This window comes from Trichosurus vulpecula, chromosome 5 (genome assembly GCF_011100635.1).
Source record: "Trichosurus vulpecula isolate mTriVul1 chromosome 5, mTriVul1.pri, whole genome shotgun sequence".
In the NCBI taxonomy this organism is placed as follows: Eukaryota; Metazoa; Chordata; class Mammalia; order Diprotodontia; family Phalangeridae; genus Trichosurus; species Trichosurus vulpecula.
Window position 1 is genome coordinate 206,695,434 of NC_050577.1, and position 56,988 is coordinate 206,752,421.

The 56,988-nt window shown below is 40.2% G+C and overlaps 1 protein-coding gene and 1 pseudogene across 3 annotated transcripts; one reads left to right on the forward strand and one right to left on the reverse strand.

Annotated features, from left to right (window-relative positions):
• Positions 1-23,839: 23,839 nt before the first annotated feature.
• Positions 23,840-40,436, forward strand: PEX26 (peroxisomal biogenesis factor 26). 3 transcript variants are annotated; one of them, XR_005010477.1, is made up of 7 exons: positions 23,840-23,933; positions 24,146-24,956; positions 27,664-27,801; positions 28,171-28,466; positions 36,018-36,164; positions 36,913-37,450; positions 38,512-40,436. XR_005010477.1 is itself a non-coding variant. In XM_036759873.1 (7 exons), exons 3-7 carry the CDS (start codon positions 24,727-24,729, stop codon positions 37,014-37,016), a joined length of 915 nt encoding a protein of 304 aa, XP_036615768.1. In that variant the 5' UTR covers positions 23,840-23,933; positions 24,146-24,305; positions 24,643-24,726; the 3' UTR covers positions 37,017-39,464. The 3 variants fall into 3 exon arrangements, 2 of the variants coding, with proteins under 2 accessions (XP_036615768.1, XP_036615769.1); XM_036759873.1 differs by having other exon boundaries at positions 24,146-24,305; positions 24,643-24,956; positions 36,913-39,464; XM_036759874.1 differs by lacking the exon at positions 38,512-40,436 and having other exon boundaries at positions 23,881-23,933; positions 24,643-24,956; positions 36,913-37,682.
• Positions 40,437-51,563: 11,127 nt separating this feature from the next.
• Positions 51,564-52,143, reverse strand: LOC118851795 (annotated as a pseudogene).
• Positions 52,144-56,988: the final 4,845 nt, after the last annotated feature.

Sequence of the window (56,988 nt, forward strand, 5' to 3'; positions counted from 1 at the left end):
TTAAGCAAAAATATATTAACAACACATACTCCCCCACAAAGGAGGAAAGGCAGTACCCCTTAGAGACTAGGTAGACTAGACTGGATCTCAGATTATGCCACCTGTGAACTATGTCTATATATTTATGTGTTTAAATAACCTCATTCACACACACACATATCCTATATTTGTGTGGGAATGACTTGATCAAATTCTTTTCTTTTTTTAATTGAATATTTAATTGAATATTTTATTTTTTCCCAATTACATGTAAAAACAATTTTTAACAGTCATTTTAAAAATTTTTTGAGGTGCAAATTTTCTCCCTCCTTCTCCCCTCCCCCCATTGAGAAGGCAAGCAATTTCATATAGGTTATGCCTGTACTGTTATCCAAAACATATTTACATGTTAGTCATGTTGTAAAAGAAAACACAGGCAAAAAAAACCCAAGAAAAATAAAGAAAAAGTATGCTTTAATCTACATTCAGCATCTATCAGTTCTTTCTCTGGAGATGGATAGCATTTTTCATCATAAGTCCTTCAGAATGATCATATCCTTTCTAAAGGGTACAGAAAGGGGAAATTGGAGGAATCAATGGAAGGGGAACACCTCTAAGTACCTCTTTTTTGAGGATTGAGACATATATTTTCTCAATTCTTAAGGTTTTTTTTGTTTGTTTTTCTTTTGCAAATGTACTGCCCAGAAAAGAGTTAGGGAAGGGGGCAGAGTGGATAAAGAGCTGGCTGCAGAATCAGTAAGACCTGGGTTTAAATTCTGTCTTTGATACATACTGGCTGTATGACCATGAGTAATATACTTAACCTCCCAGGGACCTAGGCAGCTCACTAAGTTGAATATTCATCCATTTCACTTAGGTTAACAGATTTATTGGTATGCAGTTGGGCAAAAAACTCCTAATTATTGTTTTGATTTCCTCTTCATTGGTAGTAAATTCACTCTTTTCATTTTTGATACTGGTAATTTGGTTTTCTTCTTTCTTATTTTTAAATCAAATTAACCAAAAGTCTATCTATTTTATTGGTTACTTCATAAAACCAGTTCTTAGTTTTATTTATTAGTTTAATAGTTTTCTTAATTTCAATTTTACTAATCTCTCCTTTGATTTTCAGAATTTCTGATTTGATATTTAATTGGGAATTTTTAATTTGTTCTTTTTCTAGCATTTTTAGTTGCGCACCCAATTCCTTGATCTCTTCTTTCTCTATGTAGCTCACTAAGTCTATAAAGTGTTCAACAGTTGCCAATTGGCATTGGGAAACTTTCCTCCCAGAGAAATCTGCTGAAATCAGGCCTAATTCAGTAAAGACAAAAAAGGGAAAGATGCTCTCTTCACCTTTCTTAGCTTTTCTGAGAACCCAAATGTGGTTTAGCTATACTTAAAGGGCATGGGAATAATGTAAAGCAACCTGCATTAAGTTTTTCCCTTAACCCTTCACCTTAGAGAGACCTTCTATCGGCCTGGTATCAGAGAATTCGCACAGCCTGCTTTGAGGAAGTTGTTTGGTCCTGGTTAGGGTTCTTTTGGTAGATGAGAGAAAGGTGAGAGTAATATGGTCTCACAGCAATCACCCTATGAGATTCATGTGTCTGATTCTCCATGATACCATTTGGAGGTTTTCTTGGTAAAAATACTGAAGTTGTTTGCCATTTCCTTCTCTAGCTCATTTTATAGATGAGGAAATGAGGCAAACAGAGTTAAATGACCTGCCCAAGGTCACATAGCTAGTAACTGTCTGAGGCCAGATTTGAGCTCAGGAAGATGAGTCATCCTGACTTTGGGCCTGGCAACTCATCCATTTTGCCATCTAGTTACTCTTAATCTGCTGGTTTTCCCAAATTCATTCATTTGTTTGACAAGCATTAATTAAGTGCCTACTATGTGCTAAGCACTGTGCTTAGCAATGGTGATAAAAAGACCAAACCAAACCAAGAGCAACAGACTCTCCCCTTCAAGGAGCTTGCATTCTAACAAATTGAAACACCCCTACAAATAATACAAATATGAATATATGTCTCTATAGATATAAATCAGTGTCCCTGAGAGAATAGGACTCTCTTATTCACTCAATCCTTGAAGAAGCCAGAGATGAATTGGGGGCCGCTGTATATAGGACTTTAGGAGCCATTCCACTGACATATGATCCCGGGAATTGGGGCCAGTTATACCACACCTTTAGGAATCCAACTCTAACACTATGTGTATAAAAAGGAACCTAAAGAAATAATGGAAGAGAAGGGGCACATGGAGGCATGAGCATCTAATGGAGATCTGTACATGTTCTAAACAATAAGTGCTACATGCTCTAAACAATAGACAAACAAAACAGCAACCACCAAAGGGACTCAGTAAACAGAATTCTAAAACATGGTTAAATTTGTTGAGTATACAGGTAGTTGACTTGTCACCAAAAGAATACGTAACAGAGTTTGGCATTTGTCTAGATCACCTAATATGGAGGTACCCACAGAGGTGATGTAAGAGTCCTGCTTCTGGGACACCCAAGACTGAAGGTATAGACATCCTTTATTGGCCTACCATGCAATTAGGAGCAGTCTCTTTCCATTTTCTTTGTAGCTACAACTGCCTGTTTCTTTAAAATTACTTAAATGCATATGATGACTCTCTTTTCTAGCATTTCCAATCTAGGGAGAAGGACTCATTTACTTCTAGAAGATGACACCATGTGGTAAAGGGGGAGAGGGTCTGAGGGCCACATCCACTTTGGGCCATATAGCCCTGAGAAATAGCTCCGGGTTTTGGTCAGTTTCATTTGTCTTTTTCGTTTCTAAATGCATGGCTTAAACCATGGGGATCTTGGATCCCAAAACTCTAAGTCAGATTTGCAGGCAGCTTAGCAGGGAAGCCCTGAAAAGAAAGGGTCCCAAGATGCTAGCCCAATGTGGCTTTGGACTTGAATTTGGTGGGACTAATGCTAAATAGGAACTAATTTAAACTGTGAGCCTAACCCCCTTCCCTCCCCAGAGACTGAGATGGTGTAGCTTATGGTATTTCCCTTGGAAAGAAATGTTTGCATTCTTGTATACTTTGAAGTAAATTTTCTTTTGTAAAAGCTAATCTGACATTAAGTCATCAAATGGAACTGGGGTACAAGTCATTGCCCCCTAAATTAGAGGAATTCAAATAGTGTGGGCCACGGATTGGGGAACCTGTGGCCTTGAGGCCACATGTAGCCCTCCAGGCCCTCAAGTGTGGCCCTTTGACTGAATCCAAACTTACAAACAAATCCCCTTAATAAAAGGGTTCTGTAAAACTTGGACTCAGTCAAAAGGCTGCATCCAAGGACCTAGAAGGCCATATGTGGCCTCGAGGCCTCAGTTTCCCCAACCCTGGTGTGGGCAGAGAAAAGAGATCCACACCCCCCTTAGCTTACTGGAGAACCCACATTGGGAGGAGGGAAGAAGTAACACACCTGGCCCTAAGATAGTAGGAACAGATCAAACCCGTATTACACATGGGTGCCTCTGTCTTAGGTGATCTGACCATGAACCAAACTTGGTTACATATTGTAAGAAACAGGGGAGGAGTTTTGTTTCCACAGAACTGAAGGTGGAACTTTCCCCCTCCCCCACCCCAGCTTTAGCAGAAACCAGGCCTCAGGTCGGTCAGGTGAAAGGTCAGGGGTTTGTACACATGATTAAAGGAGCCATTTGAGGAGGGCATGACGTAGGCAGTTAGGGGGTTGTATCTGGCCAATGAAGAGCCTGTCAGGAAATTTGAGGTGAGGGTCTATTAAAGGACTGGCGTCCATCTGAGTCTTTTGTACTTTCTCCTGTACTCTGTTCAGGGGAGGTACCCATTTATTCAGGGGGAAAAATGTAAATTATAATTAAGCGTTCCTGACCTCCCAATGAGTCTTGCTTATTCCTAGACATTGTAAGTGTGTTTCTAACACATGTAAGTGAATTAATTGGAAACTAGAAGGAAAATGACTGGAAAATAAGCCAAAATAAGGCACAGAGAGCACTTCATTAGGCTGGATAATAAGACTCTGGGGGTGAATGTTGAGTAGGAGTATGTTTCTGCTCATTCAAAGTTTGAAGGCAATACTGAAGTTCAAGGATTAGCCAGACAAGTAAATGGAACGTGACAATTCTCAGTGTTGGTAGATTTTGAATTTGACTTAAGGCAGTGTTCTATCTCACTTTGTTATACAAGCTTTGCTTTACACTTTGTTACCTTTTCCCTCCTTGACTATCGTCTATATTCTATGGCTGTCTTTGGCTATTTTCCTCTTGTTTCCATTATGTACTCATGTGTTTCTATATGTCGATTTTCAAATTCCTTTTAAAAAATTATAAACAAATAAAAAATGCAGATTGCCAACAACTATAGGAATTGTTCACATTCACTAATTCTCAGAGAGAGGCAGACCACCTTATCTATCCCTGTCTGGGCCTGCTACTTTTTACCTGTCACAATTCAGTACATTTATTGCAACCTCTAGGGGCCCACTCAGAACTCCTCTGGGCTGGCTATTTGACTACTGACACAGTGTGGACCACACAGGAGTCACCAGGTCCATTTCTTCTGGTGAGAGGAGGGGAGCACCAGGCTTCACCATTTGCTAGGGCATACACACCCTACTAGGGGTCCTCCTGGCCTTTCCGTATGCTGCCTCTTTACTCTTGCTGATCATCACCCTGTTAGCTATCTACTAATCAAAGCACCCTTGGGCCTTTCTCTCTGCCTTTCTGGTACACCCTGACGATTTCCAGGCCTCTCCATCCTCCCAGCAGCTGAGCTTTCTTTTTTGTGTGAGCTCTTTGATAGCAGGAACTGGTTTTGGGTTTGTTTTTTTTTTTGGGGGGGGGGTATAATTTTAGCACCAGCACTCACATAATAAGCACTTAAATGTTTTTTCATTCATTCCTTGCCTCCCTGGATTGGTTTGTATCCCAGCTCTCTCACTTACTATCTGTGTGAACTTGATGGGCTCCATCTGTAAAAAAAGAAAAAAGGGAGTTTGAAGTAGATGAACTCTGAGTGCCCTCTGAGCTTTAAATCTTATGATTCAAATGTAACACGATCAGAAGCACCCCAGATTTGCTGACCTGGAGCAGCTCCTCAGGAACTGTCCATGTATACTTGGCCTGTTGGTGAAGGACATGCATTATGCTGGGGTGACAGGCAACTCCTGGTTGTTCTCCATGAGTCCCTATGTCTGGAAAGGTGGGGAGGGAGGTTGTGCTGAAGATGAAGGTCTGCTGAGAATCAAGAAGATGGGCTCTAGCTGCCTAGAGTGAAAACAACTCCTCCCACTAGCTTTTGGTCCTTTCTCTGGTGAGACTATTTTCCATCACTGTCTCCCTTGGCTACGGGCACATGGCAACATGAACTCATACTTGCCTAGGTGAGAGTGAGTCCCTATTGGTTTTCTTATGCTTAGTTGTTTTATTTCCTCAGCATAAGCTAGTGATGACTGATCCTGAGAAATAAACATTCCCAGATTTGGTGGCTACCTCATGAGTTTAAGAGTTTGCATTTTAGAGTCCAGCTGATTGGTGAGAGCTATAAGAACATGATTCTTGAAGAAGAGCACCACCACCAGGAGGTTTCTGAAGCTGCTAAGGACTCAAGAAAATCAAAGTCATGTCCCAGTTGGCCAGGAGACCTGGACCTTGGGAGATTGCTTGGACAATGCCGTGTAAAGTGATTGGGAAATACTGGTCTGGCAGTCGCATTGAAGTCTTTACTATGATCAAGTGTAATGTTCTATTTGAGATGTTTCATGTTTTCGTATCTGCCCGTGAGCACATATATTCTCTTGAATCTTAAATATTTTCTGGGGTGGAAGCGATAGATAACTGTCTTCTACCAGAAACCCACACTATATATTAAATACTTTTGCTAATGAGGGACCCTGTTAGTCACTTAGTCAGTCAATAAATACTTATTAAGTTAGAGGTTTTGTGCTAAGTGCTGTTGATACAAAGAAAAGTAAAAGACAGTCCTTGTTCTTGAGGAACTCATGATCTAATGGGGGACACAATATGCAGATAACTGTGTACAACTGAACTATTTGTAGATAAATTTGAAATAACCAACCGAGGAATTTTAGTTGAGACTTGAAGGAAGCCAGGAGGCAGAGATGAGGAGAGAGAACATTCTGGGCATGAGGAAGGAGACCCTAGACATGAGTCATACCTAAGCTCTGTTTTAGGGATTTTCCTGGAGTTTTGCTCTAGAGTGGGAGCAACGAACTAGAAAGAAATGGAGATGAATCCTCTCTTTGAGGTCAGAGGCTCCCCCGCTACCCCCTCTTGCCCCAATAAGGATGATCTAGGTTCACATGAGCCTAGAAGTCCTCTTCCTCTGTTGGACTCCTGAGCTTCCAAGCACAATAGTAACACTACTATTTCCCCATGTACTTAAGAGTACTGAAATTGGGAAGATGGGTGGCCGGGTAATAAAAATCTTTAAGCTTTCAGCTGCAAGCCCTCCTGCGAAGGGATGCCAGATTTTAGTGTTTGAGACCCAGCATATCTGGAGGGAATGAGGATGAAAGAAGAGATGTGCTTGAGTATTGTGTAATGTCTGGAGGATATAAAATGCTATATTGCTGTGCATCCTGACAACGCAGGTGAAAATTAGACAATACACAGTAATGTAATCGTAACTACAATCATAGCTAACATTCATACAGCATTTATTGTGTGCTGGGGGCTTTACAACATTATCTCATTTGACCCTCACCACAGCTCTGGGAGGTAGTACTGTTACTATCCCTATTTTACAGATGAGGAAACTGAGGCAAACAGGGTTAAGTGACTTGCCCAGGGTCACACAGCTAGTAAGTATCTGAGGCCATATTTGAACTCAGGTCTTCCTGACTCCAGGCCCAGCACTCTACACTGTGCCACCTAGCAGCCCCTAATATGATACAATAAGGCACGATCTCATGTATGAAGTATATCTAATTGCCCTAGGGGCTTCATGGTACAATGGGAAGTATGCTGAATTTGTAGTCATAGGACCTGAGTTCAAAAAACATCTATGCCACTTACTTGCTGTGTAACCTTGAGCAAATCACTTAACCTCTCTGGGTCTCACATTTGTCAAATGAAAAGATTGGACTAAATGATCTTTAAGGTTTCCTTCCAACTCTCTCTCTATTCTCTGAACTCCAGGGATGATAATTCCTAAAGACATGTGTAACGGGGCAAGTTAGAGCCAACCCCTGCCCTCCTCAGACCTCTGCGTCCAGGGCCTGCCGAGGTAAACTTGGGGCCCTGCGATATGAGAGGAACAGGAAGGGACCAGGAGGAAGGGTCTTGCCCTTGTTGCACATGGAACTTCCGGTTCTCTGCCTGGCTTGTCAGAGCACATGGAGTTTCCAGTTCTTTACTTGGACTGCCTGTCCGCAGGGAGCTTTGGGAGAGCTCGGAAAGGGTATGGGAGGAGAGTAGGCGGAGTCAGGGCAGTCCTAGCACCCAGATGTCCTGATTTTACTTGTTCTTTTTACCCACATAACCAAAGAATGTACCTACGTCACCAAAGATATAAAAATGCTGCTTGCTGAAATAATAAACAGAGTTATCTACCACCTTTGGCTCCCACTCCATTCATTCTCTGTGAGATCAGGCCTTTTGCTAGGCAAAGGCCTGGGTCTTGGGGGGAACCCCAAGAAAGTTGGGAGGCCGGGGGCCCACAACAGACATGCTGTTGTTCATTCATTCAACAGTTGTGTCCAACTATTTGTAACCCCGTGGAGCATAGTATGCCAGGCCCTTCAATCCTCCACTGTCTTCTGAAGTCTGTCCAAGCTCATACTCATTGCTTCCATGACACTATCTATCCATTTCATCATCTGCCATCCCCTTCTCCTTTTGCCTTCAATCTTTTCCAACATCAGGGTCTTTTCCAGTGAGTCCTGTCTTCTCATTATGTGGCCAAAGTATTTAGGCTTCAGCTTCAGTATTTGTTCTTCCAATGAGTAGTTTGAATTAATTTCTTTATATATTGACTGAGTTGATCTCCATGCTCTCCAAGGGACTCTTAAAAATGTTCCCCAGCACCACAATTCAAAAGTGTGGATTCTGTGACACTCAGCTTTCTTTATAGCCCAACTCTCATAGCTGTATGTTACTACTGGAAAAGCTGTATCTTTGGTCATATAGACCATTGTTGGCAAAGTGATGTCTCTTTTTTTTAGTATGCTGTCCGGATTTGTCATAGCTTTCCTTCCAAGAAGCAGCATCTTTTAACTTCATGGCTGCATTCACTGTCTGCAATGATCTTTGAGCCCAAGAATATAAAATCTGACACTGCTTCCGTATCTATTCCCTCTATTGCCATGAAGGAAGGGATGGGACCAATTGCCATGATCTTAATTTTTTTTTTAACATTAAGCTTCAAACCAGCTTTTACATTCTCCTCTTTCACCCTCATCAAGAGGCTTCTTAATTCCTCTTTACTTTCTGCCATCAGAATGATATAATCTGCATACCTAAGATTGTTGATATTTTTTACAGCAACCTTTGAATTTTGATTCATCCAGTTTGGCATTTTGATGATGTACTCTGCATATAAGTTAAATAAATAAGGTGACCATATGCAGCCTTGCATCCTCCTTTCCCAATCTTAAATTAATCAGTTGTTCCATGCCCTGTTCTAACTGTTGCTTCTTGACGTGCATACAGGTTCCTTTGGAGGCAAATGAGATGATCTGGTTCTCCCATCTCTTTGAGGATTTACCATATTTTATTGTGATTCACATAGTCAAAAGCTTTAGTGTATGTCGTCAATGAAGCAGAAGTAGATTTTTTTTTTCTGTAACTCCCTTGCTTTCTCCATAATGCAGTGAATGTTGGTAATGACCAAGTCTTTAGTCCCTCTGCCTCTTAAAAAACCAGCCTCCTTTTCTGGTGGTTCTCAATTCATACATTGCTGAAGTCTAGCTTACAGAATCTTAAGCATAACCTTGCTGGCAAGTAAAATGAGAGCAATTGTTTAGTAATTTAAACATTCTTCGGCATTGCCCTTCTTTAGGATTGGCATGTAAAGTGATCTTTTCCAATTTAGTGGCCACTCTGAGTTTTCCAAATTTGCTGGCACATTGAGTGCAGCACTTTAACAGCATCATCTTTTAGGATTTTAAATGACTCAGCTGGAATTCCATCACTTTCACTAGCCTTATTGTTAACAATCGTTTTACAGAACAAATCCTTTTATTAAGGGGATTTGTTCTGTAAAGTCTGGATTCAGTCAAAGGGTCCCACTTGAGGACCTGGAGGGCCACATGTGGCCTCGAGGCTATAGGTTCCCCACCCCTGCTAGGATGGCTGGTTCTAGATCAGTAATCATACCATTGTGGTTATTGGTGATGTTAAGATCTTTCTTCAATAACTCTGTGTATTCTTTCTACCTTTTATTAATCTTTTCTACTTTTGTTAAGTCACTTCCGTTTTTGTCTTTTATCATGCCAGTTTTTGAGTGAAACATTTCCTTGGTATCTCAAATTTTCTTGAAGAGATCTCATCTTCTCCATTCTATTATTTTCTTCTATTTTTTTGCATTGCTTATTTAAGAAAACCTTTTATCTCTCCTTGCTATTCTCTGGAATTCTGCATTCAGTTGGGCATATCTTTTCCTTTCTCCTTTCCATTTCTCTTTCTTTCTTTCCTCTGCTATTTGTAAAGCCTCATCAGTCATATTAAGACAATTTATTGGCTCTGCTTCTTTCTGGAGTATGCTTCCATCTTCTGGAGAACATGATAATAGCAAGAGCTTTCTTCCAGGCAGAGGTAAAGTTAATTTTCTTTCTTTTCTGAGGCATCTCTTTTAGGGTAGGAGGCTATTCTGGAGGTCCAGTACTGATGCCAATTCAATCTTTCCTTGATTTGATGTATACACACACACATGCATATATATATGAAGAAAGTGATATGGATATATGTATATACATGTATGTGTGTTTATATGAACATCATTGTAGTCATCAGACGACTTCAGATGGGGAGAAAAGTCCTTCCATCTTGGGCCAAAGCATCTAAGCTTTACCTTGGGGAAAAGCCCCATATTTGTGACTTCTCTGCCACTGTCTTTATTATCAAAAGGCAAACTCAGAGTGAGGATTAATGCCCAGGACTGAGAGTAGCCCAGGAACCAGGCCTGGCTCCATATGTTAGTGGGATTTTCTGTTTTCTTCTAACATTCCTGTTGTTATATGTTCTAGTTTTAAATCCTCTGAAGCTTTATTCTAACTCCCTCCCTGGGTTTCATTTTACTGTAGAAAACAATGAAAGCTAACCTTGCCACCCCCATTCCTCCCCAAAGTGTAAGCTAGTGGTTTGGCATTTGGGTGAGAATTATGTCTTCATATGCACCCCTCAGGGCTGGAATCAAGAATACTTATGATAGATTCGTTATAAACAAGATAGCTATTAGACAACAAAATATATTTGCTTTCCTGTTTAGGAATTGGACCCAGATATAAATGAATACATGAAACAAGTCCAGTTCTCTAACATCCTTAAAAAAACATTCACTTGACTTTGATGTTTCTTTAAATCCTATATCTCTCCTCCCTTTCATTTCTTCGCCTTGCATTCGTTTCTTAATACCTTGTAATGCGGCTGAACTGTAACTATTCTCTTATTTGCTAAATTGATGGCCTTTCTCAGTACTGCTCTTTGACCTATCTGCTGTCGTCTTTAGCATTATTAACCATTTTCCCCTAAATTATTACTTCCTTCCTTGTTGGAGACATTGCTCTCTCTTTGTTTTTCTATCTAGAGTCAGCAGATTGAGAATTTTGTTCAAGAAACAAAAGCAAAGAGGCCAAAATCAGTCAATTGGAGTAAAGTGTGCAGAACAGAGTAAGGTAGGAAAGGGTCAGATTGTGAAAGGATTATATTCGATCCTGGAGGTAATAGGGAGCCATCGGAGATTATTGAATGGGAGGAATGATATGGTCAAATGTAAGATTTAGGAAGACTACTTTAATAGAAGAATAGGGAATAGATTAGTGTGGGGAGAGGCTTGAGGCAGGCAGACCTACCAGCAAGCTTTTGCATGAAGTAATGAAGGCCTGTACCAGTATGGTGGCAGTGTTCGAGGAAGGGAAGGGAAGAAGGGAATAAGCATTTGTTATCACTGCTACGTGACAGGCACTGTGATAAATGCTTTACAAATATTATTTAATTTGCAACAACCATGTGAGATAGGTGCTATTATGATTCTCATTTTATAGTCAAAGAAACTGAGGCAGACAAAGATTAAATGACTTGCCCAGGGTCACACAGCTATTAAGTATCTGAAGCTGGATTTAAACTGAGGTCTTTCTGACTCCAGCTCTAACACTCTATCCACTGCTCCATCCAGCTGCATCAAGAGGAGAGAAGAGGGTGTATACAAGAGATATTGGGAAGGCAAAATCGACAGGACTTGACAACTGATTGGATATGAGAGGGTAATATAGAGTGAGAAGTCAAAGATAACAAGGTTGTGCACCTGGATGACTGGAATAATGGTGATGCCCTCAACAGTAAAAGGGAAGTTAGGAAGAGGAGAGGATTGGGGGGTGGGGGAGTGGGGCAGGAAAGATGGCAAATTCATTTTTAGACATACTGAATTTAAGATGTCTATGGGATATCCAGTTTGAGATATCTAATAGATGATTGCAGATGCAAAACTGAGGTTAAAGAGAAGGGTTGGAGCTGGACAAATCGATCTGAGAATAAATAGCATGAAAATAATAACTGAATCCATGGAAGCTTAGGAGGAGATCATCAAGTGAAAGTATAGAGGGAGAAGAGAAGAAGACTCAGGACTGGGTCTTATGATATACAATGCCAGTGACTATGACCTGGAGGAAGATCTAGGAAAGAAGACTAAGAAGGAGCAGTCAGATGGGTAATATAGTCTCATATATGTGTGTGTATATGTATATGTATATATATTTATACGTATATATACATACACATGTTATTTGTACATATATGTGTGTGTATGTGTAATATAGTCAGATTAGCAGTCAGAAGGCAGGAGAAAGCACTGTCAAAACAAACAAACAAAAAATCCAGAGACAAGAGAATATCCAGGAAAAGAGGGTGATTGACAATGTCAAAGGCTGCAATAGGTCTAGAAGAATGAGATATTGAGAAAAGATTAGCAGTTACTTTGGAGAAAGTAGTTTCATTTGAATAATAATGTTAAGAAGAGAGTGAGAGGAAAGGGAGTGGAAGCACTGATTGTAGATGTCCTTCTCAAAGAGTTTTGCCATAAAAGGGAGGAGAAATATAGGCTGTAGGATGGACAGATTAAGTGAGGGTTTTTGGAAGATGGAGAGGTTGTGGGTGTGTGGGTAGGCGGTACAGAAGCAGTCAGTAGACAGGAAGAAATTGAAGATTAAAAAGAATGGATGATAGAAAGGGCAATCTGCTGGAGAAGATGGGATGGGATGAGATCATTTGTGCACGTAGAAGGGTTTGCCTTGGCAAGGAGACAGGGCCATCTCTTTATGTGAGACAGGAGTTAATGAAGAGATAGTGGGAGAAAGCATCTGAGTGATGTGAGGAGAGGGGAGAAGAGAGAGCTCTTGGCAAATGGTCTCAATTTTTTTCTTAGTAAAGTATGAGGCAAAGTTCTCAGCTAAGAGGGGTGGAAGGGAAGGGAGGTATGAGAGGTTTGAGGAGGGAAGAAAAGGTTTTAAATAGCCATTGTGGTGAGTGAGATAGTGAATTTATTAGATATAAAAGGATTTCTTGCTAAAGTGAAGGGACAGTTGAGATCGTAATTCTTAGAAGTTAAGTGTCTTTTCCGGACAGAAGTTAATGGATATGTACAGGGTTATACAGTTAGTCAGAGTTGTGAGAGATGGGTAAAAGTTAGGGAAAGTTAGGTTTCCACAGAAGAGTTAATTGAGTTCCACAAAATAATTAATTAAGTGTCAGCTTGAACAAACAAAGAGTAGAGATTAACTCAGGATGAGGGTCCCCAGCCAATGGGAATAGAGTTTGTGGTTTTGCAGAAACCACAGTTTCAGGATATAGGCAAAACTGGTCTAAACTGGCCAGATAACAGTCAGGGTTGAAGAGAAAACTGGGTCAGATGGCTACCACACATTCTTAATTGGCTAATTGACTATCATCTCACACACCCACAGGGAGGAGTTTTCCACCATTTTTGAACATGGGATGTATGTTGAGGAGGGGGGAACATGCCAAGGAGTTGCATGTTGGGGTCATATAGGGAAGAGTGTGACCTAGAAGGGATAGACCAATCCATTCTCTGAAGGGAGATACTGAGCTGATGGTGCATCAATCAGAATAAAGTTGGTCTCACTCTTGTACTCTCCACTCCCTGTTCCTAAAGAAGGGTGGAGTCCTCTCCTGGCCAGGAACCTCTACCAATTCCTTTGAATTCCTCAATAATAATAAATTGCCCTTGATACCTGAATTTCAGTGTCAAGCATATTTCTAACAGAGGCAGATCTCAAATATCAGGTTCATCTGACTTCATATCCAGTGCTTTTTCCTCTAAGCCTTTAGTAGCAAGGCAATAAAATTGGAGCACTCCGAGTTTTTGTTGCATGAATAAATGAATGAGGAGATAAGTTGGATCCAGATTTTTGAGAGCCTTTGGATGCCATGACAAGTTTGAACTTTGATTTATAAGCAATGAATAGACATTGAAGACTTTTGAGCAGAACGGTGACATGCACGAAGTTTTGCTTTGGGAAAAATTATCTGGCAGGGACAATAGCTCTGTAGCCCAGAGATCTGGGATCAAATCCTGCCTCTAACACTATGATCATAAACAAATAAATCTTATAAACTTCCATTTCTTTACTTGTAAAACAGAAATAATAGTATTTTTATTACTGTCTTACAGGGTTATTGTCAAGGTTTTTGTTGCTGCTGTTGAAGGTTCCTAGTGAGGAAACTCCTTCCACTGATGCAGATCTTCCTAGAACACAGGTCTGACCATGTCACCTCCCTTCCTCAATAACCTCCAGTAGCTCCCTATCATCTCCAAGATCAAATACAAAATCTTCTGTTTGGTATGCAAAGCCCTTAGCCATCTGGCCCCTTCCAACATTTTTACTCACCTTACAACATACTTCTCCCCAGGTAGTTTCCAATCTAGTGACAGTGGCCTCCTTACTGTTCTTTACACAGTCACTCCATCTCTCTACTCTGGACATTGTCATGGACTGTCCCACAGGCCTGAAATGCTGTCCTTCTATATCTCTGGCCCCTGGCTTTCTTCAAGTCTCACCTAAAGATATTAATCTGAAATTATTTCTAATTTGTCCTATACATATATATGTGTGTATACATATATGTATGTATATATATACACATGTATACATATATGTGTATGTGTGTGTGTGTGTGTGTGTGTGTACAGTTTGTATATATGTGTCCTATATCTTGTTTAGACATAGTTGTTTGCAGGTTGTCTCCATGGGACTGTGAGCTCCTTGAGAACAGGGACCATTTCTTTGTATTCCTAGCACTTAGCACAGTGGCTAGCACATAGTAGGCACTTAATAAATATTTGTTGATGGAGACTGACTACACAGCGTGTCGATAGGTGGACATTTGGCTATTCTTGTCTGCAGTGTCCAGAGATAGTCAGCCTGATGACCCTCCCACCTCCAAGGGAGGTTTAAAGGGATCTACTAACCAAGGTGATTGGAAATTGGAAGAGCTTCTAAATCTTGCCTTGGTTCGAGAATAGAAGACTGCCCAGCTAGGGAGCAATGAGGACCAGTAGACAAGTAGTTAGCAGAGAAGTACCTTCATAGGAAACAGATGTTCCTGAATGGATCGATGACAATAAAGCCTGCAATCCAGAGTTGTGAGTTATCCTGAGAACACGGATTTTCCTCCCTCATGTGATTCCTTGGCAGGTTTCTATAAATGTGTGCTCACTCTCCCCCATAGCTACTAGATATATTTGTGAAAGTGTGACATGGGTTTATGTGTGAATTGTAATATATTTATCATTCCTGCATTTCCTCTAATCTATGAGCACCTGTGTTACTATTGTATCTTTTACCTTATTGCTAAATAAATTAATATGTTTAAGATTTAAAAGTATCATCTTTGTAGTCTGGTTTCTGTAAAAGGAAATGGATTGGAAGGGAACCATGGGAAATAATGGTGAATTAGGGGAATTGAGAGGAATATATTCCCCCACAACAGGGTAATGCCCAGGATCCCAAGAGAATAAGAAGGTAACCTTGTGGTGGTGGTGTTTTTCCGGGCACCTAGAACTTGACCGTGCAAAGAAAAGATGGATTGATCAAGCCAGTCTAGAAAATGAGTAGGCATCCACATGCTGATATGAGAGGTGTAAGGCACTACTGTTATCAAAAGACCTCCTCATCCCATGTGGTGGAACTGTCTCAAAGAATTCAGTCAGACCACGTCTAATCCAAGTATATTATTGAGATTGACACCTCTTATGGAGCAGGCAAAGTTTCGAGAGGAAACAGAAACTTTAGAGAAAGCAAGATGGATTTTTATGTGATAAAGATTCAATTACATAACATAAATTATGACTATTAAAAAGGCAGAAGGGGTTTGTTAAGGGATTAGATAATAGACAGGGGTCCCAGCCATAGTGGAACTGTGCATGCAATTACCCACAATGCATACAGAAAATTCCATTTGGGGGGGTATGTGTGTATGATAATGATATTAAAATAAGCCTCTCTACATCATAAGTTCACTCTAGGTCAGTTCTTTACTATTATTGTGCAGGTGCCTACTTAGGGAAAGTCCCTTCTATTGTTTTGGGGTTCACATCCTGCTTGGGCATCCTAGTGCTGCTGCTTTCTGATCGGCTGACTATTGTGGTCCTGTCTGAGACTAGATGGATGTGGTTATGGTTGAGTGCATAGACACACCTGTTGTTTCTGTGGGAAATATGAGGGATGGGTCTGAGAGCAGTGGCTAGCTAGAGGCAGTGGCTGGGATCCCATCACATGGACAAATCTGCTGTTCTGTGAGAAATATGAGTTCATGGACACACCCATTGTTCTAGTGAGCAGTGAGGCATATGTGAAGAAGTTAGGATATTGAGTGTGGGGGGGTGGGGTTGGTAAGCGGCTAGGTAGGGGTAGTAGGCCTGCTGTTCAGTAGGGCCTATAAGGAAGTTAGAATATTAGGGCTGGGGGCAACTTTATTAGGATTCCATCACATCCACCCAAGGGTTATATATAGATATATATTAGCATCATTGTGTATAATTTAAAATACATATATTGGAGGTGCATGCATACAAGATTTTGTTTATTTTGTTTTGTTTTTTAACTGATGGTGGAGTATATGATCAAAAAAGTCTAAAGAACATTATTAACCTTAAAGACAGGAGTTGGGCAGAGTTGGGGTCAGGAACTGAGACTGAGGTAAAGGAATGTTTTTCATAGCCATCAGTCAGAAGATTTAACTTCTGGCCCTGGGGAAGTTATCTAATTATCCAGAAATTATCACTGTCAGTACCAAGAAAAGAAATATGGACAGTCATCCAAGAAATCCCCTTACTCTCATATCTGGTAACATCAAACCTCTAAAGGTTTATATTTCCTCTGTTCGTGCATATGATCCTTGACAAATGTCCTATTTCAGTGTCTAAGGGTGGCATGGAGAGGACCCTGAGTTCTTAAAGGCTGTGCCAGTGGAAGACATGGTATGGGTTCTACCAAGCTGGAAAGGCTTAGAGTATTCTGACAGGCTGTATTCCTATGGCTTAAATTCAGGGAAGCTAACCAGGTTATCCAAAGGGTGACTAATTTCTTGGCCAAATCAACTGTCCAAGACCATCAAGTAGAAAGTTTGTAATAGCAGTCACCACACAGATCTTTGAAGTGTTGACAATGAAGTGTGGGGATAGTATCTAAAAATGATGGGCTCCTAGAACTTAGGGGCAGCTAGGTGGTGTGGTGGATAGAGTGACAGGCCTGCAATCAGGAAGACTCATCTTCCTGAATTCAAATCTGGCCTCAGATACTTAATAGCTGTGTTACCCTGAGCAAGTCACTTAACCCTGTTTGCCTCAGTTTCCTTTTGTGTAAAATGAACTGGAGAAGGAAAGGCAAGTGATCTCAGTATCTTTATCAAGAAAATCCCAAAGCTAGTCACAAAGAATTGGACACGACTGAAAAATGACAAAACAACAAAAGAACTTGGGACACAAAGAATACAAGCTTGTTTAGCGTATTCCTCAGTATCATGTTTTAATTGTTAGAAAATTACAAAAGGTTGGGTAACTGTTTGAAGGTAAGATGGAGAAGTTAACCCATATTTGTTGCTCTATATATCAGGCTTCCCATTTTACTCTCTGACTCGACCTCTCAGTTACCCAACTTCTTAGTTACTCGTAGTGGTCCCAGCTGTTCACTCTTAGCCAGGTGGAAGGTCCAGATACCTCTAACCCTCAATCTCACAGTCTTTGAATGCCTCTCTCCCTCTGCTACAGATATCTCCCTTCACTTTTACTGACTGACTTGAAGTCTTATTATTTCTTTTCTTAGATTTGTTCTTCCACAGACAGGTTAGCATATCTTCTCCCAAGTGTGTTTTGCTGACTCAAACTCACACACTGGGGCTTACCCCAGTGAACCTTTCCTGGTGTTAAGTGCTGATCTTCCCCATCCTCCCTATCTATATGAATCCTACCCATCCTTCACTTGGTCATTCCAATAAACTCTTTTAGAAACTCTAATCCTGCACTGGAAGTAATCCTTTCTCTGGTAATTACTGCAACATAATACCCTTTCCCACGTGTATGGAAAACTTTCTGACAATACAGTTTCAACCTCAGGGAGGGGAAAGAGGAGTCCTTAATTTGCTCTGCCTTGAAGGAACCTTAGGGTACAAAGGAAATTTCTCAGTGTTATCCAATCCATCACCCTGCTGCTTGGTAGAACTGCACCTTAATTGGCTCATCTAGGGGAGCTATGGACCCACAGTCTATGACCCAATGTGTATCTAAGAAAGAAGAGCAGAGAGTTAGTTACACAGACCTCAGGCACCCCTCACCCCAGTAACTAAAGATTTGTAAAAGAGTCATAGCCAAGGCTGCCTTCTTCTCCTCTTGTCTATTAGCAGGCTATTAATCTCAGGTTAGCAGTATCAGGGATGCTGAGAGGAGCAGGGAGAAATCTACCCAGAGAGAATGGAAGAAAGCTATCTAGAGAAGGAAGAAAACTACCCAAAGAGGTAGCCAGGAAAGGCCTCATTCAAAGACTGAATGGTCCCTAGTCCAAAAATATCACCTCAACACCTAAGCTGAAATTTACTATTAGATATTTATTCCTTGGGCTGCAGCAATTTGTGGTAGAAAGAGCTCTAGAGTAATAGATGTAACGTTTGAATCCAGTTTCTGATACCTACTAGTGTGAGCCCAATCAGATCACTTAACTTCTCTAGAGGCTCTGGTACCTCATCTGTAACAAGATCATTCCTACAGCACCTACTATACTGTACCTTTTTGGGGAATGGCTTTAATTTATTTTCAGTGAAATATTAGGCAAGATTCTCAGCTGATAGTGTTGGTAGAGGGGGAGCCATGGAAAGTTTGAGGAGAAGGTCTGGAAAAGCCAGTCTGGTGAGTGGGATAGTGAGAGACATGATCATTAATAACCAGGGATTTGGGGAGACCCAGAGTTTCCCTTTTTCTAAAGTCCTCATTTCAAAGTTGAGTCTCTGAAGGATGTTACCGATAATGAGATTGAATTAACTCTCTCCTCGATCTTGGTCAGATCCCACCTACTTTTACAATGACGTTAATCTAAGGCCAGGAAGCCCATTGTGCTCTACTCAGGTTTGGGTGGGGATAAATTCTTTGATAACGGTACCCAGGGCTGGGCTATTTAGAAGTAAATGATTTAGTTACATCCCCGCTTCCTTAGAATAGATCCACCTCTCATTGTAATATTTATTATCTCTCCATTGTAAACCAGAGTTAATTGCCACCCTTCCAAGAGCATGTAAACTGTAAACCCACCCCGGTGAAGGGTCTTTTGGCATTTGAGAATACCACTGACCCTTTTATTAATAAAATGCTGGCATTATTAAAAAACATGATTAATTACCCCAAAATGAATTGAATTTTTAAAATGTCACATAATGAATTGGTTAGGAAGTTATAAAAGGATTCCTTTGTCAGTGTGAAGGCCCAGTTGAGATTATGTATCATAAATGTGCATGGTTTCATGATTTTCCTCTAGCTTCATTTAGTAGTAGTAGTGAATAGGCAATGCATGTTGGGAGTAATCCAACAAGGGGCTGGAGAGGGTAAGGAGAGGGGACTGGAGAGTTGAACGCTGTTCACCATGGGGTCAACAAGGGGAAGAAGACTGTAGCCAATGAAAGGGTGATGGCTTGGGAAAGAACTGAGGCATGGTGAGAACAAAGAACAGGGTTAGAAATTATAAGGCAAGGGGAAAGATGGAATTGTTATATCAAGAGCGAGTGAGACACACCACAGAGTATAAGTTTTACATGGAGAATTTATTAGCCGGTGTCCGTTCAGGGGCAATTAACAGCCCAAATCAAAACGGCCCCGGGTTCGGGTGAAGAAGTAGTATTTATACAAAAAAATCTAGGTACAGTGGTTAATTGTCTCTTGAAACTTACATATGTTATTTCTAGCAGGCTCGGCAAGCCTTTGTTACTTCACTTTTATGATCATGATACATGAAGAGGAACCTCCTGAATAGATTGTAAATATAGCATATCAGACAGCTGACAAAGTGTTAACTGAATTACAACCCAGGATCTCTGTGTCCAATTTGCCATACATCCTGCAACATGACTCATGAGATAAGAGCTAGGAACAGTCATGTAATTCAAGAGAATGTCTGGGGCTGAGCCCTTCATCCTTCAAGGCCATAGGCAGACCAAGGGATGCTCCAGCTGGTATTATAGACACAAGATAGAGACATCTCTCAGCCCCCTCAGGACACAAACAGAGATTGCAGAGCATCAGGCCCTTCCCTGGCCACACTCCCAGAACAGTCACGGGGTGGGGGGGGGGGGCGCCAAGGACATCCGCTGAACGCCAAATGGCAGGAACTAAGTCTGTTTTTCTTATGCAAACTGGGGTTTTTTAGTTAGGGGCTGGGGCAGGGTTTTTTTTAGCAATAGCTGGCTGCTCAGGTATCACAGGCACATGGTAAGAACTTAAGAATTTGGAGAAGGAAATGGCAAACCACTCCAGTATCTTTGCCAAGAAAACCCCAGATAGAGTCACAGAGTCAAAACGATTGAAACCACTCAACAACAACAACATGAACTTAACAAGTACTTTTAAATTTATTTACTCATTCATTCAAGGGTATAACCATCCCTGTGTATAGCTGAGGTGGAGAAAAGAATAGGTCATAAGAAGTTGTTAAAAAAAAACTGTGCAGTTAAGGTATTTAAGTGAGTATCAATACGTATGTCAAAGTCTAAGCATTTACTTATCTTTTATATGCAGATGACTGCCAAGTCTATATAGTCAGCTTTCTCTCTCTTGAACTTCAGACCCACACTGGCTACAGGACCTTTCTGACCAGATGTCCTGTTACCAAATCTAAACCAGAACTTACCATTTCCTTAAATCTACCACTCCTGCAGACTTCTTTATCTCAGTTGAGGGTATCACCATCCTCCCAATCATCCCATTCTGAAACACTGAAGTTATCCTCAACTCTTTTCTCTACCTCACCACTCCCTTCTCACCCTTCCAACAACTTCCAAGTTGTATTGAGTCTAGCTCCACTGTTGAGGGAGAAAAAAACCAGGGATTCAGGAATCTCAAAACTAAAGTTCCCAGGACTGGAGTTCCTGGTTGAGGGGGAGTGTCCCTCAAGGACACAAGTACTGGAGAGGGTTGGGGCCATCTGGAATGAATTCATGATCTCAAGCATTCTTTAAGTCAAGGTGGCAAAGATTTATTACGCTTTACAGTGGGCAAGAGTTTTTAGGGAACCTACAATTTTAGAGGGGTGCAGGGAGAGCTTTTATAAGAGATTTAGGGGTGAAACATGTCAACTAGGTGTTTTGGGTGGGATTAGGGAGTGGTTAAGGGGTGGTCAGTTCTTAAAGGAACATGCACTTTTTGTATCTACTGCTCAAGCGTATTACCGAGAGTTCACTGGGAAATAGCCCAAAGTAGGGCTAGGAGGAGGTATGGTTTAACTTTAGTTAACTATCAGTCAGGGTTGACTGGGAATATCTAAGTGGCTTTCATCAAATGTCTTGTTAGACAAAATAAATGTAAGAAAGTATACATTTGACTATATCTAGGATACATATCAGTAAGGTCAGTAAGTAATAAATATGGTCATGACTCAGTGCAGAGTCAATTATCAGTACACAGGGAGTAGATAGGCATAGCTGCCTCCAATATCAGGAAGAGATATAAGTATTTTGCTAGGGCATGCTGCCGGGTTTTGCTAGAGAGAAACTGCTAGGGCCAATGCTTTGAAGCTAGGGAGAGATGTGATTTTTAGAACTGGATGTGGTTTTGGAATTGGGGTTAAGGCACAGGCACCCAAGCAGAGGCTATTAAAATTAGGGTTCAAGCACAAGCATCCAAGCACTCCATCACCACCAAGTCTCCTCCATCAGTCACCTCTTGGCTTGAACAACCATCACCTTTGTTCAGACCCATCCCCTCTCCTAAGAATCTCTTAAATGGTCTCCTTGCTTCCAGTTTCTTTTTCCTCCAAGCAACCTGCAAGCAACATATTCTTCCTATAAAGCCAACAGGTCTGACCAAGTCATTTCCCTACTTAAAAAACTTCAGCAGTTCCTTACTTAATATTTAATTAATTAATCTTCTAGAGTAAAATATAAACTCTTCAATCAGGCATTAAAGTTCATGCATAACCTGGCTCCAGTCTCCTGTTCCAGCCTGATTACACATAATTTCCCTTAACTAGCTCTACATTCTAGCCCAACTGGACTATCAGCTTAACTTTACACACCATCTGCTCCTTCTAATCTTTTACACTAACCATTCCCCATATTTAAAATTTTTAATCCCTTCTCAGTCCTGCCTTTCATAATTCTAACTTATTTTTTTTGAGGGTTCAGATCATTCCTTCCTCAGTGAAGGCTTTCCCAACCTTATAGGTTGAGTTCTTTCCTCACTCAGATTACTTTGTATTTACTTATCTGGATACATGTATGCCTGTAGTTGAATGTGAGCTCCCTGAGGGTAGGGACTGTTGCTATTGGTTTTGTTTTGTCTTTTTGTATCTTTAGTGCCAGCACAATGGTTTAGACATTATTGGCACTTAATAAATGTTTGTTGAGTTAAATTTCATTTCCATTAAATCCCAATATCCTGACATCTCCATGAGGTTCAAGGGTGACATGTTGCCACCAAGTGACTTACACCCAAACCTATTAAGAGCAAATGCCTGAATGGCTTAGATCAGGGGTGGGGAACCTGTGGCTCCCAGGCTACATGTGTTCCTCTAGGTCCTCAAGTGAAGCCCTTTGACTGAATCCAAATTTCATAGGACAAATCCCCTTAATAAAAAGATTTGTTCTCTAAAGCTCGGACTCAGTCAAAGGGCCAAATTTGAGGACCTAAAGGGTCACATTGTGGCCTCGAGGCCGCAGGTTCCCCACCCTGGGCTTAGGTGCTATGGTAGCAAGAGCACACCCAGGTTGGCTTTTTTTTGTTTGTTTTGGTTGGGATCTGTGTTTTTATTGGCATAGAGACTTCTCTAATGATGTGTATGGCAATCCTCTTTTATAACTCAGTATTGGAGTGCTGCTTGGGGCATTGGGAAGTTAAACAATTTGCCCAGGGTTACACAGCTGACAGGCAGGATCCAAATGCTGGCTTTCTTGTCTTCGGGACCAGTATATTAGCCACCATGCCCCAGTGTCTTTAGAAAAAGGGAAGTTTTAGTAATCTTTTTCTTTCTTTTTTTAACATTTAATTTTTATTTTATTTTTTAATTACATGTAAACAAAAATTTTTAACACTCTTTTAAAATTTTTTTGAGTTCTATATTCTCTCCCTCCCCCTTTTTTGAGAAAACAAGCAATTTGATATAGATTATACGCATGCAGTCATGTAAAACATTTCCATATTAGTCATTTTGCAAAAGAAACACAGTCCAAAAAAAACCCCCAACAAACCCACAAACAACCTAAGGAAAAAAAAGTTTAAAAAAAAGTACGCTTTAATCTGCACTCAGACTCCAGCCAGTTTTTTCTTTGGATAATTTTTTTCATTTTTTTTTTTTCATTTTCATGGAGCATTTTTCATCATAAGTCCTTTGGAGTTATCTTGGATCTTTGTATTGCTGAGAACAGCTAAGTCATTCCCAGTTGATCATCATACAATATTGTTGTTATTGTGTACGGTCTCCTGGCTCTGCTCACTTCGCTTTGCATCAGTTCATGTAAGTCTTCCCAGGTTTCTATGAAAGGCTTCTGCTAATCATTTCTTAAAACCAAATAGTACCCCATCACAATCATATACCACACCTTGTTCAGCCATTCCCCAACTAATGGGCATCCCCTCAAATTTCCAATTCTTTGCTACGGCAAAAAAGAGCTGCTATAAATATTTCTGTACATATAGATCGTCTTCCTTTTTCTTTGCTCTCTTTAGTAGTGTTATTGCCGGGTCAAAGGGTGTGCACAGTTTTATAGCCATAATTCTGTTGTAGATACTGCTATCTCTAGGAGGGCTGGAGAAACCGGTTTGGCAAACGGTCCTTCCCCCCTGCTACCGCTCACAGTCCCTAGAGACTGGAATGCTGGACTTTGTAGTTGTCCCCGGCCATCTAGAGCCCTTGATCGGGGAGCTGAGAAGACTACAATTCCCAGAGTCCTTTGCTTCCCCTAGAAGCCCATGTGCCTATGAGGAAGAGCGCAGAGAGCTCGGACCAAGATGTCTGCAGAGGGCTGAGCGGCCCCTCCTCTCTCCTGGAGCCGAAGGTGAGCTTTCCATGGTGGATTTGAGTCTCGTGGGAGAGGGTGGTCCCAGCTTTGGTTCAGGTCCTGCGGAATGTGGGGTATCCCAGCAGCGGCGGCAGCAGCAGCAGCAAGTCCTTGCCAGGTTCAAGGCATCATATTAGGTTGACTCGGGTGAACCCAGGCGGAGGTGGCCTGGAGCCCGGTGACTCCTCAGAGAATCCCCCTCCCTCCAGGAGCAGCAACAGCAGGGGAAGCAAAACCTCGCCAAGTTCAAGGTTGACTCCAGTAAACTCCGGCGGAGGCGACCTGGAGCCTGGTAACTCCTCAGAGGACCCCCCGCCCCCACCCCAGCAGCAGAGAACGCTGGACGTTGCCAAGTTCAAGGTTGAATCGGTAAATTCGGGCAAAGGTGGCATGGAGGCTGGTGACTGTCCAGCCCCACCCCCCGCAGGCAGAACCTTTGGGAGCCAAGCACTTTCCGCCTCTTCTCTTGAAGATAACTTCCCTGCTTTCCCATAGCCGCATTCCCAGGACAGCTTGGGTTCCAGTGCTAATACTGGCAGCGTTACCTTGGGCAAGTCACTGCTTCTCTCTGGGCTTCAGTTTCCTCATTTGTAAAATGAGGGGGTTGGACTTAATCTCGCAGTGCCCTTTCCCTCTCTGAATCCAGCGTCTGTGCTGTTGACAGGGGGGCAGGGCACCATGTCGATGGGCTTTCTCCTATTCCCAGGCAAACCGCAGGCGAGGGACTAGCAGACGGGAGGGCATCCGTCCCAAAGTCTCCGGCTGAAAAGGGACCGGTCCCAAGTGAGCTATGAAAAACGAAGTACCACTCTCTGCCCTGGGACTCAGGGGTTCCCTGGGGTCACTCAGAAGCAGCGAGCCCGTAGGTTTGGCCCCACCTCCTTCTCTGCTCCAGAGCTTGCTGGAAGAGGCTGCAGACTACTTAGTGATTCACCGGGACTTCAAGGCATGCCTGGAGACATGCCAAAGGGGCTGTGAGAGACTGGGCTCATACTTACGGGCAGAGGAGTATGAGGACAGGTATGTAGAGGTTTGGAGGCGAGGAATTTGGGCTCTGACACTGAGTCGATGTGGGACCACACTTCATTAATCTGAGCTTCAGAAGCTCCCTCATCTGTAAAACAGGAATCATAATAGCTGTCATTGGGCCTTCTTCATAGTTTCATTGGAAGGAAAATACTTTAGGAATGTGAACTGTTATATTTTAGACCGTCCGTCTTTGGTTTCATTGGAACAAAAGAAGTCCCACCCAGCAGGTGTATGGGGTGGGTTGTAATCTGCATCACATCTCATTATCTTTTCCCTAAAAATCACCTCTCTCAGGAACTTGTGTATTTCCACCTCCTCGGCATCATCCTTGAATCTTCACTCTCCTGAACCCTGTATGTCCAACCAGTTGCCTTGTCTTCTCTAGTCTACCTTCGCACCATCCCTTGTACCCCTCGTTAAGCCCTCATTGTTTCTTTTTTTTTTGGAGGGGGGAAGGCCAGGCAGTTGGTGTTAAGTGACTTGCCCAAGGTCACACAGCTAGTAAGTGATAAGTGTCTGAGGCCAGATTTGAACTCAGGTCCTCCTGACTCCTGGGCGGGTGCTCTATTCACCGTGTCACCTAGGTGACCTCCCCCCCCCCCAATCACTTCTTGGTTCAACTATTGCAGTAGCCTTCTAATCGGTCTCCCTGCCCCTAGTCTTTCCTCTGTCTGTCCGTTTTTCACACAGCTGCCAAGTTGATATTCCTAAAACCCAGGTCTGATTATGTCACTCCCCTACTCAAGAAACTTTAGTGCCTCCCTATTGACTCTAGAATCACATATTATTTCATCTTTATCTCATCCTTTTTAATTTCTATTTTTGTAAATTTTATAATGTTTCATTATAACATTTAAACACAAATTGTATAATTAATTAAAATTATGTTAATTACATTGAACATAATTGTTAGTATAATAGTAGATGAATATAATTTACAAATAAATATACGTATTGGAGGCTCAAAAATTTTTATTGATGGAGTGTGGGATAAAAACAAAATTAGGACATCACTTCCTTAGATGTCTTCTAAGGCCTTTTCTAACTCAAAATCTATGATTCTAAGATCACAGTCCTCTGCTTAATCTGAGGAGCTCAGGTGCCTTCTCATAATATTTTTTCAAAAATTGATAAATTTCTTTTGGATTCATCACACAAGTTCTCTACTATTGAGACTTGAATCTTCCAACAAACATTTCTTTGTCACTGCAAGTCACCATGCTAGCCATGTGGGTACATAGATGAAAAGCAAAATCATCTCTTAAGAAGCTTGTGCTGAGATAGTTATAAAACAGCCTTAAAGAGCAATTTCAAAGGATAGTACAGGTGACCGTACTCTTTAGCAGTTAACTGCTTTTTAAGTTACTTTAAAAATAGTGTGATTTTTTTTCATTCGTTTTGTTGCCACTTTAAAGCTGTCTTTTATGACTGTTTTTAACAGTCATAGTAATTGTATGTTTTTTCTGCTGCTTTCTCAGCAGAGAAAGACTCTTGCTCTAAGTTTATGATATAATTGTAGTCTGGGTAGCATTCATGTGGTGGGTGGTGAGGGAAATATGCCTGTCAGGTCAAAGATTACAGTAAGAAGCACTGCCTCACAGCCACCTGCTGTGGCCAGGTGCCTCTGTCTTCGAAGTCTATAAGGCTTTTTCTGTAGAAAAGGAGGAGATGGTAGCAGGGCCTGAGAGATTCTGTCGATGGCTTCTCATCTAATCACTGGAGAAATGCCTGATTCTGCCTTGCCATCACCATACTACACTTTTAGCCATGTAAGAGCAGTGTTTTCCTTTAGGTTTTTCTGGAAAGCTAAATTAAAAAGCTAAGATGTTCAGCTCCTTATTGACACAGTTATTTCCTTCTCAGGAGAGAAGGAAGTAGTTTCATGAGTTGATGTTTAAAAAGATAGCTCAGTCCTATATATTCATCTATACACACACGTGTATGTGTATGTATGTGTAATTGTACATATAATATATGATTATATGTGTGTATAAATATAGGTTTATCTCTATATATGTACTCACAATTAACTACAATACATTCCTTCTCTGAAACCCCTTCTGGGTTAGATGAGTAAGTTTTCTCTCCTTCTACAGTTACCCTGCAGACTGTCTTTTTCAGGTGGTTTGATAGATGAACTCAAGAATTGAGAGTCAGGATAGAACTGAGTTTGAATTCTTTCTCAGACACTTGTGGGCTGTGTGACCTGGCTGGGCAAGTCACTTAACCTCTGTTGCCTCTGTTTCCACATCTGTAACATGGAGATAACAATAACACTTAACTCACAGGGTTGTTGTGAGGGTCTAATGAGTTAACATGAAAGTGCTTTGCAAACCTTAAAGCACAGTGTAAATGCTAGTTTCTGTTATTATTATTATCATTCTTTTCCCTTAAAGCCTGCTTTTCATTTTAACCTGATTATCACCTGTACAGACTTGATGGGGGGAAACATACTGTGATTTGCTCTAGTGTTTCTCAGTCCTTCAAGAATGTTTAGTAACTTTTAGCTTCTGAGAGGAGCATCCCATAAGTGCTGAGGCTGGCTAGTCTACTTGAGAAATGCATCTAATGAATGGTGAGAGTTCTGGTGATAGCTAGTGAACTAGGAGGGGAAGAGCATCCCAGGTCCAGAATGGAAGGGGAAGGGCAAGGGAGAGATGGAGTGGTAGCTTCTACTTTTAAACTCTGATCACCACAGCAAGGACCTGAAGTGCTTCCTGTGTGTGGTGGGGATCCAGGCCTTGGCAGAGATGGATCGATGGCGGGACGTTCTCTCTTGGCTTCTGCAGTATTATCAGGTCCCAGAACATCTGCCCCCCAAACTTCTGGAACTGTGGTAAGTTACCATGACAGTTCATAGCTGCGCACTACGAACAAAGGGGTCTGATGTCCTCAGTGAAGTTCATTTGCTAACCACATCCTCCCATATTTTTGATCCCTGAATCTCTGGACCCTGAAACACTACAGATAGAGGGATAGAGGAAGTGTGAGGGGGTTATAGTAGGGGAAAAGATAAAGAGCATGGGGAGAAGAAGGGGGTAGGAGGAAAGTAAAGGAAAGTAAAGTTTCTTAGAGTTGATCCCAGAAATTCCAAAGATTTCCAGTCCTAGCATTTCATATGGAAGGAGGTGGGAAGCTAAGAGAAGAGGAATATGAATAATGAGGAATGGTTGACATTGTTCTTTGTTGGGGTTGGGGATTGTAGCATTCTTTTATACAGCAAAGTAAAGGAACCTCAGGCGATCCTGGAGGTGGCCAGCAATTGGCTGAGAGATCCAGCTAATCGAGACCTGCCAGAATATGGTGCCATATTTGAACTTCATCTGTTTCGGGTGCTGTTACCGCTGCACTGTTGGACAGATGCCGAGGCTATGGCTGGGCTCTGTGCAAAGGAGGAGCAGCGACGGGCTGCTTCTCAGGCCATCTACATAGCAAGGCAGCAGCAAGAGGAGAACCTTCAGGAAACCGAGGAACCAGACCCACAAAAGGAGAACCAGGGAGGTAGGACATTACTGCATCTTTCTTAATCCTCTGAGGAAGTTAAGCCCTAGTGAGGTTCAGTACATTGCACTGATGTCATGAGAGCTTGAGAGTAATGCCGGGTGTGATGTTGAGTCTGGACAAAAAGACTTGTTGAATAGAGGTAATTTATGTAAGGCACTTACATATATTGTTGTTGTTTTTATCATGGCTGACTTATGGAAGGATTAGATTTGTGTTGCTTGGCTCTTGGGGGCAGAATTAGGAGGAATTGGTGGAAGTTGCAAAAATGACAGAATTGGTCTGGGAAAAATTCTTAAAAATCAGACCTGTCCAAAAGCAGCATTGGCTGCTTTGGGAGAATCATGGACTCTTTCTCTCACTGGAGGCGTTCAGGTAAAGTCTAGATACCACCTATCAGGTACTTTGTAAAGGCGATTCTTGCTCGTGTTTGGGTTAGACCAGATAGACTCTGAACTTCCTTCCAATTCTGAGATTCTGACATTTTGAGGCCGTGCAGGGCCTCAAATACCAGGCTAAGGACTTTCTGCTTTATTTGGTGGAAAATGAAAAGTTCTTATAAAGAACATGATAAGTTCTGTGCACAAGGAAGATCAGTTGCAAGAATGATAGATTAGAGAAAGCAGACTCATTAAGAGGCATGGTTTAATGAGAATGATTTCTTAAAAACAGATACACTGAAATTTACATTTCTGAATGAGTGCCACACTTCTAGATAATAATAGCTTATGTTTATAAGGTTTACAGATCAATATATGTGTGTTTTCTTTATTTTTAAAAATTATTTTTGTTTATTTCATTAAATATTTCCCAATTATATATAAAAAATATTTAACAATAATTTCTTAAAATTTCGAGTTCCAAATTTTCTCTCCTTTCCTCTTCTACCCCCTTCTTGAGAAGGAAAGCAATTTGATTTTGATCATACATGTGAGGTCATGCAAAACATATTTCCATATTAGCCCTGTTGCAAAAGAAAAACCTAAGCAAAATAAAACAATAAATCTATGTACATTTTCTCATTTGATTGTACAACAGCCCTGAGGATTAGAGGAATTAGATCTTTTCTCCTTGGTCGCACAAAGAATAACTAGGATCCATCGTTGGAAGTTGTAGTCAGGCAGTTTTTTATTCTATTTAAACAAAGTCTTCTTAACAATTAGAACTCTGCCAAAGTGAAATAGGCCACATTGGAAAGTAGTTGGGCTTTTTCAAGCCGAGAGTGCGTGGATACTTTTTGGTCATATTTGTTCAGGTATGGGTTGGAGTAGGTGACTTCTTATGGCCCTTCCAACCCTGACATTTTGTGTTCCTGTGATTAACTGTTTCTGAAAGATACAAAAGATGATATTAGAGAAAAACTCCTCTCCTGAATCTCCTGGAGTTGCCACAGATTTCAAGTCTGGTCCTCAGCTTTGTAGCTTCAAAAACTTGATTTTATTAGTTGACTCAGGGTAGGTGATTCACTTGATTCACTGCAATGTCAGATGTTTATTGAGCTCCTACTGTGTGCAGAACACTGTGGGGACATATAAATTTCAGATAAGATAACCCCTGATCTCCAGAAGCTTAGACACAAGAGTGATTTATAAACTAGAATGACATCATAGTACTTCATGCCAGGAGTTATGTCTGGAAGGATAACTGTACTGATCATTTAGACAAGGTGCTTTCTCCAAGTGGTTGGTTTATCAAACAGACCAAATATAGAAGAATATATTACTTTGGTGAGCAAAAGAATCAGAGAATAGAAGAGTTAGATGTTCATAAGGATTGTAACTGTTAAATCAGGTCAGCTTTGAATTTACTGCAGTGTTAGTTTGGTCTAGATAATTGGGTCCATTGGTTGTATACCCAGTGATAGACTGTATATTTGTTGCTTAGCCCAGCTAAATTGGGAAAGGCTTTTTAAAACATATTGATCACATGTTGACAAATTTTTTAGCTGCAGAAACTCTTGAAAACTACCTACTGGTGGGAGTGGAGTCAAGATCATGAGAGGTAGGAAGGTAGTAGTACAGGGAGCTCCCCTCCACAAAATTCTTCTAAACAAATCTAGAACATGCATCAGACTGAATCCTGATGGGGAAATCCAGAAGGTTTCTCAATGAGTTATGTGTCCAGCCCAGGTCATCACAGAGAGACAGACAGGGACATCTTTAGACATGGGGGATAGGATCTGACTAGGAGCATGCAAAAGGTAGAGCTCTCCAGGGTCTAGTGAGAGGCTGTGAACTGGGGCAAGAGGAAGCCCCAGACCAGAGCCAGGGCATCTCAGACCCATATGGGGCACTGCAATGGGTACAGGAGCCAGCTGGCAGCTGGCTCACTACCCAGTCCTGGGTTACAGATTCAGAAAGTACTGAGAAGGAGACCTTTGCAGGGGAGTGGTACTCATAGGTAGGGAGGTTCCAGGCTGCATATAGAGAAAGGAAGAAGTTCAGAAGCCACCAGCAGCAGCATGTGGCTCAGACCCCAAGTTCAGAGCAGCGTCATACTTCTAGCATGTAGCCTAACATACAGAAGAATGACCACAGAGTGGGAATCTCAGACCAAAGGGGAACCTACAATTCTGTCACAATGTACCAATAAAGCTTTCCAGCTGGTTGATAGGGGTAGAGTTTATTTAGTGGCAGTCTGCTCTTGTCCAGACCCAAACCCAGGTCAGGAACTTGCAGAGTTCAGATCATGGCGGCAGCAATTAGACTTTGCCCAAGATCAGACTACTTGGGAGCATATAAAAACTTACAGGTCCCCAGCCTGCTCCTGAGATCCTGGAATAACACAACTCTCAAAAACTAAGAAAGTAGCAATAGGACCAGCCCAAATCTTCCCTCCAAAAGTTTGGCAGATCCCAGCTCTAACATCAAGTACAAAGTCAGGAAGTAGTCTGGAAGAGTGGGTAAACAAAAGAAGAATCCCACCATAATGAGGTATTATGGTGGCAGAGATGCTCAGTACATAAAGATAGAAGAGTGACTCCAAAATCTCTTCAAGCAAAGCCTCAGAGAAAACACAACTTGGGCACAAACTCAACTGGAATTTCTGGAAGAGATGAAACAAGAGTTAAAAAAAGTTTTTATTAAAGGAATAAGAACACTTAAGGAAAAAAAAGGAGGGAAATAAAAGAGATCTGTGGAAGAAAGCATTAGAGAGGGAATTAACAGCTTGGCCTAAGTGGTACAAAACCTAACCCAAGCAGCAAACGTCCTGAAAATTCAGATGGACCACACTGAAGCCAATGACTACATGAGTCAACAAAAAATATTAAAACAAATTCAAAAAGTTGACAAAATAGAAGAAAATGTAAGGTATTTCATGGCAAAAACAACTGACCTGGAAAATGGATCAAGGAAAAAAAATTAAGAATCAGTGGCCTATCTGGATGCCATGACAAAAAGAGCTTGGACACCTTATTTCAAGACATCTTAAAAAGAAAATTGTCCAGATATCTTAGAACCAGAGGGCAAAGTGGAAAAGAATTCACCAGGCATCTTTTTAAAGAAACCCCAAACTTCATCATAGCCAAAATCCAGAGCTTCTAGGCCAAGCAGTTGAAAAGAAAAGAATATCGAAAAGGCACAGTCAGGATCACACGTGTTTTAGCCTTACTATAAAGAAGCAGAGAATTCGGAATGTGATCTAGAAGGCAAAGGATCTGAGTTAATAGCCAAGAATAACTTGTTCAGCAAAACTGGGTATTGCTATAGGGGAGCTTTAATGAGGCTTTTGATGTAGGCTCTTTGACTTTGTTGACTTCTTCTGGCTGTATGTTTTGGTCTTCTTTGTCACCAAAGAAAGATTCCAAAGTCTGAGACTGAATCTGAGTCCATTTTCACTGCCTGGCCATGTTCCCAGCCAACTTACTTGACCCTTGAGTTTTTTGTCGGGGTATGACTGCTTGTAGAGCAAAGAGTACTTTGTTCCAAGCTTGAGGGGATGCGCCGTTGATTTCACAGCTATTTCTATACAGCCAGCTCTGCCACACCAGCACTCCTCCTTCCCCAAGAACCACCAACCTGATACAAATCTTAAGCAGGCTCTGCACTCCTGCTCTGATCCACCACTTAATTCCTCCCACCAGGTGGGCCTGGGGCTGGAAGCAACTGCAGCTGTAGTTCTGTAGCTGCACCACCTCTGCTGCCCCCGGGGTGGTGGCCAAACTCTTTTCACTCTGTCCCCCCGCAGCTTTTTCCACTAACCTCTGTTGTCTTTGGTGTTTGTGGGTTGAGAAGTCTGGTAACTGCCGCAGCTCACTGATTCAGGCCGCTAGGGCCTGTACTGCCTGGCTTCTGGTCTGGTTGGTCCTGCCACCGCCCACGCTGAGCTCCACTCCCCTCTGCTCCCAGCTCTGTGCGTGATAGACCTCATCCAGTGACCATCCAGGCTATCCTGGGCGGGATCCCTGCTTCCCTCTGCTATTTTGTGGGTTCTGCAGTTCTAGAATTTGTTCAGAGCCATTTTTTTTATAGGTTTTTGGAGGGACCTGGCGGGGAGCTCATGCAAGTCCCTGCTTTCCAGCCGCCATCTTGGCTCCACCCCCCCTGGTGGGGGGAGCTTTAATGAAATGGAGGACTTCCAAGTATTCCTGATGACAAGACCAGAGTTGTGGAGAAATTTTGAAGTTCAAACACAAAAATGGAGAGAAATATATTTAAAAAAACATGAACGATAATAGAGGACTAAATCAGGATAAATTGCTTACATTGAAATGTGGGGAGATGATACATGTGTCCTGAATCCTATCTGAATAGGTATCCTGAATCCTCTGAATCCTGTCATCTTCAAAGTTTAGAGGAAGACCAATTAGACAAGACTTGGGAGTGGTGCTGTTGTGTCTTAATGATCTTAAGAAGATAATGGACAGAGAGGGGAAAAGGAAAAGGAAGGAAGGTTAGGGAAAATTATATGTTCAGGGTACACATGTAGACATTTATACAGAAAAGGTAGAGGGGATGGAGGAGAGTGGCCGACACTTTAATCTCACTCATCTGAACTGGTCAAAGAAGGAAGAATACATAAACACACAGAAATACTTGGATACAGAAATACATTTCACTCAACGGGGAAATGAGAGCGGGGAGAGGAAATTAGAGGGAGGGTAGATGAGGGAAGGGATTAGTCCTAAGCAAAACAAATTCTAAGGATGTACAAAAATATTTATAGCTCTTTCTGAGGAAGCAAAGAATGGAACAAGGGATGGTATATAAAATGTGATATAATACTGTTGTACTGAACTCTTATCAGAGTAATGGTCTACCAGGATTCCAGGAGACTATCAATAAAACATTTTACCCACCTCCTGGCAGAGGGGTGAAGGACTTAGAATACTTAGAATGAGACAAATATTTTTAGGACGTGGCTAAAGTGAAGATTTGTTTTGATTGACTATATGTATTTGTATTGGGTTTTATTTTTCTTGTGCTCCCAGTGGGGCTATGTGGAATGGGATGGGAGAGCGAAAAGCAAGATTTTGGCTGATTAAAACAAAATATATTTAAAAAAAATTTGAGAACTCTGATCAACACAATGACCAACCAAAATTCCTAAGGACTCATGATAAAACATGCTGCTTAATTTCTGATAGAGGGGTGATGGACTTAGAGTATAGATTTAGACATATTTTTTAGATAGGGACAATGTGAAAATTTGCTTTGTTTAACTATATGTGTTTGTATTTTTCTTGATTTCTCTTTGAAGAGCAAGGGAGGGAAGAAAGAAAGAAAGAATGCTGGTCTTTGAAAATAAAATTTAATTAAAAAAAGAAAAAGAAAACCATCTACTAGGTTGTAGATGGATTGTAGGACCACTTACTTGGATTATTGCAACAGTGCCTAATTGGTATCCCTATTTCCAGTTTGTCATCTCTCTGATCTATCTTCCTCATAAAATGTGATAAATGTCTATTATGTTTGCATTCCCAACTCAAATAAAAATTGCTTTTGTATTATCAGCTGTTTTATATTGCTTACCCTTCTCAGGATGAATAAGCAAGAGCTGATTCTGTGGACTGTGTAGTAGTATCAGTATTTTAGGCCAAAGTAGGAGGTTTGACTTCAGTGAGTCTTATTTTTTAAAAAATCAAAACAGCAGGAAACCAAATCTACTCTTATATCTAGCCAAATAAATGTTGTCCTTGAAAATAAATGATAGCTAGTTAGGTAACTCAGCTTGTCTCTCCCTGTCCCTCTCCTCTCCAAATTTTGATGGCTAGAAGCTGCCCACTTAACTTGGGGGGGTGGTTGGATTTCTTGCTTTCTTGATTTCTTCCTTCCTTCTCTCTCTCTCTCTCTCTCTCTCTCTCTCTCTCTCTCTCTCTCTCTCTCTCTCTCTCTCTCTCTCTCTCTCTCTCTCCCCCTCCCCCTCTCCCTCTCCCTCTCCCTCTCTCTCTCTCTTTCTCCCTTCCCCCCCCCCCTGCCCCCCCACCTTTCTCCCTCCCTCCCTTCCTCTGAAGCTCCACTTAATGGCTGTATTTTGCCCTCCTGCCTTCCAGTGAATGTCTTTGGTAACTGTTTCTCTTTGGAACCGCAACCCTGCCCTGAGGGTCTTCACCTCCCAGCTTGACTTCTTTTTTTCCTTTTTCTAATTAAAGGGGCCATCCCTTGACTCACTTCTTAAAGAGGCCTATTCACTGTTGGGTGTCACCTCTGAGTGAGAACCTGAAAAGCATCCTGGGCCATCTCCAGTCATCCTGATGTATATCTGGTCACTGGACTCAGATGGCTCTGGAGGAGAAAGTGAGGCTGGTGACCTTGCGCAGCCCTCCCTCTCTCAAATCAAAGCCAACTGCAAGTGGTATCATCATTTCCCGATGTCATGGTCCTCCTTGAGAACGAAGGACAAACACAACCACAGCTAATACTTATATGGTACTTTAAGGTTTACAAAACAGTTTTGATAGGAACTTTTATATAGCACCTTAATGTTTGCAAAATGCTTTTAGTTTATTTTCATATCTTACTTAATCCTGTGAGATGTGATACTATTATGCCCGTATTATTGAGGAGTAAACTGAGGCCGAGGGAAGTTAAATGACTTGTCCAGGGCCACTCAGCTACTAAGTGTCTAAGGCAGAATTTGCACTTGGGTCTTCCTTCCTTCTAGTCTAGCACTCTCTCCATCATGGCACAGTCTCATTTGATCCTCCCAGTCCCTCTGTGAGGCAGGCAGTACATAAATTGCCTTAGGAGTCAGCTATATTGGCAAGAGAGCTGGACCTAGAATCAAGAGGCTTAAAATACTCACTAACTGTGCAATTAACCTCTCTGGGCCTCCCATGGACGATACGGGTAATCATTGAGAAAAGCACCTTCTAAACTGGGATGTTCTAGAAATGTGAGCATAGGTTTATCATGAAGCTGCTGCTTAAAATGTACAGTTCTGGTTTTTTTCCTTCCCCTGAACTACACTTTTGGGATTATCCTCAGAGCCAGTTTAAGAACTTCACAAGAGAGTCAGTCTCATTACCTTGCTGTTGCACCTTGGAATCAAGCTTAGGACACCAGGTCAGTGCAGTCCTCCCAACTGTAACTCCCTGTCCTCCTATCCTAGGCACCTTCTGCCGAAAGCAGCTGGCCCTGTGGAAGTTGCTGCGCTGGTTGCTAGAGTCCATGGTGGACCATCTCCTTTCCCTGCCCTTAAAGAAGACCTTCTTGTTTGCTTTGGTCCTTTGCCTCTTGGTGGTGAGATTTGATCCAGGTGAGTGTTGAAGTATGATTACTTTGCTTCTTCCTCACCTGAAGACACATGAGCACTTGTCTGGGTTCTGCAGGAAAAGATGAATGTTGATTAGACTGATACAAGTTTACAGTAGTTTCACCATTTCCCTTTTAATTTAATTTTCATTGCTCTATATATGTTGTTATTCCTTTACATTTCATTTTAAAATAAGTTTACTTTAAGAGTTATTTTCAAAAATTCCTATTTATTTTTCCTATTTCATCTGGTTTCTTTACCTGTCTCCTTTCTCTGTTTTTAATAATTCCTATCCCCATTTTACCTCTTCTCTTGATTTTGCAACTGCTTTAAGACAGATTCACTAGTCCTTAGGAAAAGGAAGGATAGTTTTTATTCATTCCTGTTAGATCTTTGCCTTCTTGCTTTATTTTATGCCTCTGATGAAAGTTTTGAAACTCTCTTCTACCTTTAGATTCTCTCTAGTCTCTGAGGTCCTGGTTCTCAAATAGAGAAGGTATAGAAAGATCTGTATTGATTCTCCCTGAGGTTTAAGGCTTTGACACCTATTCCAAAGTTTCCCAGGCTAGAGGCCAAGTGATAATTTTGACTGCCAGTGGTTATTTTGTAGGCAGAAGGGGAAACCCTAATTGGGTAGATCATAGTGAAGAAGAATAGGTGGGTGAAATTTTAAAAGGTGATACGAGGTGAAGATAAGGATGAAGAAGATGAGGGGAAGAGCCATTCACAAAAATCTCTTTGTGTCCCACAGCTTGTCCCTCTTCACTGCCTTTCTTCTACAAGTTGGCTCACATCTTCTATCGCATTCGAGGGACCATCTTTTCTCCATGCTACCTGTCGTCTTATAATTCGTGATGGAGTGAACTTTGCAACACAACTCAGCTGTTCCATTCTTGGCCATGACACTGACAGAACGTCTTATTGACTTCTACATTCTTGCAGTTTGATGTCTGGGGCCTCTGTTATTTTAAGGTTAATGATAATATGGGAAAGCTAGGTCTGGTCATGTGGACTTTTGCCTGCCCAGCAAAAAAACCAACTGAGGGAGGGGCTGGGCAGATATGGACTGTGATACTGCTCCCAACTTCTCTTCGTAGATTCCACTTTCTCTAGTCTCAGTGCCATGATTCTAGGTGACAAGGAAGTGTTGGTGCCAATAAAGGCCTGTTGGTGCTTCCTCTTTAGAATAGCTCACTACCTAGAGGCACTCTCAAAAGGGATTATTTTGGAATGCTGACCAGGAGCTATGGAATATTCTTGTCTCTGTCCAGAGGCAGGATCATCGAGAGGTAGGCTTGGTGACTAGAGACTGAGTCATATGGGAAGGGAAGGAAAGGGGGTGATTTTAAAGGTCAGAGCATTTGAACCTAATTGAAAAAGACTCTGGCTCTTTATCCCATAGAAATATTGCAAAGTCCCTCTGAAATTCATTACATTAATTAGCTTAGGTGGCACATTGGATACAACGTTGAGGCTGGAGTCAGGAAGATCTAAGTTCAAATCTGGCCTCAGATTTACTAGCTGTGTCATCCTGGGCAAGTCACTTAAAGCTCTATTTGCCTCAGTTTCCTCATGTATAAAATGGGGATGATAATAGCACCTAGCTCCTCTTGGAGCTGTTGAGAGGCTCAAACTAGATAATATTTGCGCCTGGCACATAGTAAGCGCTGTGTTAGCCGTTATTAGCTAACTATGTTATTCCAGGTCAGATCTCATTCTGGCTGGACAGATCAAGAATTATAGGCTAGAAAATGAGCATATGCCAAATTGGTGAACTCCAGGCAACTCCACTGAAAAGAGAAAGCAATTACCTGTCTGTCTTGTCTTTTGTCAGAATGACTCTGTGCCCTCCTGATTAATTTTCCGGGTTACTGGGCAGTTGTCTTAAGTCTTGCTCCCTGACACACAGCATTGTTTTCCTGCCCTAGTGTTTCTGTCCTTTGATTGAGGGCTGCTCATGTGATTCTCTTTATCCTTACCTGCTGGACTGGGATTGTTGGTTGCGTTTCTGGGACAGCAGCTGGTTCATCCCTATCATTCCCGAACACCTCCTCCCACCCCCTGCTTTAAAATTTCCCTTTTATTTGGATAATGCATGGTTTTTTTTTTTTTCACTTGTGGCCTTGAGAAGTAGGGCAGCAGCAGGGACTGATGGCTAAAAATGGAATTAGGTAATTATGTGGGGTATAGAAGGAGACCTCAGGCTTGAAAGAACTGTACAATAAAATTTTTTTGTGGAAAGTACTGTGGATCACCTTTGAGTATGCTGAATGTTGAATTGAATCAAACTGAGATGCTTCTATATTTTCTGTTATTTGTCTTTTGCTTATTTACCTTTATATGTTTTCAGTGTAAATTTTTGAGATGAAACACCAATCAACTAACATGTCATGAAATTCGAGGAAACTCATGTTCCTTCCATGCAGCAGACCAGGCCCCTGGCAGAGACCATCCCTAGTATTTCAGAACGTCAGAAGAGCCACAGTTTCATCATCATGGATGTGCCATCAGTTTTGTAAATCACATCTCTTCCTTGCCTTTGGAGGCAGCCTTCATCAGTTGTTGTGGCCAGAAAAATCCATCACTGTGTGGCCATTCTCTCCAATTTGGCTAGGCTGATTGTTGGATGACAAATCACAATTTGTCACTGAGCCCCTCAAAGACTTATTAGCTTAATGTGACTGGCCAGACTATGTGCTCCATTGGCATCACTTTCTAGAATGCAGAGTCATTTAATTAATGCCGTGAAAAATGGGAATAGGACTTTGGAGGAGATGGTATGTAGAAGATGTCAGTAAATGTTTGATTTTCGGGAGCTACAGAGCAACAGTTACTTCTCATCCTCTCCCCAGAGAAGAGCATAGTCTACCAAGACTGCCAGGAGAGTTCAGAATGACCTTTGGAAGAGTATGACCCTGCCAATAACTTTTGCCACAATTGAGAAGGCAGGACAGTAGATCTGTAGACTAGTTATTGTCATTTCAATTAACACCCATGAGGGCACCAGACTTTGTCTCTGAGGCTGCTTGTGGATGGATTATAAAAGCAGAGCTAGCCCAGGCTTCTGGATGTCACAGGTTGCATAACCTTGGATTTAATGCTGGACAAGGAATTGAATTTGAATCCTACCTCTGACACTAGCTGTGTGACCAAAGACAAGCCATTTAGTCTCCATGGCCCTCTGTTTTCTCACAGGATTGTTGGGAGGCTCATAAGAGCTAACCTAAAAGCTTATCTCTGTTAGTAATTATAACCAGCCCTCATGCTTTGGGGCTGACTGTTAATAAAATCAATGGAGAGCCAGCCTGAGACCTGTGTGTGTCAGTAGGAGAGCTTGGGCTTTCTCTTTGTGTTCCCCATGTGTCCCTGGAGAAACATATTGCAGTGAGCTATACTGCAAGCCGCTGGAGGTCTTAGGGCACAGCATATGCCAAAGCGTTGGTCATCAGGGATTTGTGTCAGAGGTGGGAACTTTGCAGTCAGAGGTGATGGGCTTCTGACAGTATCACTCTGGAAATTATTGTTTTAGAAATGCAAGTGGGCATTAATCAGCATAGATCACTGGGGCAAAAGAATATCTGTCGGACTTTGGAATCTGGGTCTAAATTTCTCCTGACTCCTACAGCTCTCAGAGTTGGGGGGATACACTTTGAGTGAGTCTCTGGGAGTAGGATCCCAGGACCTTTTGAATTCTTCATGAAAGTCTTGAACATAAGAGTATGTGTGTAAGAATATATACATGTATGTATATGTACACATGTATGTACATGTGTATCCACATATATGTATGTGTGTATATAATTTTAAAAAACATTTCTACCTCCCTAAGCAGTGCTCAGGGTATTTTCCTGCATTCTTTCTTTGGGAAAGATTAGAGGGTAATAACTACATGTAGTCTGAATTTAGGTCGGCACTAAGGGACTCATGATAAAACATGCTATCTGCCTCCAAACAGAACTGATGCAAATGGAAGCATTTTTTCCCTTTTTTTAAAAACATGGTTAATATGGAAATTTGTTTTGCATGACTACACGCTTGTAATAGGTTTTGTTTTTCTTGCCTTCTCATTGGGTAGGGGATGGGAAAGAGAAAAGGAAAGAATTTAGAATGAAAAAAAGAATTAAGAGAATCTCTGTGTTTAAAAAAAAGAAAAATAATCTTTGTTATAGGTTATGGATCTCTGAGAGGGAAAGAGGAATGATTGCTACAGAGGGAATTAATAGGGAAATTTGATATAAAAGCAAAAAATCAATTAAAAGTATTTTTAAAAAACAATATTTTGGGAATTATGAAGTGATACTTTCGGTCATGTAGAGGGTTGACTTTCTTTTGGGACTTTTGGTTCTGAAGATTCCCACAAAAACTCCTACCTCCAAAGAGGGCTTGAGGGAAATGTGAGCTTGATCTCACTTCTTTATGAGTCCAATCTTAGTGTCCATAGGTCCCCAAAGTGGGCAATACTGCCCCCTAGGGGTGTTGGACGATCCAGGAGGGCAGTAGTAGCCTCGGGTGCAATTGTGGGAGTGTTGAATGAAAGTAAGGTGGCAGTGGATGCTTAAGGAAAGAAGAAAAGATAGGAAAATTTTGAAAAACCATTCGTGCATATTTTATCTGTTATGTAACAGTTGTGATTTCCAGCATGCATCGGCAGGAATATGTGTGTATAATGACTTGTTCACAATATGATACTAGACAGTTACATGATATAATATTGCATCATCAAAATTTCAATGCAACCCCCCACAAAATTCCAATAAATGATTAAGTTTAAGATGCACCATTTTTAAAAAAAATATATATTTTTTTGAAATGATGTAAATTTAAAAAAAAAAACCATTAAAGGGTTAAAGAAAGTAGATTTCCAAGGGGGTGCTGAGTACTTTTTTTTTTTTTTTGAAAAGGGGGTGGTAGGTCAAATAAGTTTGGGAACCTCTGGTGTGGATCAAGATTCTTAACATTTTTTGTGTATCATAGACCCTTTTGGCCATCTGGTGGAGCCTATGAACCCCTTCTCAGAATAATGTTTTTAAGATCTTGAAAACATATAGAATTACAAAGGAAGTCAGTTATATTGAAATATATTTATCAAAATATTTTTTAAGAGTTCATGGAATACAAGTTAAAAATTGCTCTAGTTGGGTACTTATATGATGATATTTCGTAGAATTTTTAGAGCTAGAAATGCTCTTAAAGATGATCTAGTCTGATGCTTTGCCAACAAGGACACTAAAATGCAGAAGAATGTCTTGCGTCTTGTTCTAATATAATACATTTAGCACCTCTTCCATTTCTCCTGGAAAAATAAAAATCATCTCACAGTCCTGAAATTCCCACTGAGTCATTTCATTAAAGGTCACTGTTAACATGCAAGTTTTGAAGGGTTAACTCTAGCCCTTTGAAAATATATCTTGATCCCTTTTCCTTCTTGGAAGCCCAGTAACTTTAAATGTCAATGTGTTTCTGCTCACCAGTTATTCCTGGTAAATGTTGAGTGCTACTTTGAGCAACTACAAGATGATACTCCAGATATAGGGTGACCAGAGAGAGGCTTAGGTCTATTTAGGTGACTGACCATAAAATATTCCTAAGTCAAGGGAGAATCTTGGGCCAAGAAATGCTCAGATGAAACAGCAATAACCTAAACTTGATTTTGGCCGTAGTAAAATCTCCTTTTTCTCTCTTCATTCTTGAAAAAAGGGGCCCTTTCTCTTGGTTTTTATATTCCTAAGAAAGGAATACCCAGGAACAAAAAAGTGTGGGATATGGAGAGGGTCATAAAAGCATACTAATTTTGCTGACTGTTTTCTGGCTTAGGGTACAGGAAGTAGTAGGGGGCATCCTGATCAAACAATAGAATGCTGGAATGTATCACCACTTGTTTATTAGTAAGGCTGATTTAAATACAACTTTTCTGACTTCCAACGCTGATTGCTAAGGTATTAGCTGAAGCTTTGTTATGTGTGCTCAATTGTTTTCAGTCACAGCTGACTCTTTGTGATCCCATTTGCGTTTTCTTGGCAAAGATACTGAAGTGGTTTGCCATTTCCTTCTCCACCTCATTTTACAATGAAAAACTGAGGCAACGGAATTAAGTGATTTGCCCAGGGTCACACAGCTAGTAAGTATCTGAGGTTGGATTTGAACTCAGGGCCTTTGGACTCCAAGACCAATGCTCTAGCCACTGCACCATTTAGTCATCCTACCTGAAAGTTTAAGCCATTCCAAATCATGTAATCTGCCTCACATTTACATTCTGATTACTTTGTTCTTTGTGCAAGGTTTAGAGCATTTAGAAAGTGAGATTGAAGCGAAGGTTAGGCAAAAGAATTAGGCAATTCTAGCCTTTTAATGTTGAAAGGTGAACTTCTCTGAACCATTTCTACAACTGTGAACAGGTATCATTTGCTAAAAACTGAATTTAGTCAACTTTGAGCTGAATGCTTGTGTTGGATGGCAAAACTGGGACCCAAAAAGACCTTGTATGGGCTGAATCTAGTAAGATGACATTTAATTTTGGCTTTGAGTTCCAATAAATCAACATGCAAATACAGGATAGATATAGGTAATAGTTAATGTGGAAAAGTTCTGGGGATTTTCGTAGACTGCCAAGTTTTATAGGGGTTGGAGAGAGGGTAGCCAAAAAAAGCAAATGCTGTCTTAGGTTGCATTAATAGAGGCAGTGCTCAGAATGAGGTAGGTGATAGTTCTGCTGTCCTCTGTGCTGGGTCAGATCATATCTGGAATTTTGGGTTCAACTGTAAGAACCACATTTGAAGAATGACACTAGCAAACTGAAGTGTATCCAGAGGAAGACAGGATGGTGAGAAGACTGGAAACCATGCCATATAAGAATCATTTGGAGGAACTTGGAGATATTTAGGCTGAAGAAGAGAAGATTTGGGGTGGAGGTGGTGGAAGGCCATTTAATAATTGGCTTAAAGTAACAGGTAAAAATTAGAGAGGCAAATTTCAGCTCTACTAAGGGAAACACTTCCTAACAATTAGAACTGTCCCAAAGTAGAAAGGGGGGCTTCCCATTACTAACAGTCTTCAGAGGGAAACTGGATGGCCACCTGTCAGGCTTGTTGTAAAGGGCATGCTTCAATTGCTGTTTGGACCTTTGAAGTCTACAATTCTGAGATTGTAATCCCCTCCATGACTGTGAAAAAGCATAACCTGATGGGGATAAGAAAGGAAAAGGAAGGTGGGAAATAGAGGGAGAGATATAATGTTACTCTGGCACTTTTATCTGGTGTTCTGTGACCTGTCAGGGAACAGTTTACTCTGCTATCAGGAGGCAGGGCCCTTATAGGTTAGTGGATTTTATGACCCATTTCTAATTTTAAAAGTCACCTAAGATGAGGTCTTGTTCTCCAGGAGCCTCTTAGCCTTTTAATTTCCACTTGTCATTGTGCATATTATGAAGGTAGGAGAAGTACATGAAGTACAAATAGTATAGCAGCTAATGGGTCCAAAAGGAAAAATGTCTAGGGCTTGGGCTGTCTTTTTTCCTGGCGTCTGCATTTGAAAAGAATGTTTCTTTGTTGATTCCTAGCGAGTTGAGCAATGATGCAATATTAAAACATGGCTGCAGACTTGGTTAAAAAAGCATAAGGCTTTTGTGAAAAGGGGTCATCTGGGGAAAAGTCACATTGGTACCTTTTTTAAAAGGTAGTTTCCTGTGCATGCACCAGTTCCAGGCACTTTTCAAAGCTGAACCGGTAGAATACCTGCTATTGTAGATATTAGAATTCAGAAAAAAAAAGGTAACAGTCTCATGTAAATCATTTGTTTTTCAAATACTCAGGAGTCTTTATGATTCTGCTCCCTAAGCCTTACCAGATAACTGGGCAGAGCAGTTTATATCTTGAAACACTTTATGAAATTAAATGGTATGTAATTATTATGACTAAGGATGACTCTGGAGAAAAGATGAGGAAAGCGAGGTGAGTATCGTGTTTCATCATTGGTCCTCTGGAATTGTGGTCCTTGTAATGATGAGTTCTTAAGTTGTTTTAAAAAATTTTTAAATTTAATTTACTTGTTTTGTTACATTTTAAGTTCTGAACTGTCTGCCTCCCTCCCCTGCACTGAGAAGGCCCCCATTTGACACAGATACACACACATATACATATACACATATATGTATATCTATATACATAGATATACATATTAATGTATATACATATACATGTATTTTCACATACATACGCACATACAGATATGTAAAACTGTACTATATATACTTCTATTTATCAATTCTTTCTCTGGAGGTGGATAGCATCTTCCTTCACAGGTTCTTGGTAGTTGATTTGAGTATTTATAATACTCAGAATAACTTAGTAGTTCACAGTTATTCTTTGAACAATATTGTGGTTACTGTATATGATGTTCTTTTGGTTCTGCTCATTTGAATCTTCATTATTTCATGGAAGTCTTTCCATGTTTTTCTAAAATCACCCTGCTCATCATTTCTTACAGCACAGTAGTATTCCGTCACAATCATATACGACAACTTGTTTAGCCATTCCCCTTAATTTCAAGTTCTTTGCCACTATAAAAAGAGCTGTTAGAAATATTTTTCCTTTTTTCCCTGATCACCTTAAGAAACAGACCTAATATGGTGGTATTGTTGGGTCAAAGGATATACACAGTTTTATAACTCTTTGAGTGTAATTCCAGATTGTTCTCCAAAATGGTTAAATCAGTTCAGAGTTCTACCAACAATGTATTAGTGTCCCAGTTTTTTCCACATCCCTTCCAGCATTTGTCATTTTCCCTTTCTATCATTTTAGCCAATCTGATAGATGTGATATTATATCTTGAAGTTGTTTTAATTTGCATTTCTCTATGTAATAATAATTAAGAGCATTTTTATATGCCTATATATAGCTTTGATTTCTTCTTCCTAAAACTATATGTTTGACCATTTAACAATTAGGGAATGACTCAAATTCTTATAGACAAAGTTCTCTATGTATTTGAGATATGAGACTTTTATTGTAGAAACTCTCTAAAAATTTCCCCCTAATTTCCTGTTTTCTTTCTAATCTTAGCTACATTGGTTTTATTTGTACAAAAAATTTCAATTTAATGTGATCAAAATGATCTATTTTATCTCTCACAGTACTCTCTATGTCTTGTTTATTCATAAATTCTTCTCCTATCCAAAAGTCTGATAAGTAATATGTTCCATGTCCTTTTAATTTTGTTTTATCTCCCTTTATGTCTATATCATGCATTTATTTGACCTTATCTTGTTAAATGGTGTAAAATATTTGTCTATACCCAATTTCTGCTAAACTGCTTTCCAGTTTTCCCAACAATTTTTTTTTTTACCAAATAATGAATTCCTATCTGAAAAGCTTAAATCTTTATATTTGTCAAATACAAGGTTACTATAATCATTTACTACTGTGTATTGTATGTCTACTCTGTCCCACTCATTCACCTTTCTGTTTCTTAGCCAGTACCAGATAGTTTGATAATAATTGCTTTATAATCTAGTTTTAGATTTGGTAGTCCTAGACATCCTTCTTCTACATTTTAAAAAATTAATTCCTTTGATATTTTTGACCTTTTGTTTTTCAAAATGAATTTTGTTATTTTTTTCTAGCTCAATCAAATATTTTTTTTTGTAATTTAATTGGGATGGCACCGAATAAGTAGATTAGTTTAGGTTGAATTGTCATTTTTATTATATTGGCTTTGCCCACTCATGAAAATTAATATTTCCCCACATATTTAAATCTGACTTTATTTGTATAAAAATGTTTTATAATTATGTTCATATGGTTACTGGGTTTGTCTTGACAGGCATACTCCCAGATATTTCATGCTGTCTGTGGTTATTTTAAATGGGGTATCTCTTGCTATCTCTTCTTGTGGGGTTTTGTTGGTGATATATAGAAATACTGATGATTTATGTTGACTTATTTTATATTCTGCTACTTTGTAAAAACTTAATTTTTCAGCTAGCTTTTTATGAGTCTCTTGGGTTTTCCAAGTATGTTATCATATTGTCTATAAAAAGAGATAGCTTTATTACCTCATTGCTCATTCCGGTTCCTTCAATTTCTTTTTCTTTTCTTATTGCTATTGTTAGCATTTTAAAAAATAATATTTTGTTTTTCCCCAATTACATGTTAAAACAATTTTTAACATTTTAAAACAGTTTTGAATTCCAAATTCTGTTCCTCTTTCCTTCCCTACCTCGATCCTGAGATGGTAAACAATTCAATACAGGTTATACATGCGCAATCATGTAAAACATTTCCATATTATTTATTTTGTACAAGAAAACTTAAGCCAAACAAAAGGTGAAAAATCATACACTTCAGTTTATATTCAAACAGCACCTGTTTTTTCTCTGGAGGCAGATAGCATGTTTCATCATGAGTTTTTAGGGATTGTCTTGGATCACTGTGTTGCTGAGACTAGCTAAGTCATTCACAGTTCTTCATCATAAAATATTGCTGTTACTCTGTACAATGTTCTCTTGATTCTGCTCACTTCACTTTGCATCAGTTCATACAAGTCTTTCCAGGTTTTTCTGAAATCATCCTGCTTGTCATTTCTTATAGAACAATAATATTCCATCACAATCATATACCACAACTTGTTCAGCCATTCCCCAATTGATAGGCATCCCCTTGATTTCCAATTCTTAGCCACCAAAAAGAGCTGTTATAAATGTTTTTGTACAAATAGTTCCCTCTCTGTCTCTGTCTCTCTCTCTCTCTCTGACACAGGGTTAGCAGTGGTATTTCTGGATCAAAGGGTATGCATAATTTTATAGCCCTTTGGGTCATAGTTTCAAATTGCTCTCCAGAATGGTTAGATCAGTTCACAACTCTACCAATAGTGCATTAGTATCCCAATTTTCCCATGTCCCCTCCAATATTTAATCAAGTTTTTGGTCACATTAGCCAATTTTATAGGTGTGAGGTGGTAACTCCGAGTTGTTTTAATTTGCATTTCTCTAATTAATAGTGATTTAGAGCATTTTTTCATATGACTATAGATAGCTTTGATTTCTTTTTTTGAAAACTGCTTGTTTATATCTTTTGCTCACTTATCAGTTGAGAAATGACTTATGTTCTTATAAATTTGACTCAGTTTTCCCCAGCTTTCTGCTTTCCTTTTGATTTTGGTTACATTGGTTTTGCTTGTGCAAACTCTTTTAAATTTAATATAATCAAAATTATCCATTTTACATTTTGTAATGCTCTCTATATCTTGTTTGGTCCTAACTTCTTCCTTTATCCATAGATCTGACAGGCAAACTATTCCATGCTCTCCTAATTTGCCTCACCTTTTATGTGTAAATCATGTACCTATTCTGACCTTATGTTGATATATAATGTAAGATGTTGGTCTATACCTAGTTTTTGCCATACTGTTTTCCAATTTTCCCAGAAGTTTCTGTCAGATAATGAGTTTTTGTTCCAAAAGCTTGGATCTTTGGGTGTATCATATACTAGATTACGATGGTCATTTATTACTGTATCTTGTGTACCTAATCTATACCCGAATCCACCAATTTATTTCGCAGCCAGTACCAGATTGTTTTGATAACTATTGCTTTGTTGTACAGTTTGAGATCTGGTATGGCTAGACCACCTTCCTTCACATTTTCATTGATTCCCTTGATATCTTTGACTTTTTGTTCTTACAAATGAATTTTGTTATAATTTTTTTCTAGCTCTATAATTTTTTTTGGTAATTTGATTGGCATGGTACTGAATAAATATATTAATTTAGGTAGAATTGTCATTTTTATTATATTGGCTCAACTTACTCATGAGCAATTAATATTTTCCCAATTGTTTAGATCTGACTTTATTTTAAATGGGATTTCTCTTTTTATCTCTTGCTGCTGGACTTTGTTGATAATGTATAGAAATGCTAATGCTTCACATGGGTTTGTTTTATATCCTACAGCTTTGCTAAAGTTGTTAATTATTTCCACTAGTTGATTCTCTAGGATCCTCTAAGTATACTATCATATGATCTGCAAAGAGTGATAGTTTTGTTTCCTCATTTATTGCTAGCATTTCTATTACAATACTGAATAATATTGATAATAATGGGCATCCTTGTTTCACTCTTGATCTTATTAGGAAGGCTTCTAGCTTATCTCCATTGTATATAATGCTTGTCAAAGGTTTTAGGTAGATGGTTCTTATCATTTTAAGGAAAAAAATCCATTTTTACCTGTTTTCAAGTGTTTTCAAGAGAAATGAGTATTGTATTTTGTCAAAAGCATTTTCTGCATAAAGTGATATAATTATATGATTTTTTGTTACTTTGTTATTGATATAATCAATTATATTGATAGTTTTTCCTATGTTAAACCATCCTGCATTCCTGGTATAAATCTCACTTGGTTACAATGTATAATCTTTGTGATATATTGTTGTAGTCTCCTAGCTAGTATTTTCTTTAGGACTTTTGAATCAATATTCATTAAAAAAATTGTAATTTTGTTTTTCTGTTTTTGCTTTTCCTGGTTTAGGTATTAAGACCATATTTATCTCATAAAAGGAGTTTGTGACACCTTTGCCTATTATTCCAAACAATTTATTTAATGTTGGATAAGCTGATCATTAAATGTTTGGTAGAAAATAATTTGTAAATCCATCTGGCCCTGATGCTTTTTTCTTAGGAAGCACATTTATGGCCTATTCAATTTCTTTTTTTAAAAAAATACACTTATTTAGATATTCTGTTTCCTCTGAGCAGTTTATATTTTTGTATTCTTCCATTTCACTTAAATTGTTAAAGTTGTTGGCATATAATTGGGCAAAATAATTTCTAATAATTGCTTCATTTTCATCTTCATTAGTGGCATATTCACCCTTTTAATTTTTGACATTAGTGATTTGGTTTTCTTTCCTCTTTTCAAAAATCACATTAGCCAATGATTTATCTATTTTATTGGTTTTTCATAAACCTTAATTCAATGGTTTTCTTTTTTTTCTTTTTTATTTAATATATTTAGTTTTCAGCATTGATTTTCACAAGAGTTTGAATTATGAATTTTCTCTCCATTTTTACCCTCCTGCCCACTCCAAGATGGTGTATATTCTGGTTGCCCCCAGTCAGCCCTCCCTTCTGTCACCCCACTCCCCTCCCATCCCCCTTTCCCTTCTTCTCTTGTAGGGCAAGATAAATTTCTATGCCCCATTGCCTGTGTATCTTATTTCCTAGTTGCATGCAAAAACCTTTTTTTTGGTTTGTTTTTGAACATCTGTTTTTAAAACTTTGAGTTCCAAATTCTCTCCCCTCTTCCCTCCCCACCTGCCCTCCCTAAGAAGGCAAGCAATTCAACATAGGCCACATGCGTATCATTATGTAAAACCCTTCCACAATACTCATGTTGTGAAAGACTAACTATGTTTTGCTCCTTCCTAACCTATCCCCCTTTATAGAATTTTCTCCCTTGACCCTGTCCCTTTTCAAAGTGTTTGTTTTTGATTACTTCCTCCCCCTATCTGCCCTCCCTTCTATCATCCCCCCTTTTTTATCTTCTTCCTCCTTCTTTCCTGTGGGGTAAGATACCCAATTGAGTGTGTATGGTATTCCCTCCTCAGGTCAAATCCAATGACAGCAAGATTTACTCATTCCTCCTCATCTGCCCCCTCTTCCCTTCCTACAGAACCACTTTTTCTTGCCACTGTCATGTGAGATAATTTACCTCATTCTATCTCTCCCTTTCTCCCTCTCTCAATATATTCCTCTCTCATCCCTTAATTTGATTTTATTTTTTTAAATATCATCCCTTCATATTCAACTCACCCTATGCCCTCTGTCTATACACACACACACACACCCCTTCATATATACATGCATACACACATGTATGTATATACATATACATACACACACACACACACACACACACATATATATATATATATGCATATTCCTTTCAGCTACTCTAAGGCTGAGGTCTCATGAATCATACACATCATCTTTCCATGTAGGAATGTAAACAAAATAGCTCAACTTTAGTAAGTCCCTTATGATTTCTCTTTCTTGTTTACCTTTTCAAGCTTCTCTTGATTCTTGTGTTTGAAAGTCAAATTTTCTATTTAGCTCTGGTCTTTTCACTGAGAAAGCTTGAAAGTCCTCTATTTGATTGAAAATCTGTATTTTGCCTTGGAGCACGATACTCAGTTTTGCTGGGTAGGTGATTCTTGGTTTTAATCCTAGCTCCATTGACCTCCAGAATATTGTATTCCAAGCCCTTCGATCCCTTAAGGTAGAAGCTGCTAGATCCTGTGTTATCCTGATTGTTTTTCCACAATACTCAAATTGTTTCTTTCTGGCTGCTTGTAGTATTTTCTCCTTGACCTGGGAGCTCTGGAATTTGGCAACAATATTCCTAGGAGTTTTCTTTTTGGGATCCTTTTGAGGAGGTGATCTGTGGATTCTTTCAATTTCTATTTTATCCTCTGGCTCTGGAATATCATGGCAGTTCTACTTGATAATTTCTTGAAAGATGATATCTAGGCTCTTTTTTTAGATCATGGCTTTCAGGTAGTCCAATAATTTTTAAATTATCTCTCCTAGATCTATTTTCCAGTGGGTGGTTTTTCCAATGAGATATTTCACATTGCCTTCCACTTTTTCATTCCTTTGGTACTGTTTTATAGTATCTTGACTTCTCATAAAGTCACTAGCTTCCACTTGCTCCAATCTAATTTTTAAGGTAGTATTTTCTTCAGTGGTCTTTTGGACCTCCTTTTCCATTTGGCTAATTCTGCCTTTCAAGGCATTCTTCTCCTCATTGGCTTTTTGGAGCTCTTTTGCCATTTGAGTTAGTCTATTTTTTAAGGTGTTGTTTTCTTCAATATTTTTTTTCGGTATTTTTTTGGGTCTCCTTTAGCAAGTCATTGACTTGTTTTTCATGGTTTTCTTGCATCTTTCTCATTTCTTGTCCCAATTTTTCCTCTACTTCTCTAACTTGCTTTTCCAGATCCTTTTTGAGCTCTTCCATGGCCTGGGACTAGTTCATGTTTTTCTTGGAGGCTTTTGATGTAGGTTCTTTGACTTTGTTGACTTCTTTAGGCTATATGTTTTGGTCTTCTTTGTCACCAAAGATTCCAAAGTCTGAGTCTGAATCTGAGAGTGTTTTCGCTGCCTGGCCATGTTCCCAGCCAACTTACCTGACCCTTGAGTTTTTTGTCAGGGTATGACTGCTTGTAGAGTAAAGAGTACTTTGTTCCAAGCTTGAGGGGATGTGCTGTTGTTTTCAGAGCTCTTTCTATACAGCCAGCTCTGCCACACCAGCACTTCTCCTTCCCCAAGAACTGCCAGCCAGGACCTGACTGGGATCTTAAGCAGGCTGTGCACTCCTGCTCTGATCCACCGCTTAATTCCTCCCACCTGGTGTTATGTAGATGACAAAAAGCAGCAGCCAGTTATGATGACAGGTGATTCAAAGTAATCAGCTGAATTTGTTAACATTTCTCCATTTCTAAACCATCCTTAAAGAAAATCATATATGGAGTCACACCATCCTCACGGAAGTCCAAGAGAGCCACCATGCCATCTGGATTCATGTTTTCGCCTATGAAGAACTGATAGTTTTTAAAATTAGCAAGGATGTGTTTGATTTGTTCTGCAGCTCCCATCATGAAAGGTTTTACTCTGGCTTGTGTTCTTCAAGTCTGCCTTTGATTGATTTCATGTAGTGTTTGATGTACTTTTTGTAGGATTCTTTTGTGAAACTAGTTTCTTGCAAATGATGGTTTATTACTATGTCGACTCCAGTGATTACAGTGGCATCTGTTCCTTCACCCTCAGGACCTTCAGCAGAGGCATTTCCACCGATGAGTGAATCATCAATGGTACCCTCTGTCCTACTGACCATCTTCCCCTCCACCTCCAGGCACAGCCCGTTCACGATCTCCCGGATCTTGTAAATGTTGGAGAACATCTCATCATGGCTGATGAGGTCCCAGTAGATGATCATGGTGATGAAAGGAGGGAGGTGGCGGCAGCGCTAGCACTGCAGAGGCCCAGAGCTTGATGTCCTGATTCATACCTGGGCCAACAAAAAAGACTTAGAAAAAGTGGTCAGGTGGGCAGGAGGTGAACGAGGAGAACGTAAAGTATCTGAAGACCTAGATAAAAAGGGAATATCAGGGGGAAGAGAATGATTGACAGTGTCAAAGGCTACAGAGAGGTCAAGAAGGTTGAATATTGAGAAAAAGACTTAGTTTTGATGATTATTCTGTTGAAGAGAACAGTTTCATTTGAATAATGAGGTTAGAAGAGAATGGAAAGAAAGCAAATGGAGGTATTGATGGTAGATGGAATTCTTAAGGATATGAGCCACAAAAGAAAGGGGAGGATTTAGTGAGGATTTTTTGAGGGTAAGGGAGACAGGTGTGTTTGTAGGCAATAGGAAAGCAGCCAGTAGATAGACATTGAAGATAAGTGAGAAGATAGTTTGTAAACAGGTCCTTGCATGTTGTCTCTCCCAATAAACAGGGAGATTATTGAGAGTGGGGACTAGTTTTTATTTCCTTTCTTTGTATCCTGGGTGCTTAGCACAGAGCCTGACACAGAGTAGAACTGCTTAATATCCTGATACGAGCATTCGCAGGATAAGATATCATGGACTAAGGTTCTGCAAGACAGTCAATCCAAAAGGGATGGGGCACATTCAAAAATGAAATTCTGAAAGCACAGAGAAAAATTTGGATGAGGAGGAACAGGGGACAAGAGACAAATAATGCATGCACAGTGAACTCACTGATCAACAGCTTGAATTTAAAAAAAGATATATATAGGAGATAATAGACCTTAAGCCTCAGGGCACCAAAATTGCAGAGATTGGGACCAAGAGTTTGATCCATATATGTGACATTTTCTGGATGTATTTTATCATCTGACCTCTGATCCCACCATTTTGGGATGACTGGCACTGAACATGAATTCAGTCTAGTCCCTGGAGACTCAGTCACAATGTACTAACTGAGCCAGATCACTGGGCAAAACTTCCTAGGGCCTCCATCTCCTCCCAACCCCCATACTCCTAGCTCTTTGGTATTTGAAGTGACAAGTCTTAGAAGCCTATACTAGTGCCCCTATATCTACAACATTCAGTCATTACAGGACCCTAAAGGGTAGAAGCCCAAGTCAACTATTTCAAACACTCACTTCCTGATTCCCTTATCTCTATGATTCAGAGTTGTCATCCGCTGAGACAAAAACCTTCTCCTTCTCCTCATGTCTCAGTCTTTTCCTACATACTCATCTCTCTCTGCCTCAGCCCTGTCCCTCCAAGGTAGAAATGATCATCTGGCCTCTGGCTCCATCATGCCTCTAAAACCCAGTGAAATATGAGCAGATTTCACTTCACCCTATGTCTTCCTGTTTTGTACTCTTTCCAAATTCTGGTGCTCATGGAAACCCAACTTCTCCTCAGGAAAAGGAGTTAATCTTCCTTTCTTCCATATCTTCTCTTTGCCACTATCACACAGTAACCTCCCTTCCTTTGTGGTTCACTCCATCTATTTATATCACTCTGTCCAGATCCGTATTGCTATAATATACTGGCTTCTAAGTCACTATCCTTCTTTTCTCAAGGAACGGTCTTAATCTTCTTTTCTACCTAACCCTTCTCCTCGTGTGTGGACACACACACACACACACACACACACACACACACACACACACACACACTACACAGAGTCCATCATTTGACTACCCTGGCCTCCTAATTTTTTGGTACCCCTTACTCCAATGACATTTTCACTCCTTACCAATGCTTACAACTATGCCACCCATATTGGTGATTTTGGACTTTGAAATTCCACTTTCTGATCATAATCTGTCTTTCCATCTCTCCTTCTGTGTCACTCCTCCCAAATCCATTCTTTGTTCTTACCATGACCTTCTGTCCTTCTACTCCTCCCTTTTCTCCTAATCTATTACATCTGCTCTTACCTCCCTTTCTTTTCTTCATGGCCTTGACACTGTAGTTGACTAGTTCAATTATACTCTGTGGTCTACCCTTGAATTTCTTGCCTCTTTCTCCTTCCACCTTTCACACCTTGCCAATCCTCAACCCTGGCTCCTCTTCACCATCTGATTTGCTTCACTTCTACTCTCATGTTGCTGAATACTGTTAGAGGAAGTCATGCAAGAATCATACAGGATTGGTTGATGTTATATCCAAGCTCAACTAGTTTCTCACTATTACACAGCAATCCTTTATACTTCTTTGTTTAACCTTCTATTCTCTCAAGATGCCTTACCCATCTCTCTCTCAGCTAATGACTTCACCTTTTACATTACTAATGAAAATTAAAGGCTTATGGCCTCAAATGAGGCTCTGAGGACTTTCATTGCTCCTACTCAAAACACATTCATTCTCTCTCCTATACTCTCAGAGGAAGAGGCTAACTCTTCTACTTATGCCTATGACCTTGCCCAATTTGCTCATGTGAGAGCTCATCAATAGTCATCCTCTCTCATCTCCAAGCTCTTCCTTCCTATTGTAGGAAAGGAGTGGGCCCTATATGTGTGGAAAGGCTTATATGTTGCAAGGGCTGTTGTATGGCTCTATTGTTCAGTCACTTTTCAGTTGTGTCTGACTGTGATCCCTTTTGGGTTTTTTTTTCCGACAATGATACTATAGTGGTTTGCCATTTCCTTCTCCAGCTCATTTTACAGATGAGGAAACTGAGGCAAACAGGCTTAAGTGCAGGGTCGCACAACTAGTGAGTGTCTGAGGCAAGATTTGAAATCAGGAAGATGAGTCTCTTACTCCAGGTTCCACACTTTATCCACTGTGCTGCCTAGTTGTCTCTGTATGGCTCTAAAGGAGGCAAAATAGACATCTCTAGTCTGTTCTCCCCCTACCTTTCTCCAAGGATGACTTTCATTCCTGCCTGAAGGGGATGCAGGAAGTTGAGGCCAGAGGCCACTCTGCTTTCCTCAGAGAGAAGAGGGTACCAGGTTAGAATTATATGTATTAGCTCCCTTAAATATCATTAGCCTAGACCCCACATTTTACATCCAAGGCTTGACTCCTTTCTTACCAAATATCAGTTCCACAATGAATACCATAGCAAATAGCAAAGAAACACATTTATACAATTTCATAGCCAAACAGAAATCAGAGAAAGTAAACATGGGAGACTACATACCAGACAATAGAAAGTGTGAAGGAGTTCCCTCATTGGGTTGAAGATAACTCTGCTCAACAAAGAGAGAGTCTCAGATCTCACCCAAGGGGAAGTTTCGCAAAGTCTTTAGTGGAACAAATTGGAGATAGGCACCATATGGAGACTGCCCACTCTTCTCATGTTTTCCCAGCAACTTGAAGTAGAGTTGGCTTTTTCCGTCTTTTCTCTCAAAGATGGAAGTTGGAAGCCAGATGAAGCTTGATGAGTCCCCAAAGGGGCCTAGAGAAGGCTCTAACTCTCTAGTTTCTCAACAACTCCACCCCAGCAACTCCATCCCTTACACAGGGCATTCATCTCCACCACTAAGGAGAGAGTCCCATACCAATGGGCTTTGGGACAGGCCAATGGGATTTGTGACAGGGGTTACACTACTGTTTTCTTTGCTGTTGTGTACAAAAACACTCAGGCCTTCCTAAACCTTAAAAAAAATCTTCACTTGACCCTTAAACTATGTCTTACACATCACCATAATTTTACTACCAAGCTCTAGGAAAGAGTTGTCTAAAGTTCAATTCAGCAAATATTTATCAAATATCTATATGTGCAAAACACTTTATTGGTGCTCCGGACAGAAAGACCAAAATAAAACAGTTCTTCCCAAGGAACTTGCCTGCAGAGCTACATGTATTATAAATAAATAATACATGTATAGTAAATAAAAAGTAATGTCAGGAGGCAGAATTGAACAGAATTCACTTCTTTCCAGTCCCTTTCCATCTCACTTCTAACCCCCTTTCCTGTACTGGAACTGATGCCTCCAAGGTTAGGTTACCCAATTGCTAAATCCAAGGGCTTTTCTCAGTCCTCCTTTTAGACCTCTCTATAGCTATTGACACTGTTGATCACTATAGTCTCTCTTCTGTGATTCTGTTTTCTCCTAGTTCTCCAACCTATCTTATAATGCCTATTTTGTTTTTGTTTTCTTGGTTAAAGATTGGACTGGAAAAGACAATGTTTGCCTACATTTTATTTTTGAAGCACTTTTTCTCCACTAGGCCAAAATTTAATCCAAGGAGTCAAAATAAGGCTATGGGCTATGATTTTACCTAGACTTTTAGCAAAACATTTGATTATAGACAAGGTAGAGAGATGTGGGCTAAAAAACTATATAGTTAGATCTAGAATTGCTTGAATGGCCAGACACAGAATAGTCCTTAATGGGTCAAGTCACCTTGTAAGGAAATCTCTATCCTCATGGATCTGTGATTGGCCCTGTTCTATCAAACATTGTTATCACTGACTTGAGGAAAAGCACAAGTTGTGTGTTTAATAATTTTTTGCATGACACAAACTTAGGAGTGATAGCAAACACAATCAATACACTGACCATGTGCTAAGCCTTGGAGATAGAAATACAATGAATGAGACAATTCCTATTCTCAAGAAGCTTACATTCTAATGGAGGATACAACAAAGATTTAAATATAGATGGATATAAATATACACATGTATGTACAGAATAAACACAAAGTAGTTAAAGTTGGGAAGGGTCAGGAAGTGCTCCATGTAGAGGGGAGAGTTTGAGCAGCATTTTGAAGAAAGAGAAGGATTAAGGAGAAGGGAGAAGGGATTACATTCCAGGAATAGAGGTCAGTCAGTGCAAAAGTATGGAGAAAGAT

Coding starts and splice junctions, on each gene's coding strand:
- PEX26 (XM_036759873.1), top strand. CDS start 24,727: ATGAAAAACGAAGTACCACTCTCTGCCCTGGGACTCAGGGGTTCCCTG. Junction 24,957..27,663: donor GCAGAGGAGTATGAGGACAG/GTATGTAGAGGT, acceptor TGATCACCACAG/CAAGGACCTGAAGTGCTTCC. Junction 28,467..36,017: donor ACAAAAGGAGAACCAGGGAG/GTAGGACATTAC, acceptor CTCCTATCCTAG/GCACCTTCTGCCGAAAGCAG.